The 72,089-nt window shown below is 41.7% G+C and overlaps 3 protein-coding genes across 8 annotated transcripts; all 3 read right to left on the bottom strand.

Moving 5' to 3' along the window:
• Positions 1–27,600: 27,600 nt before the first annotated feature.
• Positions 27,601–31,666, bottom strand: LOC137078278 (uncharacterized). The gene is made up of 4 exons (XM_067445441.1): positions 31,580–31,666; positions 31,433–31,501; positions 31,198–31,317; positions 27,601–31,111 (listed from the first exon to the last, which is right to left on the bottom strand). The coding sequence occupies exons 1-4, from the start codon at positions 31,635–31,637 to the stop codon at positions 27,738–27,740; spliced, it is 3,621 nt and encodes a 1,206-aa protein (XP_067301542.1). The 5' UTR covers positions 31,638–31,666; the 3' UTR covers positions 27,601–27,737.
• A 5,871-nt stretch (positions 31,667–37,537) lies between these two features.
• On the bottom strand, positions 37,538–40,272 carry LOC137078277 (uncharacterized). 2 transcript variants are annotated; one of them, XM_067445440.1, is made up of 5 exons: positions 40,145–40,272; positions 39,995–40,063; positions 39,256–39,369; positions 38,860–39,173; positions 37,538–38,817 (listed from the first exon to the last, which is right to left on the bottom strand). In XM_067445440.1, the coding sequence occupies exons 1-5, from the start codon at positions 40,200–40,202 to the stop codon at positions 37,600–37,602; spliced, it is 1,773 nt and encodes a 590-aa protein (XP_067301541.1). In that variant the 5' UTR covers positions 40,203–40,272; the 3' UTR covers positions 37,538–37,599. The 2 variants fall into 2 exon arrangements, with proteins under 2 accessions (XP_067301541.1, XP_067301540.1); XM_067445439.1 differs by having other exon boundaries at positions 37,538–39,173.
• A 4,810-nt stretch (positions 40,273–45,082) lies between these two features.
• On the bottom strand, positions 45,083–65,526 carry LOC137078276 (mucin-2-like). 5 transcript variants are annotated; one of them, XM_067445438.1, is made up of 7 exons: positions 65,432–65,526; positions 65,274–65,342; positions 64,565–64,678; positions 63,283–64,496; positions 60,526–62,778; positions 46,461–46,526; positions 45,083–45,935 (listed from the first exon to the last, which is right to left on the bottom strand). In XM_067445438.1, exons 1-7 carry the CDS (start codon positions 65,487–65,489, stop codon positions 45,147–45,149), a joined length of 4,563 nt encoding a protein of 1,520 aa, XP_067301539.1. In that variant the 5' UTR covers positions 65,490–65,526; the 3' UTR covers positions 45,083–45,146. The 5 variants fall into 5 exon arrangements, with proteins under 5 accessions (XP_067301539.1, XP_067301537.1, XP_067301538.1 ...); XM_067445436.1 differs by having other exon boundaries at positions 45,083–46,526; positions 60,526–61,260; positions 61,366–62,778; XM_067445437.1 differs by having other exon boundaries at positions 45,083–46,526; positions 60,526–61,323; positions 61,660–62,778.
• Positions 65,527–72,089: the final 6,563 nt, after the last annotated feature.

The following is a 72,089-nucleotide window of genomic DNA, read 5'->3' as shown; positions in this document are numbered from 1 at the left end:
ACAATAGTCCACCCTACTGGTGATGAAAGCGTGAACCAGTTTCTCTAAGTCTTGCCTGGAGACAAAACATCTAATCCTTGCAATATTTTTCAGATGATAGTATGCTGATTTAGTTATTGCTTTGACATGACTACTGAAACTCAGGTCTGACTCCAAAATCACACCAAGATTCCTGACTTGATTTTTTTGTTGTCAGGCCTTTAGCCTCAAGATATGCGTTCACCTTGAGAATTTCATCTTTGTTTCCAAATGTAGTGATTTCGGTTTTGTCTTTGTTTAACTGAAGATAGTTTTGGCACATCCAGTTGTTAACTTCATCAATGCATTTGCACAGGGAGTCAATGGGGCTGTAGTCATTAGGTGACAGTGCTAAGTAGAGCTGGGTGTCATCAGCATAGCTGTGGTTTTTTTCATTATTTGGCTCAGTGGCAGCATATACAGGTTAAACAGGAGAGGTGCAAGAATGGACCCTTGTGGGACTCCGCATGTCATGGACGTCCACTCAGACTTATGGTCTCCTATACTCACATAATAACCTCTCCCTTCTAAGTATGACCTGAACCATTTCAGGACCATCCCAGAAAGCCCGACCCAGTTTTCCAGCCTGTCTAGAAGTATGTTGTGGTCAACAGTGTCGAATGCAGCACTGAGGTCCAGTAGAACCAGAATTGACGTTTTGCTTGTATCAGTATTTTAGCGAATATCATCTGTGTCTAGGGCACAGGCTGATGTTTTAAGATGCTGTACTGTGTCTTCTAAAATTTTACCGTCAATTGTTTTGAAATCAGACATAGTAATTTTCTGAGGTTTTGGTCTGACCCTAGAGCAACTCAAGGATGTGCTGATCGCCTTTCTGATATTTTTGATTTTCTCTGAGAAGAAGGAAGCAAACTCACTGCATTTGCTGTCTGAGAGCATTTCTCTGGGAATGTGACTCGGGGGGTTTGTTAGTCTGTCTACAGTAGCAAAAAGAGTGCACGTGTTGTTTATGTGTTTGTTTATAATATTTGAGAAGAAGGTCTGTCTAGCTTTGCCTAGTTCAACATTGAAAGCATGAAGGGTGTCTTTATAGATGTTATAATGGACTACAAGTTTTGTCTTCCTCCACTTTCGTTCAGATTTTCTGCATTGTCTTTTCATTATTTGAACTGCTGTTGAGTTTCTCCATGGTGCCTTTTGTTTGGTACTCTTTTTCCTGATTTTCAGAGGAGCAATATCATCAATTACACTCTTAACTTTTGAGTTAAAGGAGTCAAGGAGAAAATCAACAGAGTCTGCAGATATGCTTGGTGTTAGAGATAAAGCCTTCATAAACAGCACATTAGTGTTCTCATTTAAGCATCTCTTTTTGACAGAGACAGATCTAGCTTCAATGGCAGGAGAGATTGAGATGTCAAAGAAAATACAGAAATGATCAGACAGTGCCACATCCTTAATAACAATCGATGAAATGTTAGACCCTTACTGATAAGTAAATCTAGAGTGTGTCCACGATTGTGTGTGGGCCAATTTACATGCTGTGTCAAATCAAAAGTGTTAAGAACAGTCATGAGCTCTTTTGTTTTACTGGATTCAATATTGTCTATGTGAATGTTAAAATCCCCAGCAATAGCAAAACAGTGAAACTGAGGAAATTATTGATAACAGTTCTGTAAATTCCTCAATAAAGGCTGGAGAGTACTTTGGAGGCCTATAAATAATGATAAGCAGGATGCGTGGAGCACCTTTTAACACAGTACCCAGATATTCTAGAGACAAATAGTCACCAGATGATACTTGCTTACATTGAAAGACATCTTAAAAAAGAGCAGCAACACCTCCACCTCTCCTAACAGCTGTGCAGACACTCATAAAAGTAGAGTTAGGAGGGGCTGCTTCATTGAGGACTGTTGCACTACAGTTTTCTTCTAGCCACGTTTCAGTTAAGCCCCTTTCACACTCCGATTCCGGCAAATACACGGATAATGCGACCCTGGCATTTGTTACCGGGCCGCTAGATTTGGTCCATTCACACTGCCAGTGAAATACCGTAATATGTGTGCTTTCACACACAACGCTTAACGGTCCCGGGTCGAGTTGACACGTGACATCCTGATGTGACGTATAACGGCGAGCGATCTCAGCTTCAGCGCGGATAGTAAGGAGCTCTGTGGTCTCGACTTGTGTCCAGTTTGCACACATTTCTGCTTGTTTAATTTTAGTTTCTTTTGTATACGAACACTCTCTGCGTTTAAAACACAGACGAGCTCTTCTGGTACGGCAGGGTTGTGTTATTGAAAAAACAAGCTCTAGGAGTCGCACGATAACTACGTACACGTTGCGGCATTAGTTTTGGCTTTTGTTCACACAGCGCTCGTCCCTGGTCGAATCCCGCAATGTTACTAGGTCCCCGACCCGGGTCGAATTCGTTAATCAATCCCGGGACGTGGTTGCTTTCACACAGAAGACGACCCGGCAATGCTCCGGGAATATTGCGGGTCCGACGTGCAGTTAGAAAGGGGCTTTAGAAGCAAAAAATCAAGGCTGTTTGTGGTTATTAAGTCGCTGACTAGGAATGATTTGTTCTTAAGTGAACAGATGTTTAAAAGTGCTAACTTAACAGTATTATTTTTTTCACCCACATTAGTCTCAGTTTGACAGGTAACAGGCAGCAGATTATATTGGTTTATTAAACGGCCTGACAAGGCCTTAGACTTTCTTTCATGTAACAGAACAGAGATAGAGAAAGAGGCAGGCACACTGGGTTCCCCCTTGTTTTGTAAACATTTGATAAAGTTACTGTTATCATAGCGGGGACCCAAAACACATCACAGAGCTGGAATCAGTTGTTTTTGGTTCACCTACAACAGATGGAGGCGGGTGTGGGCCCTGACGTTGTGACCGAAGAAATCTCACAGGAGGAGGGGGAGCTGGGCCCACAGGCTTTGGTGGTTGTGGGGCTCGACGATTTTTGGTTGATATCTGGGGGCTCGCAGCAATTGAGTGTGATAGTCTAGTTCCAACAAAAAGCAGTTCCACCATTTTCTCTGAGAAGCTCAGATGCGGGGATGCTGAAGAGAGGAATGACATGTTTGGTGAGCAGGGCTGTTGCTCTGGTGTTATCGGAAGCTGAAATATGTTGTCCCGGCTTTGCTGTCCATTTTCAAGAAAGTCATCTTTGGGTGCTGAATCTTGGAGCAGTTCTAATCCATCACACTATGTGAGAGGACAAGTACCATTAATTAATGTTTTCTTAACGCATAATGCATGCGATTAATAATCAATGTGTACATATTGTGAATGATTTAAACACTCAGTTTCAGTCAATCTCATGTCAATCTTGAGTACCTATAGATTAGTATTGCATCCTTCATATCTCCAAAAAGTCTTTAGTTTTATTATATTTATACAGCTGTACCGAGTCTTTCCGGAAAAAAACGAGCGGCTGGAGGCGCATCGAGTGGGCGGAGCTAAAGAATGACGATCGCGAACAAAGCGGTGACGTCCTCAAGCGTGGAGAAACCCTTGCTATCGATCTCAGCTAATACAGCTAACAGATATATGATCCAGAATCTAATTCGGAGGCTGAAATAGAAACAGCAGCAGCAGGACGTCCGTCTCTGTGGTATGGACTGTATTTAGTGGCCTGTCAACATTTGTGTGTGTTTACTCGCAGTTTATGAGGACATGATTCGGTTTATGGGCTATTGTATGGGACTAAACCTTAGCAGTAGCAAGCAAAACGGTTTAGCACGTCAGACTAGTGTAACGTTATACATAGAACAGCAATGGAGTCCGTTAGCGCATTTGAATGACGAAGCACGCGATCGTGTCGTTTACTGATGTTTACTCACGTGACGATAGCCGACAGCACAGACATTTGAAGCAGTTTAACTCACGGGCTGCTTCCAAAGCAGGACCGAACCTTTATCGCTGGGACGGCTCCGTCAAAAACACACTTCTTTGGTATGATTTGGTGAAGTCCTGACAGCAGTGAACGGTGGAAATCCACTTTGCGACGCGACTGAAGCGATGTTGTGAAGCTTCCCGTCATTTCTGCGTTCAGATCGGTTCAAATGCAGCGCTGCCTTCCCAGAATGCTGTGCTGAAGCGTTGAAGTCGCTCGACGTCACCCATAGGGATAAAGTGGAGCGCGGCACGGACTATAACGACAGAAGTGTTCACGGACAATTGGATCTGCACCTGAGCGAGTGTTTATGGGCGTGCATTTCCTCTCTCGCTCTAGTCACGCGCGCCCTACCGGGAGAAGAGCCCGTACGGCCCATACAAGGACCTTCCGCTCTATTAACGTCAAGCAGACCCATACTCGAAAAAAACTCTCCGAAACTTGTGAGAAACCGGAAGGAGTATTTTTAACACAGACAAAGTTTCAAAAACTAATGTTGGACGTTTGATGGAGTATTTCTATGTTTAGGATGGGAATCCAAGTCTTTAAAGGGGGGGTGAAATGCTGTTTCATGCATACTGATCTTTTTACACTGTTAAAGACTTGGAATCCCATACTAAACATAGACAAAGTTTCAAAAGTTAAGGTGGACGTTTGATGGGAGTATTTCTTTGTCAAAAATACTACTTCCGGTTAGTCATAAGTTTCGGCAAGTTTTTTGAGATCATGCGTCCCCTTTGACGTTAATGGGGGCGGAATTTCCTTGTATGGGCCTTACGGACAATTCTACCGGAAGAGCGTGAGAGAGAGAGAGAGTGAGAGAGAGAGAGAGAGAGAGAGAGAGAGAGAGAGAGAGAGAGAGAGAGAGAGAGAGAGTGAGAGAGAGAGAGAGAGAGAGAGAGAGAGAGAGAGAGAGAGAGAGAGAGAGAGAGAGAGAGAGAGAGAGAGAGAGGGAGAGAGCGAAAGCAACAGGCTACGCCCATCAAAGCGCTGGCTCGTAGGCTGCGCTGCACAGGTGATGTGCACAATTAACAATGTCACCAAAAAAGTGCGTTTTTGGTTGCCAGACCAAGACAGTCCTGCCCAGATTCCCCAAAACCCCGCGTTAAGGCAACAGTGGATGGAATTTGCTTTTCCGGATCAGCAACTGAGTTGCGCGAATGTTTATATCTGTTCGCTGCATTTCGGTGCCGACTGTTTCATAAACAAGGCCCAGCTCGACGCCGGATTTTCCGATCGCCTAATGCTGAAGGATGGAGCAGTCCCAACGATAAAGGTCCTAACGTTAGAACCGCAGGCGGTGAGTGAGACTGCTTCAAATGTCTGTGTTTTTGCCTATGCTCATCAAGTAGCCCAAACATGATCACGTATAGTTAATTGATCAATGGAGCATGCGATGTGTAGTGCGTGTACATTTGTTTAGCTGGCCACTATATGTGTAACTTTATGTTTGTGTATTGTAAAAGCACTCCAAACAACAATACACAAAGAGTGGGGAAATATGTTGAACTAAATAAGCGCGCTTCTTCATTCAAATGCGCTGCTATTCCGTGTCTTTCTATGTAAACACTAGCCTGCGGTGCAAAACCAGTCCGCTTACTAACGTTACAATTGTCTACACAAACCACACGTAAACACACACACACACGTGCACAACTGCACTTCTCACATGTACACTTTCAAAGACAAAAATACGACGATATAATTCAAGTATAAATATGTAAATAACACAAGCCGCTAAGCATATTATATAGTTAGTGTATAACTTGTACCACATAGAGACGTCCTGCTCTAGTCGTTTTTGCTGCTGCTCCTGTTCAACTGCAGCCTCTGGGTCTGATTCCGGATCATAGATGTATGGCTGTATCTGATTAAAAGCCATATTTTTATTTTGAATAAAGTTTTTTCCCGCTATTAGGGATGACACAGCTTTACGACGCACTCAACACAATAGCAGCGGCGCGCACACGTCATTATTTAGCTCCGCTCACACGATACACCCCCACCCACTCGGCTTTTTTCGGAAAGATTCTGAACAGCGCATCTTTCTTATATAATTATAAAAAAAATAAAGACTTTTCGGAGATATGCAGGATGCAATGCTACTTTATAGGTGCTCAAGATTGACATGACACTGACTGAAACTGAGTGTTTCACCCCCCCTTTAACAGTGTAAAAAGCTCAGTATGCATGAAAAACAGCATTTCACCCCCCCTTTAAGCATTTTCCCATAATCGGGTATCGGTTTTGTAATATTGGATTTCCTGATAAATGGCGCCATCTTGTGGACGTTTTGAGAATTGCATACAAGCGCGCCAGTAAAGGACTGTCTGATGGGAGATGATGAGTCAACAGCGGTGTTCAATGGTAAAATAACCTGCATCCCTTAATTAATCAACTTTGTTTAACATAACATTAATGCACAATTGAGATAACCTCAAATAAGATGTCATGAGATGATATGTATAGTTATGTAGTTTAAACTTGGCGCCAAGTAGAGACGAACTCACTGACGGGAGTCAGTCAGGTAATCCGTCATGTCGCAATAAAGAAGTAACTTCACATGAATGAAATAAAACATCAATGAATGAGATGGGAGAATGTTGGAAATAAAAGCGCCGACCTTATTTCTCTCTCTGTGTTTATTCTCAGTCGCGTTCAGCCGTTCTCTCACCGAGTTGTTGCTCCAGCATGTTAGGCTAACTTTAGTCACCGTAACAAGACCGACTCGTTTAAAACTCCTTAAATTATATTAACGTCTGCTATATAACATTTATGTTTTATAATAAACATCGAATCAATTACAGCTCTGTGAAAATTAATTATTAGGCCCATCTCCGCGAGACGTGTAAGTTAAACGCAGAGATGAAAACAGCGCTGTCGTCAGCATCTCATAGACTTACACAAACATTCATTTTGATACCGTATTAAATGAGGGACTCTTTAAGAAAATAATCAAACCCGCGAATACATCATAGCTATTACAATGTTTGCATATTCCAGAGAATATTCACTCTTTAGTCTATTAAACACATAAACCTTTTAAAACTGTATTTAAAATGAATGCTAATATTTATGCTCATATGGGGAGTTGATAGACTCGACTCTCATTTGTTCTCCATTTGAAAACTTTAGACTTTATAAATGTATTTTGCCTGTTGTTTATATGGCTGTTTTTTATAAATAAAAAGGTAAAACAGCATTAATGTTAAAAAGACTTTGCACTGTATTTAAAATAATAATAATAATTCAGACTATTTATTGATGTAAATGTTTTTGTTCTGTATGTAAGGGAGTGAAACTGCAAAAATGACTTTAAAAAGCTCAGTTCAGTGCTGTTTCTGTAATCGTAAAAAACAGAAATAACACAAATAAATATCGGTTCTACCCTACCCTAAATACCCTAACTTTCAGGTAAGCTTTTGTTGAAGCATCACAATGATGTGTTTCTTGTGTGTACTAGACAATGAAGAGGAGGTAGCTACACAATCTTGGGATTTTTAGTCCTTGCAGATGCTTGAGGGAATCTCTCCATTTCTGCCATCGCTCTTGTTTCTCTTTGGGCAGAATGGCATCCCAATCATCTGCATCTCCAGCATGGGCGTTGGAACCATTGTGTGTGTGTGGGACAAGACACACCCACTTTTTAAGACCAATGATATTGGACCCAAGGTTATTTTCGTAAACGAAAACTGAAACTAAGACTAAAACTATTGGTCAAAAAACATTTTCGTAAACTGAAATAAAATTAAAAAATCTGAATAAAAAAAAAAACTAAAACTAAACGAAACTAACTTCTCTTACTAAAAAACTAACTGAAATAAAATAATTAGCAAAAATAAATATTCGTTTTCGTTATTAATAAGCTCTCTTTAATGTGGCTGTGGCGGTTGAGGGAGTGTCTGTATATTGCGCGACTGCGCGTGAAGTGATCAGGAGATTAACTGCTGTCCTGTGACGGACACGTGCAGACAGGCAACGCATTGCTAGTCCTAAACGGCAGTTCACAAAGAATCAATGCGTCCGTGGCAGTGAAATGGGAAATAACACAATGTAATGAGATGCACGTTGAACTTCTTTTAACTTAAGCTCACTGATTTAGAATGCCGTGTCTTAAAAGGTGAAGACCCAACTTTATGCATGTTTTGTAAGACCTTCCTGGGTTTAAACAATAATGCTCGTTTATCAAGTTATTTCACTTAAGGATGTTTAGTAAGATTAAACTCTACACTTCATTATGGTAACTCTGCTAAACTATAATTACTAAAACTGAAACTAAATAAATAAAAACTAAATAGAAATGTATTTGCAAAATAAAAACTAAACTAAAACTAGCAAAACCATTTATAAAACTAACTAAAACTAAACTGAAATTTGTAGCAAAATTGAAAACGATAAAATAAAAATTAATTTCAAAAAGCAAAACTATAATAACCTTGATTGGACCCACTCACTTTTATCGTCTCTAATTCAGCACGTCTGCTTACATTGACTACCCCTTAACCGAGAAACTTATTAAGAAACTTATTTTTTAAACATGTTAAACGCTTTATTTCCCCTTTTCTGATATTTGCTCTTTTTTTTGTTAAAAAATATATACATTTCCGATCTGATATGTGATGGGGAAAGGGAGTAGAGCAAGTGTGGCAAAAGGCGGATTCGAACATATGCTCGATCTGCGTCAACTTGATGCCATGCGTCTTACCCCTACTCCATAGCCACGGCAAAAAATACAGTGATTTCTGTAATTTTGTCTGGCCCAATCAATCGTTTAGTAAACGGCCTTTTTTCTGTCTGGACACGGAGCATAAAAAACATGCAACTTGTTCATTATCATTATCTGTGAAACTGTTGATGTCTATGGCAGTTAAATGAATATAGCCTTTTTATTAGACTATTGGTATTGACTGGTTTGAGGTCTTTTTTGGAAAGAGATATGGCCTCAAACGCACCATAATGCAGGAAATCACATCTATGAAATCCTTTTTTTTCTGGGGGAGAACCCCCAGACCCCGCGCAAAACAATTCCCCACCGATCATATTTTGTCTTAGCCGCTACTGACCCACCCACTTTTTATTTGCTTCCGACGCCCATGATCTCCAGAGATGTCTCAGGATGGAGCAACCCTCAATGCTTACAGGTATTATAAATCCCAAAGGATCGTACACTCTTAGAAGAAAAGGTTCTAACTGAATGCTTTTTTTCTTTTTCTTTTTTTTAATTTATAGCATAAAAGGTTCTATTATGACAAGAAAGAACCCTTTGGCACTGTATAGAAACTTTTAGGGTTTCCAATACGTAGCATTGATAGAACCTTTTAAGGTTCCATATAGATATATATAGAGATATAGAGATATATCATATCATATCATCATATCATATCTATATGGAACCTTAAAAGGTTCTATCAATGCTACGTATTGGAAACCCTAAAAGTTTCTATATAGTGCCAAAGGGTTCTTTCTTGTCATAATAGAACCTTTTATGCTAAAAATTAAAAAAAAGAAAAAGAAAAAAAGCATTCAGTCAACTCCAAAGTACAAGCTGTTTATCTAAGAAAATCCAAAAGCTGATGCATTATTTAAAGTGACAGAGTTATTAAAGTGACCAGTAGGTGTCCGCCAGTGGATGTGACGTCTGACTCCCGGTGTCGTGTATGGAATGTGACGTTTGATCTCCAGTGGTGTGACACGTCAGCGTGGGGTGGGGTTTGACTCTATGTGTGATGGCTTATTAGTCTGACGGTGTGACCAGTAAAGTCATGTGTTAACCAGCTCCTCGTGTCCGTGATTCATTGTGTTTATCCAAACACTGGCGGTCAGTATTGATAAAGTACTTGTTGCTTCCACCAGCGCAGCACATCTCATTGTTCCTTATAAATAATACAATAAATATCAAACGAAGGAGAAGCCTGAAAGTTTTAGGTAAGACCCTATAGGGGCATAAAGTTGGGGCACGACGGGCTCGGACATAAATGCAGGGCTCTACACAGAATGACCAATAAATATGAGCTATTTTAAAAATAGAAGCAGCACAAAATGTTTAATGGCACAAAAGAAGCACAAAAACAAGATTAGTTTGTGTGAATTTGGAGCTTAATTCAAAATCTAATATTTTAAAAACGGAAGCAGCACAAATTAAAATATTACCAGCACAAGTCAGCACTAACGATTGAGACTATTTGGGGTGAATTTGGAGTATGTGGGGGGCTGAGTGACCTCAGAATGACCAATAAATATTATTTTAAAAACAGAAGCAGCACAAACAAAATGTTTTATGGCACAAACCAGCACAGACAAACAAGATTAGTTTGGGTGAATTTGGAGCTTGTGAGGGGGCTGAGTGACGTCATCGTCTATAATTAAATGTATAATATTTAAAAAATGGAAGCAGCACAAACGAGAATTTTACCGGCACAAACGATTGAGACTATTTGGGGTGAATTTGGAGCTTGTGGGGGGGCTGAGTGACGTCATCGTCTATAATTAAATGTATAATATTTAAAAAATGGAAGCAGCACAAACGAGAATTTTACCGGCACAAACGATTGAGACTATTTGGGGTGAATTTGGAGCTTGTGGGGGGGCTGAGTGACCTCAGAATGACCTATAAATGCTCTTTAAAAAACAAAACAAAGCAGCACAAATGAAAATATTTATGGCACAAACTTAGCACAAACGATTGAGACTATTTTGCCGAAGTTTTGCGTTGGGTGGGGGGCCAACTTCACCCAGGTCCAGAACCTTTGTGATAACTGATCTCAGGCTAATTTGGTTCTTCAAACTAATTTGCGGATTGGATTAAAATATCTGGATAAAGTTATCCGAGATCTCAGTGCATTCTTGTGTTTATTGAAGAGGATATCATTAAAAAAAGACACCTGGCAACACACCACACACACACAAAAACATTTATAATTTATCTGATTCCCAATTATTTATATGTACCGTTTTATAGTTTTTGTACACCCTTTACATTTTTATTTCAATGTTGCAATTAGCTGTTTTAGTCAATTTAAAGCAGATTTGTTACCTGACAGTATTTAAGTTTATTAAGGGTCAAGATCAAGTTATCTGCATCTCAAGCCATCCCATAATATCCATCACCACTCAGATTAATGCACGGCTCAGAGTAACGTTACTGCATGTAAGAGTCCAATAACAGTTATTATTCCATCACAAAATACATCTCTCAGTCAAGTGACTGTCTATAGTATTATACACACATTTTACACAACACTATATTTTCAAATAAACTTTTAATAATTATTATTAATTTAAAGGGGGGGTGAAATGCTGTTTCATGCATACTGATCTTTTTACACTGTTAAAGACTTGGAATCCCATACTAAACATAGACAAAGTTTCAAAAGTTAAGGTGGACGTTTGATGGGAGTATTTCTTTGTCAAAAATACTACTTCCGGTTAGTCATAAGGTTCGGCAAGTTTTTTGCGATCATGCGTCCCCTTTGACCAGGGCAGGACTTAGGGTGGTGGGGGCCCCTGGGCTTGAGTCACTTTCGGGCCCTACCTTCTATACATTACTTTAAATAGAACAAAATAATCCACAATTCTGGATAAATTGAGAATAAAATAGAGATCACGATTCTGAACAAACAACTAAGTTTATTGTTGAAGTCTATAAAAATGTTTAAATAATCTGAATTATTTATTTAAAAAAAACTTGGGTTTGAATGAATGATTCAATTCCTCAATCAAATACAATTGTTTCGTAGATGAATCACCATTTTTGAACGAATCTCCTGAATGAACGATTCAATGACAAATGTTTTTTTTAAGTAATTTGTCTCCATCTAGTGGCGTAATAATATAATCGATCTAATCGTTATTTAAAGTGCAAAGCTAATTTCAAAAGGTGACTGGTACAGTACACAGTGTTGTTACATGTAAAAAAAAAAAAAAAAATACAAGAAAAAAGAACGTGATAATTTATTTATATGACCACTGACTGAAACTTGAAAAAGTTTTTTCCAATAAATAAATAATGATTAAAAAAGTTCAAAGTGATCATGTGTTTATTGCAATGCACAAATGTCTTGGTCAGAATGAGAATAAAACACTTATTTACCTGGAAACCATATTGCAAAACAAATACCTTTTAAGGTTGCAATCATAACAAATTATTTGTATTACATATAAATTGCTACATCTTGTATAAATCTTTAAAAAAAAAACTCTTCTTGGTAAGTGCTGACATTTTGTAAAGATTATATACATCTCCATATCGGATAGGCACTGTTAGGCTGACTTTGACCTACAGTCTGTCTACTACGTCACATAAATTACTATCTTAGAGTATAATATATAACAAAATTCTCATTACCATTGCATTTTAAAGATCATTAGATGTAATTTAGTACTCTAGCAAAAATACATGAACATGCCTAAGTTCAAATTTTGTAGTAGGCTAATATAAGATAGCAATTATAATATAGGAAGTGCCTTCAATTGCAAGAATATAGCAAAATAATTCATTAAACAAAGTGCAAGATAAATTGTGTGTGTGTGTGTGTGCGTGTGTGTGTGTGTGCAGTATATAAGTGTTGTAATGAAAAACTAAACTATGCACACAAATTAGAAATGTAGTCAATAAAATAAAATAAAAATAGTACACTATCATATCTTAAGAAAGCATGACATCAACAGAATCCAGAGGCTGATTATTTAAAACAACAGGCAAGGTAGAGAAAGAGAGAGAAAGGTAATAAGGTTATGACTTAATGCATGTCATCTCATTTTAAAGATATTAACATAGTACTATTTAGAAGTGGCATCTTCTGGATTTCTTTGCAGCAAAGTCTTTGATCAAATCAGTAAAATCCACTTTACGTAGAAGGTCACTCTCAATTGACATCAGAGTGAGATAATTTAATTTCTGCTGTACAATTGTGGATCTTAGTCTATTTTTTACTAGTTTCAGTTTGGAGAAACTGCGCTCCCCACTTGCATTTGTGACTGGTAATGTCAGGTAAAGTCTGAAAGCAACATCCACGTTTGGGAAGATGGTCTGTAGTTTTCTTTTTTTAATGCACAAAAGAAGTTCCCTAGCAGATGATGGCTCATCATGGCAGATGAACTCTTTGAACTGGATGATTTCTTTGCAAAATTCTTTTTCCAGGTCAGCGCGGTATCTCTTCTGTAGATCTGCTGCTTTTTTATGAAGATGTTCTGCAGAGAGGGTAGAAATGTTGTTCAGGAAACCAAAAGTGCTGTTGAGGTCATTATAGGACTGAAAACGGCGATCAAGTTCAGCCAGCAGCCTATCCATCACAACTAGAAACACACCAGATGAGAACCGTTCTCTTCCTGATAAGTGAACCTCATGTGTTGCAGACTCACCCACGTGAGTCTTGTGTTTTCTTTGTCTTTGTGTGTCTTGTTTGTATGTTGCTGAAACGGTGAGAGACATTGCTTTTGCTTGGTCTTCAAACAAATCAAATTCATCTCTCAAACCAACAATATATTCCCGCAGTGACCTCACCAAATCAACAGCATTGCACAGGTCCAGATCCACAGCTTGAAGTGCAACACTTGTCCCATGAAAACGTTGGAGAACATAATTCCACATAGTGCAAAGAAAAGCAGTCTCAAGTCTGTTCATTTTTTTATGCAGTGACCAAGCATCATTGTGTGTTGTCGGGTTCTGTTTGCTGTCTTCTGCAATGTTCATCAGTGACTCTTGAATATTGGCATAATTTCTGCACAGTGCTTTGGTGGCCTGTGCATGCGCAGCCCACCTGGTGTCAGGGAGAGATTTTAGTGTCTCAATGCGGTGGTTTTCATTAGGCTGCAAACCTGCAGTTACCACCTTCCATCTAGCTGTGGATTTCGAGCAGAAGTTGAACAAAGTCTGAACGAAGTTAAAAAAATCGGCGGTGACTGTGCAGCAGTTGACGCTATTAACTCCAGCCAGATTAAGCGTGTGCGCGGCACACGGCACCCACTCTACTAGTGGATTAATGTCTTTGATGTGAGCTTGCAGTCCGTTGTACACTCCTGACATGTTTGCGGCATTATCATAGCACTGTCCACGGCAGTTACTAATATCTATGTCCATCTCATGTAAAACTGTGAGCACTGCATCACAGAGTGCCTTCCCTGTGTGGCTAGTTATAGGGAGAAATTTCAAGAATCGCTCTTCTACAAGGCCCTCGTGTGAAACATACCTTACGATAAATGTAAGCTGATCTATGTGCGTCATATCGGGAGTTGAGTCAACGCAAATGTAAAAGTACTTTGCCACTTTCACTTCAGCAATGATTTCAGAAAGCACTCTATTGCTCATTAGCTCGATAAATTCATCGCATGTTTTTGATGAGAGATATGAGGGGGTTCCTACCCCAGCATTGCCATAAATCTGTATGTGTGATTTCAAGAATGGGTCGAATTCACTGATCAGTTCCAGGATTCCCATGTAATTTCCATTGTCAGCTCGACCAAATATTTCACTGGAGCCTCGGAAAGCCAAACCCCGCTCTGAAAGAAATTTTACAACTGCAACCACTCTTTGCAAAACTTCACTCCAATAATTACATTGCGACTCGAACTGCTTTTTAAGTTGAGAATCTATAACTCCATCAGCTGCTGCTCTGTTTATGTAATTAAACATAGCCTTTCTATGACTGTCACTATTCTCGTGTTCGGCAATGCGTCTGGTAGCATGTTTCCAGTCATTATAGCCAGACTCAAAAAGGGATTGACCGGCACCCTCGCCAAAAAGGCGGCAAGCAAAACAAAATACACAACCGGTGGATGGTGAGTAGAGCAACCATTCTCTGGGCAAGTACTCACCATTCAAATGCTTGCGTTTGAAATGAGTTTTAGAAAACAGTCTCTTCTGATGTTTGTAGTGGCGTTCAGAAGCCTTGACATTAACATCCTTATTTTGAACAGATTCCGGACCTTTTCGCGCCCAATGAGCACGCACGTTTTCATCAATTTTACCCCAGCGAGCAGGATCAGTGGATAAAGGATCTGTAATTGGACATTGTTCGGTCGCTGTTTCTGACTGAAGAGATGATGACTCATTGATGGGCTGCCCTGCTCGTGAATTCGAATCATCTCCAACCATTTCTTCCAGCGGGTTCGGAATGTTTTCCTCTGTATTCTCCGCTTGCACATCAAGTTGTGGTGTCATGGGTGTAAAAAATCCAGTAATCCTTTTCGTTTTACTGAGAACTTCCTTTTTGCGTTGCTGTCTTTCATTCTTTAATTTTCTTTTAAGCGCGCCACTCTGATACCGTTTGTCCGCCATTATATTCACTAATTCAGACAGGTTTTTTCAACGGCGGTAAACGAGGCAGCTACGTAACTACCAATAACCAATCAGGATACCTCAAGATGACTTACATTTAATTTAGCTAATTAAATTACATTTTTCATCGCAGGGCAAGACAAGGTAACAATACCAGACCAATCAACATACTTTAAATAAAAAATTAAATCACTGACATATTATTGAAAAAAATCAACCGTAAAAGCGCGGGGCCCCCTATTGGGCGGGGCCCATGGGCTTGAGCCCAGTCAAGCCCAATGGTAAGTCCGGCCTTGCCTTTGACGTTAATGGGGGCGGAATTTCCTTGTATGGGCCTTACGGACAATTCTACCGGAAGAGCGTGAGAGAGATAGAGAGAGGGAGAGAGCGAAAGTAACAGGCTACCCCCATTAAAGCGCTGGCTCGTAGGATGCTAAACAGGTGATGTGCACATAACAATGTCACCAAAAAAGTGCGTTTTTGGTTGCCAGACCAAGACAGTCCTGCACAGATTCCCCCAAAACCCCGCGGTAAGGCAACAGTGGATGTAATTTGCTTTTCCGGATCAGCAACTGAGTTGCGCGAATGTTTATATCTGTTCACTGCATTTCGGTGCCGACTGTTTCATAAACAAGGCCCAGCTCGACGCCGGATTTTCCCGATCGCCTAATGCTAAAGGATGGAGCAGTCCCAACGATAAAGGTCCTAACGTTAGAACCGCAGGCGGTGAGTGAGACTGCTCCAAATGTCTGTGTTTTTGCCTATGCTCATCAAGTAGCCCAAACATGATCACGTATAGTTAATTGATCAATGGAGCATGCGATGTGTAGTGCGTGTACATTTGTTTAGCTGGCCACTATATGTGTAACTTTATGTTTGTGTATTGTAAAAGCACTCCAAACAACAATACACAAAGAGTGGGGAAATATGATGAACTAAATAAGCACGCTTCTTCATTCAAATGCGCTACTATTCCGTGTCTTTCTATGTAAACACTAACTTAACCTGTCTACACAAACCACGCGTAAACACACACACACACACACGTGCACAACTGCACTTCCCACATGTACACCTTCAAAGACAAAAATACGACGATATAATTCAAGTATAAATATGTAAATAACACAAGCCGCTAAGCATATTATATAGTTAGTGTATAACTTGTAGCACATAGAGACGTCCTGCTCTAGTCGTTTTTGCTGCTGCTCCTGTTCAACTGCAGCCTCTGGGTCTGATTCCGGATCATAGATGTATGGCTGTATCTGATTAAAAGCCATATTTTTATTTTGAATAAAGTTTTTTCCCGCTGTTAGGGATGACACAGCTTTACGACGCACTCAACACACAGCGCGCTGCTGCACACGTCATTATTTAGCTCCGCTCACACGATACGCCCCCACCCGCTCGGCTTTTTTCGGAAAGACTCGGAACAGCGCATCTTTCTTATATAATTATAAAAAAAATAAAGACTTTTCGGAGATATGCAGGATGCAATGCTACTCTATAGGTACTCAAGATTGACATGACACTGACTGAAACTGAGTGTTTCACCCCCCCTTTAAATGATTATCGCCCTGGTTCAGTAATGAACTCTTGTAATAAAGTAGCAGTGGCTAGGACAGATTTTTAAGATGCGATCTAATCCGGTTTACATGAAATAAGCTCTCGAGCAGGTTTAAGCTGATGGATCTGTTGCTATGACGACAAGTCCAGGATGAGCTTCGAAGAACCAAACAATCCGAGATCGAGCCAAAATCGTCAACAGTCAAATCCAGCTGCGTTCAAAGTTTAAGGGGTTCTAAATAGAACTAAATAGAGTTCCAGAGTTCTAATAAGGTTCTATATGTACAGTATAGAGAATAATTCCACTGCACCAGAACTGACCGACCTGTGTGGTTTTATCATGTAGACTCTTTTTGTTTTCGAGTGCTGATGTGTGTGTGGTGACGGTGTGTGTAAGGAAGAGGAGAGCTGCTCCATGTGTAAAAAAAAAAAAAAAAATCCAGCTAATGCCTGGCTCACACTACAGGAGTTTCAGGCCGATTTATGCCCGATTTTCCCCTCCCGAAACTCTGAGATTTTTTTTCCAGGACTCGATCGGTTCCGATGTTTGCCGCAGATTATCTGGTAATGTGAGGCGTTCACAGATCAAATCTTGCACCTCCCGATCTGCTCACGCAAATCGGGCTCGCCCTGATCATATTAAATGATCATACTGTTACAATAGCCAATAAAAAAAAACATGTCTACGAGACGGACATTATGGACACCTAGTATGGTGACAAAACGTGGCGCTTTAAGCGGATTAAAAAGGAGAACTATAATGTATGGCGGAATAGCACTTCTGAGAGTACTTCGACTCGGCGCAGTAAAAAGTCCCGGCTGAAAAATCCTCACATCTCCCATTCATTGACAGAAGTGAGAGAGTGAGGAAGAGGTGTGAGGGAGGATTTCAGCCGGGACTTTTTACTGCGCCGAGTCGAAGTACTCTCAGAAGTGCTAATCCGCCATAAATTAGTTCTTTTTTAACCCGCTAAGAAAAGTGGCACGTTTTATTTTGTCACCATACTTGATCGTTCATCTATTGGTGTAACTGTATTTATATAGGGAAAATCGTGGAGTTGTTTGGTGGCTTCTAACTTGATCTCTGTTTGGTACCATAGTGAATGAACTGGGTTTAGGGAGCTAAGCTAAATGCTATCAGATCATCACCGCGCGTCAGAGAGATTAAGAGCACACACACTGAGACGAGAGAGGTGTGTGTCAACTCGGCTTAGTTAAGGGAATAACAGTTTAATATGAAAAAGCGGTGACGTTTCCCTTTAACACTGAAGCTGCTTTGAAACAGTTTGCATTGTAAAAGCACAATATAAAGTTAACTTGACACCTTGTATTATGATGTTTAACTCCAACCGTTGCTCGTGTAATGCATATCAATGGGGTCTAATTATAGATAAATGTCAGTTACATTTTTTTTGGTGAACTAGCCTTTTAAGAATTTAGATATTTGGACTGGAAACAAACAAAACCAAATTAGAGAAGCATTTTTTGGCAGTGCACTCATTTAAATAATGCATCTACTGGTTGTAATGGTGCAGTAAATGTACGCTGCAAAAATGCTCTTCTTACTCAGTTGTCTTGTTTCTAATTCTTAAATCAAGATTAATTTACTATTTAGTAAAACGACAAGATTTTTTGTTTTTGTTGAAAAGTGAGTTTTTGCTTAAAACAAGCAAAATGGTCTGCCAATGAGGTGAGAAATAATTTGTTTCTGATTGAAATCTTGTTTCCATCCCAAACAGATATTATTTCTCACCCAATTGGCAGATCATTTTGCTTGTTATAAGCAATAAACAAACAAAGGGAAATCCCGCACACTATAAATTCTTGCAAAAATCAAAAACTTTATTAACAACGTTTCGGTCTCATGACCTTCATCAGACATATCGTTCTCAAAATCCATGACACTTAAAAAGGTAACATGACCAAATATTGCAGAGAGCCATTAATTAGTAAATCACACTCAATAACTGAATCTCTCATTAGCCAAATCATTAGTACCACAACAACATACATGCACAAGTATACACAAATACATATATTTAAGTATCAATACACACTTGAATGGTTACATTAACACATTAAATTATTCTTCAATACACATAACGTCACATTAAATAATGCTTCATCATTCATACCCATAGGTGATAGAGTCTGCAGAGTACAAATCCAAAACAACTCACATCTCTGTAAGAGCAATTCAGTATCGCCTCCTCTCAGCGGCACACTCACTTCTTCAATCCCACAAAAACGTAAAGACATCATGATTCAATGTACAAAAATGCGCTGCAACCAGATAATTAACATCTTTTTGTGTAATCGAACTCTTATGCTCACTAATTTTGTTTAAGTTGACGCAACATTTTTCCAACATAACCCAGTCCACACGGACAACGGATCAAATATACAACATGTGTAGAGACACACGTAGTCACAGAATTAATTTTATATTTTTTACCAGTCCTTGGATGACAGAAAAAAGACAGTTTCATTGTATTGTTGCACTGAGCACATTTTCCACACCAATAATTTCCCTTTTGTATAGGGCTGAGTAATCTCTGAGACAGGATCAGGGTCTCACTCTGAAAACGAGCATTTACTAGAGATAGTCCTAGCCTGTTTATATACAAACGGTGGCGGGCGCTGAAAAATAGTACTCAATTCTGGAGCTTGTTAGAAGCAAAAAATAAAATAAAAATATATTTTTCCCCAGGAAAATGTCATGTCATTTTACTTATCTAGTAAATGCATCTTGATTTGAAGGGATAGTTCACTTTGAAATTAAGTTGATATGTTTTAGCTTACCTCATGGGCATCCGAGATGTAGGAGTATTTGGTTCCCCAGTAGTTTCGACACAAAACGAGCGGTTTGTGAGAAAAACAGTATTTATCGTTTTTACCTCTTGTACACCACAGGAATCACGCGCGCGCCCTCGGATCAGTCGGACGCAGTGGTGTACAAGAGGTAAAAACGATATAAATACTGTTGGTTCTCACACAAACCGCTCGTTTCGTGTCTTAGGCCATCAGTGTGTACTTACGATGGGGGATTGTTTAATTTGGACTTCTCGGTGTTTGCTCTTTGAGGTGGTGACCATAGACCTGCATTATGTGAGGCACAGACAAGAACGGTTTGACCTAAAATGATCAAAATTGAAACTACTGGGGAAACAAATACTCCTACATCTCGAATGCCCATGAGGTAAGCTTAAACATAGAATTTAATTTCAAAGTGAACTATCCCTTTAAGAATTATTGCTGGAAACAAGAAAAACTAAATAAGAGCATTTTTTGCAGTGTACACATTGCTGGAGAAGCACTAACAAACCCAAATATCTTGAGCAGCACAAAAAGTCTTTCAGTGCTCTACGGTTTTGGTTATCAAGTACCGGTGCATGACTCTGAACATGCAAGTCATGGTTTCAGATCATAGACCGTAAAAAAATATGGACAACTTGACATCATCCGTTTCCGCTTGCCAGAGTTGAAGCTTTCAGACGGCCTGCACGGCGCTGACATCTTGGGACAGAGTCTGCCTTGTAGTGATTTCGACTACAGGCTTGTTTCATACATGTACGTTTCTAGTAAAAAAAAATTCATAAACTTTTTCCAGAATGATAGCTGGTCTTATTACCCAAAACCAAGGTGTGAAAGCAGCTTTAGAGACAAGGATGCAGTTACCTTCCCATCACCCTGGACATTGCGAGAGAGTTTAGGATCCAAGTCTGTAGAGCACAAAAATGCAGTCATTTTCCCATCAACCTCAGTTGGCACAGGATTGGATTTGGGCAAGTCTCCATCACTGCCGAAAGAAAATTGATGCCAAACTTTGGTCTCTTCTCATGTTCAAGGTTAACCTTACGCATCAGCAGAGACTCACCTTTTTGGACAGTTAGCCCAGATGCATTCATCAAAGAGAGCACAACAGCCATATTACACTTCACTACCACTTGTGGTGTTGGATTTTGTTTGTTTACACCAGGAAGAGGCAAGGAGCTATCTGGAAAACAAAGAAAGTCACTCATAACTTTAATACAAGTCATCAGGCCTCATTAAAGTTAACCATGCATAGTGTAAACAAAGAGGCATAAATGTTGACCACAAGAGTTACAAACCTTTGCCTTCCAAGCGTACTTGCTCAATATCAGTCTGGTATAACCGACGCCCAATTGGAGATGCAAATCCTGAAAACAAAACATAATGTTAAAAAGAAGAGTCAAAGTTACATTTCATAACATTACACTAAGGAGCAACAACTTTACCATTGAGCACCAGTTGGTGACACAAAAAGAACAAAATCGTAAAGATTGAAACCCCCATTTTGGATACAGATTAAAAATGATCTGTCTCTGCTTTCTGAAACAGGCTTCAAGCCATGGCTTTTAAAATATCACAGATTTACATCACCTGGCTTTCTTGTTAAAGAGAAATTAGTGAGACCTGCTCGTTAACATTCCCACTCAATCATTCGTTGAAAATGTTCATATACATTTTGTTAAAATATTTGTGGTTGGACATTAAATATGCCTTATATAGAATTTTAAACCTACAAGAGTGTGTATTTTTATGATAGCTGTAAAGGGTAAATCAAATGTAATTTAAAAAAATAAGATTATTTTTATCACCCCATTGGCAGATCATTTAGCTTGTTTTAAGCAACAAAATAAACAAATAAATACATTTTTATAATTTTCCCCAGAAAACAAACAAAAAATATCTTGTCATTTTATTTATCTAGTAAATTCATCTTGATAATGTTGGCCAAATACTAAGCTCAGATTTATCTTACCATTTAAAATTTAGTCTGTGCTTTTTGTTGTGTATTTTATATTTTTGTCTATATGGGATACTTAGGGAAACTTGCAAAACACTACACCACAATGGAAAATGCTCAAAAATGTAGTTTTTCTATAAAATTATGATTTTGTTTTCTATTTAAATGCACATTTATTTTAGAAATTGATAGATGTATATGGTTGGGACTCATGGAAACCGAAATAAGTTGCCTATCGTTTCCTATAATTTGGCTTACTCGTCTTCACTTTGCCCTTTCCATTAAATATTGCTGTAGTCATTTTCTGAAAATAAATAATTGTGTTACTTAAACATAAACACAACTAAACTACAATAAACAATTTAAATAACTGCACTCATATAGTTAATGTATCTATAAAAAATCCCAGTGGGGTAAAATATATTTCTACAATTCCACTGTGGTACAGCATTGCCAAATGGCAACATACCAATTTTTCCAAAGTGGTACAGCGTTACCATGTGGAAACATTGAAATTTTCTCAATTTACAGTAAAACTTTGTTAGTCTTTGTTGGTTTGAAATATCTCATTTACTTATAAAAGACGCTGCAATCAAGTATATACTTTAAATTTGAAATGTCTCTGGCCTCATTTCTGCAAAAACCTGCAACATGAAGGAAGCGAATTCATCGACAACTTTAATCTCTTCTGGAGTCAGAGACAACTGTTTACATCAAACTTGGTGCAAGAGTACTAAAGGACAATATTTATTTTTCCCTTTATCCTTCAGCTGTGTGCCAACCCACTCAACCTGGATGGCACACATACACCTGCACAAAGTATGGATGACCCCAGGACTTAATTTTAGCACCTGCATGGACATGCGGTTGACACAACCCACAAGGACAATGATAACACCATGCAGCCACAACAACAATTGCTCACAGACACACTCCCAGCTGAGCCCTGCCCACAGAGCTCACCACAGACTGACTGTGACGGATTAGAACTGCTCCAAGATTCAGCACCCAAGAATGACTTTATGGAAAATGGCCAACGAAGCCAGGACAACATATTTCAGCTTCCAATAACACCAGAGCAACAGCCCTGCTCACCAGACATGTTATTCCTCTCTCCAGCATCTCTGCTTCTGAACTTCTCAGAGAAAAAGGAGGAGCTGGTTTATGCTGAAACCAGACTATCACACTCAATTGCGAGCCCCCGGATATCAACCAAAAAGCATCAAGCCCATCCGTAACATCCGTTTACTTAAGAACAAATCATTTCTAGTCAATGACTTAATAACCACAAACAGAAAGCCAAAAAAAATCTAGATTTTTTTCCCCTAAAAATCTAGAAAAGCTAGAAAAAAAATCACAGTGCAACAGTCCTCAATGAAGCAGCCCCTCCTAACTTTACTTTTATGAGTGTCTGCAGGGCTATTGGGAGAGGTGGAGGTGTTGCTGCTCTTTTTAAAGATGTCTATAAATGTAAGCAAGTATCATTTGGTGACTATTTGTCTCTTAAATATCTCGGTATTGTGTTGAAAAGGTTCTCCACGCATCCTGCTTATTGTTATTTACAGTCCTCCGAAATACTCTCCAGCCTTTATTGAGGACTTTACAGAACTGTTATCAATAATTTCCTCAGTTTTACTGTTTTGCTATTGCTGGGGATTTTAACATTCACATAGACAGTATTGAATCCAGTAAAACAAAAGAGCTCATGACTGTTCTTAACACTTTTGATTTGACACAGCATGTACATGGACCTGTACACAATCGAGGACACACTAGATGTACTTATTAGTAAGGGTCTAAACATTTCATGGATTATTATTAAGGATGTGGCACTGTCTGATCATTTCTGTATTTTCTTTGATATATCTATCTCCTGCCATTTAAGCCATCTTTCTCTGTCAAAAAGAGATGCTTAAATGGGAGCATGTGCTGTTTATGAATATCTCTAACACCAAGCATAACACCAAGCATCTGCAGGCACTGTTGGTTTTCTCCTTGACTCTTTTAACTCAACAGTTAAGAGTGTAATTGATGATATTGCTCCTCTGAAAATCAGGAAAAAGAGTGGCAAACAAAAGGCACCTTAGAGAAACTCAACAGCAGTTCAAATAATGAAAAGACAATGCAGGAAATCTGAACAAATGTGGCAGAAGACAAAACTTGTAGTCCATTATAACATCTATAAAGACAGCCTTCATGCTTTCAATGTGGAACTAGACAAAGCTAGACAGACCTTCTTCTCAAATATTATAAACAGAAACATAAACAACACGCGCACTCTTTTTGCTACTGTAGAGAGACTAACAACCCCCCCCCCCCCCCCCCCCCGAGTCACACTCCTAGTGAAATGCTCTGACAGCAAATGCAGTGAGTTTGTTTCCTTCTTCTCCAAAAATGTTTTAATAATATCAGAAAGGTGATCAGCACAGTTGGTCTGGGGTCAGCCAGATCAGACCACAACATCAGAAAGTTACTGTGTCTGATTTCAAAGGAATTAACTGTTAAACTTTAGAACAAATGGTTTAGCACATTAAAACATCAACCTGCACCCTTGGCACACTGCCCACTTATTTTTTTCAAAAGTGTGTTTAACTGTTTAGAAGCAGATCTCCTAGAAGTGGTAAACTCCTCACTTCTCGATGGGACTTTTCCAACCGCCCTTAAAACTGCAATAGTTAAGCCTCTTCTGAAAAAGAGAAATCTGGATAACTCCATACTGAGCAACTACGGACCAATCTCAAATCTCCCCTTCATAGGCAAGATCGTTGTAAAAGTTGTTTTCAATCAGCTGAACAAATTCTAAAACTCAAACGGATAATTTGACAATTTTGAATCTGGTTTCCGTCCACATCACAGAAACAACCCTCATAAAGATTATAAATGATATTCGCTTAAATACTGATACAAGCAAAACGTCAATTCTGGTTCAACTGGACCTCAGTGCTGCATTCGACACTGTTGACCGCAACATACTTCTAGACAGGCTGGAAAACTGGGTCGGGCTTTCTGGGATGGTCCTCAAATGGTTCAGGTCATACTTAGAAGGGAGAGGTGATTATAGATGACCATAAGTCCATGACATGCGGAGTCCCACAAGGGTCAATTCTTGCACCACTCCTATTCAACCTGTATATGCTGCCACTGAGCCAAATAATGAAAAATAACACAATTGCTTACCACAGCTTTACTGACGATACCCAGATCTACCTAGCACTATCACCTAATGCAGTGGTCGCCAACCCGTCGATCACTAGTAGATCTTTATCACTGTCCCGGTAGCTCCCGATTGATAACCGATAAAGTAAGTAGAATTAGCTATTCTTAATTTTTCATTCATAATTATAATTTTAATTTTATTTTTAAGGAGCTACTGTTCCTTTAAGGCATAACGTACGCACTCTCTTACTTGCGATGAGTGGGCAGTCCATGGATGGAGCGTGAGCTGAGAACATTACATGTATGCGTTTAATATTTCTGTTGCTCTTTGCACTGTTTTTTTTCTGTTCAAAAACGCAGTTGTTAGTGGAGTGTTTTGCAAACTGCACCATGTGTTTGTGAGATCAACGACGCTGATAATAAACCCCTGTGAAATATCAGATACGTGAGTTTTGCTTACACTTGGTTACAACCATTCAGGCCAGCTATGCAGCCTCTTTGTGTAAAGCATTACAAACACATTATCAAGGCTCGAAATCACTCCATATGCTCCCAAAATGTATTCTCTGCAACATCAAAATTCTCACCGCACAAATCAAACGATGTTATAGTTCGATATGACAGCGCTACTGCAGCATGCATCACCACAGATGAGCAGTTGAATATCTCTTCAGCAAACTGCTGCAAATTAAAGTTGCTGAAGCTCAATACACAATCATCATCATTAAAAGTAAAGAAACTTAATTATCAGTGCTTATGCCACTCGCTCTCCTATTACAGTCCTTGATTCTGAAATTGGCTGTTGCGCAATAAAATGCAGCTCATGTTTGTTGATTTCGGTGATGTAAACTTAAACATTAAAGGGGTGATGAATTGAGAAATCAGCTTTCCCTTGAGCTTTTCATATATAAAAGTATGGTAATGCTTCTTATGCATCTGTTGATTGTGATTTTTGGTTAGGGCTGTGACTGGAAGGGATTGGAAAAGGAGAGCAGTGTGCTTCGCTTCATTTTGCTTGTGGTAGCAGTGTGTAAAGAAGCGGACTCAAGAAAGGGGAGGAGGAGGAGTAGAATCTTGCAGGCATGTACTAGCGTTACATTTTAAAATAAATAAATATTATGCAAAGTGACAAAATAATTAATCAGAAAATGTAACTAAAGTTGATCCTGCTCACTCTTTCAGTCTCTGCCAGATTCGGTGATTCAGATTTCCTTTTGCACAACTACTAGAAGACTTACAGCTGTCAGAGTTTGCTCACGTCACATCTACGTCGTCTGAGCCTGCGCAGTTTGCTCCGCCATCAGGAAGTGAGTGCTTCTGTTTGACTTCACTTTCCCCCGTTAAATGGGTACTTCAGCACTGGAACGATAAATCTGTATTTGAACAATCATTTGATTATACTCCAGGGTTTCTACTGATACAAAGCCATATGCTAATCGTTGAAGTAACCCTTTAAGGTCTATGGGGGTCACTGTGTCCATTTATTTTACCGTCTATTGTAAGGTCCAGGAGACATTGTGAACCTGCTCCACCTCTTTCATCTCAGACCGGGGTATCTAGAATTTAAAATCAGGCAGATGGGGATCTATTTCCCACCGTTCTAATTCTAATTTTTTTTTTTATCTCTTTACTATTTTAAAAATCCTTGTTTTTATTTTCATTCATGGTGTTTCAGACATGGTGTTCTTTTTTCTCATGCATATTTTACCACTATTTTAATTAATTTCTATGTTAAGCACTTTGAATTGGCATTGTGTAAGAAATGTGCTATATAAATAAACTTGTCGTGGCCTGCCTACAGCATTATTTTGGCATTAGTAACACTAAATTACTACCATTTCCACCTGGATTTGGCCTACCCAAATTGAAATGCTTCCCATATACCCACATACAGTGGTCTCTAAATACAAAATGTTGGTGTAATTTTATAGGAAACCCTTTAAAGTTAAATAAACCACTGCCTAAAGTGATAAACATTTAAGTACGTTTTAGCCATTTTACTGTATCGTTTTTTGCCCTTGAAATTCTTTCCATACATAATTTCACTTATATTGCAAAGTATATTGTATCTTTCGGGTCCCAAATATTAGTAAAATGCAGAGTAATATTTTAAAATGTACTATTTTTATTATAACAGGCTTATTGCTAAATTAGGAAATATTCATCATAAGATCAGAGAAGTGGGACAGTTTGTCTGACACGAGTGCATTTAACTTTATGACAAAGCTCTCTAAAATGTTCAGTCATATAGCAACAATCTTTAACGTAAGCCTTGGACATGCCATCAAGCCAGTTACAGTTTGATGTGGCCAAGAACACATTCAAATAAAAAGTTGTTCTAGTTTCAGAGTTCAATAACATCAAATCACTGATTACATTTTTCTTAGACACGGAGGCAGCTGTAACACAAATGTTTTATTTGTGTATAGAATAGGCTAGTTCACCCAAATTCAGTCCATGATTTACTCAGCCTCAAATCATCCTAGGTGTACATTCTTTTGAATAGTTTTATATGTAAAAAGTCCTAAATAATCAAAGCCTTATAATTGTAGTGAATTGTCTCATCAAGTCCATAAAAGTGCTTCACATGGCTCTGGGGAGTTAAAGACCTGAAGCAAAGTGGCTCTTGTGCAAGCCAAATATCAAGATTTAAAACTTTAGACTAAAATAGCTTCTGGCAGAATTTACAGTGGTCCAATCATCCTTGTTTTGGTTGTCAAGTACTGATGCAGGTCTCAAATGAGCATTGTGGTTTAGAGACTTGCCTTTTGAAAGTTAAGTTGCCTTAAACACTCGCATGCAAAAAGAGCCTTGCATTTCCCTTGCAATTTTTTTTTTTAAATGAAAACATCCTTTCGTGTTAATGCACCAATAGGTATAATCTCTTCTAAAGAGAACTTGCATTTCATCAATATCACATTGGCAATCAAGTGAAAGATTGACACATTATGCAAAAGCAGTTATATAAAAAATTTATTAACTAAAAAAAAAAAGACAAGATCTCAGATTGAGATGAACAGGTTTACAACACACAAGCATTCCGTTAACTACTGGCAAACCTCAACAGGTGCGTGGGTGGATACTTAAGCAGACACAGAGCTGGATTCTGTCAACTTCCCAGCAACCTCAGTGGGGACAGGGATGGATTCTGTCAACTTGTCATCAACCTCAGTTGGCACAAGTCTGGACTCCTCAATGGGGACATTGCTGGATTCTGTCAACTTGCCATCAGCCTTAATTGGCACAGGGCTGGACTCCTCAATGGGGACATTGCTGGATTCTGTCAACTTCCCGTCAACCTCAACTGGCACAGGCCCGGATTCTGTCAACTTGCCAGCAACCTCAGTTGGCACAGGGCTGGATTCGGTCACCTTCCCAGCAACCTCAGTGGGGACAGGTCTGGACTCCTCAATGGGGACACTGGCTTCTATCAAATTCCCAGAACCCTCAGTTGGCAGAGGGCTGGATTCGGTCACCTTGCCAGCAACCTCAGTGGGGACAGGTCTGGACTCCTCAATGCGGACACTGCTGGATTCTGCCAACTTCCCAGCAACCTCAGTTGGCACAGGGCTGGACTCCTCAATGGGGACACTGCTGGATTCTGTCAACTTGCCAGCAACCTCAGTTGGCACAGGGCTGGACTCCTCAATGGGGACACTGCTGGATTCTGTCAACTTGCCAGCAACCTCAGTTGGCACAGGGCTGGACTCCTCAATGGGGACATTGCTGGATTCTGTCAACTTGCCAGCAACCTCAGTTGGCACAGGTCTGGACTCCTCAATGGGGACATTGCTGGATTCTGTCAACTTGCCAGCAACCTCAGTTGGCACAGGTCTGGACTCCTCAATGGGGACATTGCTGGATTCTGTCAACTTGCCAGCAACCTCAGTTGGCACAGGTCTGGACTCCTCAATGGGGACATTGCTGGATTCTGTCAACTTGCCAGCAACCTCAGTTGGCACAGGGCTGGATTCTGTCAAATTCCCAGCAACCTCAGTTGGCACAGGGCTGGACTCCTCAATGGGGACATTGCTGGATTCTGCCAACTTCCCAGCAACCTCAGTTGGCACAGGTCTGGACTCCTCAATGGGGACATTGCTGGATTCTGTCAACTTGACAGCAACCTCAGTTGGCACAGGTCTGGACTCCTCAATGGGGACATTGCTGGATTCTGTCAACTTGCCAGCAACCTCAGTTGGCACAGGTCTGGATTCTGTCACCTTCCCATCAGCCTCAGTTGGCACAGGTCTGGATTCTGTCAACTTCCCAGCAACCTCAGTCGGCACAGGGCTGGACTCCTCAATGGGGACATTGCTGGATTCTGTCAACTTGCCAGCAACCTCAGTTGGCACAGGGCTGGATTCTGTCAAATTCCCAGCAACCCCAGTTGGCACAGGGCTGGACTCCTCAATTGGGACACTGCTGGATTCGGTCACCTTCCCATCAGCCTCAGTTGGCACAGGTCTGGATTCTGTCAACTTGCCATCAGCCTCAGTTGGCACAGGTCTGGATTCTGTCACCTTCCCATCAACCTCAGCTGTCACATGTCTGGACTCCTCAGTGGAGACATTGCTGGATTCTGTCAACTTCCCAGCAACCTCAACTGACACAGGGCTGGATTCTGTCACCTTCCCATCAACCTCAGCTGGCACAGGTCTGGACTCCTCAGTGGAGACATTGCTGGATTCTGTCAACTTCCCAGCATCCTCAGTTGGCACAGGGCTGGATTCTCTCAACTTGCCAGCAACCTCAGTGGGGACTGGGCTAGGTTCTCTCAACTTGCCAGCAACCTCAGTTGGCACAGGGCCTGACTCCTCAATCGGGACACTGCTGGATTCTGTCAACTTGTCAGCAACCTCAGGAGGCACAGGTCTGGACTCCTCAGTGGGGTCATGGCTGGATTCTGGCAACTTCCCATCAACCTCAACTGGTACACAGCTGCACTGAGTGGGGACATGGATGGATTCCGTCAACTTGCCATCAACCTCAGCTGGCACGGAGTTGGATTCTGTCAACTTGCCAGCAACCTCAGTTGGGACAGGGCTGGATTCTGTCAACTTCCCATCAACCTCAGTTGGCACAGGGCTGGATTCTGTCACATTCCCATCAACCTCAGATGGCACAGGTCTGGATTTGGTCAACTTGCCAGCGACCTCAGCTGGCACAGGGCTGGATTCTGTCGACTTCCCATCAACCTCAGCTGGCACAGGGCTGGATTCTGTCAACTTGCCAGCAACCTCAGTTGGGACAGGGCTGGATTCTGTCAATGTGCCCTCAACCTCAGCTGGCACAGAGTTGGATTCTGTCACCTTCCCATCAACCTCAGCTGGCACAGGACTGGATTCTGTCAACTTGCCAGCAACCTCAGTTGGGACAGGGCTGGATTCTGTCAACTTGCCAGCAACCTCAGTTGGGACAGGGCTGGATTCTGTCAATGTGCCCTCAACCTCAGCTGGCACAGAGTTGGATTCTGTCACCTTCCCATCAACCTCAGCTGGCACAGGGCTGGATTCTGTCAACTTGCCAGCAACCTCAGTTGGGACAGGGCTGGATTCTGTCAACTTGCCAGCAACCTCAGTTGGGACAGGGCTGGATTCTGTCAATGTGCCCTCAACCTCAGCTGGCACAGAGTTGGATTCTGTCACCTTCCCATCAACCTCAGCTGGCACAGGGCTGGATTCTGTCAACTTGCCAGCAACCTCAGTTGGGACAGGGCTGGATTCTGTCAATGTGCCCTCAACCTCAGCTGGCACAGAGTTGGATTCTGTCACCTTCCCATCAACCTCAGCTGGCTTAGGGCTGGATTCTGTCAAATTGCCAGCAACCTCAGTTGGGGCAGGGCTGGATTCTGTCAACTTGCCATCAACCTCAGCTGGCACAGGGCTGGATTCTGTCAACTTGCCATCAACCTCAGTTGGCACAGGGCTGGATTCTGTCAATGTGCCCTCAACCTCAGCTGGCACAGAGTTGGATTCTGTCAACTTGCCAGCAACCTCAGTTGGGACAGGACTGGATTCTGTCAACTTGCCAGCAACCTCAGCTGGCACAGGTCTGGATTCTGTCAACTTGCCAGCAACCTCAGCTGGCACAGGTCTGGATTCTGTCAACTTGCCAGCAACCTCAGTTGGGACAGGTCTGGATTCTGTCAACTTGCCAGCAACCACAGTTGGGACAGGACGGGATTCTGTCAACTTGCCAGCAACCTCAGTTGGGGCAGGACGGGATTCTGTCAACTTGCCAGCAACCTCAGTTGGGACAGGACTGGATTCTGTCAACTTGCCAGCAACCTCAGTTGGGACAGGACTGGATTCTGTCAACTTGCCAGCAACCTCAGTTGGGACAGGACTGGATTCTGTCAACTTGCCATCAACCTCAGTTGGGACAGGGCTGGATTCTATCAACTTCCCATCAGCCTCAGCTGGCACTGGACTGGATTCTGTCATCCTCCCATCAATGACTTAAGAGAGTTGGTGCAATAAAAAAAAACTGCTGTTATCTTTCCTCAAAGCCAAATTCAAACTCATAGCATCAACAGAGACTCACCTTTTTGGACAGTTAGCGCAGATGCATTCATCAAAGAGAGCACAACAGCCATATTACACTTCACTACCACTTGTGGTGTTGGATTTTGTTTGTTTACACAAGGAAGAGGCAAGGAGCTATCTGGAAAACAAAGAAAGTCACTCATAACTTTAATACAAGTCATCAGGCCTCATTAAAGTTAACCATGCATAGTGTAAACAAAGAGGCATAAATGTTGACCACAAGAGTTACAAACCTTTGCCTTCCAAACGTACTTGCTCAATATCAGTCTGGTATAACCGACGCCCAATTGGAGATGCAAATCCTGAAAACAAAACATAATGTTAAAAAGAAGAGTCAAAGTTATATTACATAACATTACACTAAGGAGCAACAACTTCACCATTGAGCACCAGTTGGTGACACAAAAAGAACAACATCATAAAGACTGAAACCCCCATTTTGGATACAGATTAAAAATGATCTGTCTCCGCATTCTAAAACAGGCTTCAAGCCATGGCTTTTAAAATATCACAGATTTACATCACCTGGGTTTCTTGTTAAAGAGAAATTAGTGAGACCTGCTCATTAACATTCCCACTCACTCATTGATTGGTTGAAAAGTTACTTTTCAAAAAGAGGTTTCAACTTTGAATGTGGTTTCAACTTCATTTGGTTTCTAGGAGAAAAGAGGGCAATATCTCTATAAACATGTCAGATTATATGATTTTTTCATTTAACCAGACCAGAGGTCATTTCTTCATACCTTGCTTAATACATCTGATATGATTTGAAAGATGCTAGATCTTCAAGCTGTGATAAATAATCTCAGGTGTATTTGGTTTTTCATATGAATTTGCAGATTTTATTCAAATATCTTGATTAAGTTAATATTATTGCACGACCTTGTGTTCATTGAAAAGGCCAGACATATCAGTACTCGAAATGTATCATAATTTATTTAACAATTGCTTGAGAACACAAAAGTGAGTAAACGATAAACCAAGACGAAAAGCCAGGGTTTCAGGGGTGGTCATTGGATTGGATTACATGCTATTTTATATATATATATATATATATATATATATATATATATATATATATATATATATATATATATATATATATATATATATATACATATATATAAAGATTATACAGTATACAGTATGTAACACTTGCTTTATTGTTACAGGAAGTGGATAAACAATTACAATACATCTTAATATCTTTTTAATAGGGCAGCAGGCAAGGAGCGAGAAAAATGTCATTACTGATATTGCTTGAAAACATAGAAATTGAATCCATTTTTGAATAAGGCTGTAACATAAAATTTGGAAAAAAGTTAATAATTTCTGGATGTACTGTTAGGGTTCAGCGGCTATGCCGCCCCATATGCAACAAACTGCGATGCTCTTTGACACCTTTCAAGTTAGCATTAACTTCTGAAGCAGTTTGAGCTCCAGTAGCTCGTCTGTTTGATCGGACCACACGGGCCAGCCTTCGCTCCTCACGTGCATCAATAAGCCTTGGCCGCCCATGACCCTGTGGCCGGTTCTCCACTGTTCCTTCCTTGGAGCACTTTTGATAGATACTGACCTCTGCAGACCGGGAACAGCCCACAAGAGCTGCAGTTTTGGAGATGCTCTGACCCAGTCGTCTAGCCGTCACAATCTGGCCCTTGTCAAACTCGCTCAAATCCTTACGCTTGCCCATTTCTCCTGCTTCTAACACATCAACTCTGAGGACAAAATGTTCACTTGCGGCCTAATATATTCAACCCACTAACAGGAGCCGTGATGAAGAGATCATCAGTGTTATTAACTTCTAATGTTATGCCTAATCAGTGTATTATATACATATATATATATATATATATATATATATATATATATATATATATATATATATATTCCTAATAATCATTTAGGTGAGTGTGTGTGTGTATATGTATATATATACATATATATATTACTGTGTTTGACCCCCTTTCACCTTCAGAACTGCCTTAATTCTACGTGGCATTGATTCAACAAGGTGCTGAAAGCATTCTTTAGAAATGTTGGCCCATATTGATAGGAGAGCATCTTGCAGTTGATGGAGATTTGTGGGATGCACATCCAGGGCACAAAGCTCCCGTTCCACCACAGCCCAAAGATGCTCTATTGGGTTGAGATCTGGTGACTGTGTTTGCTGCTTACCTCGGTTGTAACGAGTGGTTATTTCAGTGAAAGTTGCTCTTCTATCAGCTTGAATCAGTCGGCCCATTCTCCTCTGACCTCGAGCATCAACAAGGCATTTTCGCCCACAGGACTGCTGCATACTGGATGTTGTTCCCTTTTCACACCATTCTTTGTAAACCTTAGAAATTGTTGTGCACGAAAATCCCAGTAACTGAGCGGATTGTGAAATTCTCAGACCGGCCCGTCTGGCACCAACAACCATGCCACGCTCAAAATTGCTTAAATCACCTTTCTTTCCCATTCTGACATTCAGTTTGGAGTTCAGGACATTGTCTTGACCAGGACCACACCCCTAAATGCATTGAAGCAACTGCCATGTGATTGGTTGATTAGATAATTGCATTAATGAGAAATTGAACAGGTGTTCCTAATAATACTTTAGGTGTGGCGTTTGTGTGTGTGTGTGTGCGTGCGCGCGTGCGTGTGTGTGCGTTTTTTTTTTTGTTTTGTTTTGGATTTTTTTAATAGGGAGATCAGGGCTTGACATTAACGTTTTATTTTTTTGCTCACCAGCCACTGTCACTAGTAGTTTTCTAAAGTTACTATCCACTCAGCATTTTCACTGCCACAATTTTCACTGTTGGTAATTTATGTTTTATGTTATTAAAGTTGACTATGGTGTTCTAAAATTTACTTTAGCTTTACAATCCTTTTAAATATAAATAACCACTGTACAGATCCAACTACAAGACAAAATAACACTACATAACAGTATCAAATATTTAGCCTTGATACTGTCTGTAAAGATCCTTTTTAATGCAGTCTAGGGATAGTTTGCCCAAAAATTTTAATTAGCCCATGATTTACTCACCCTTAAGCCATTCTAGGTGTATATCACTATACAATATACAATAGGAGTTATATAAAAAATAATGTCCTGGCTAATTCATGTATTATAATGGCAGTAAATGGCAGCCCATAATTTGAAGCCCAAAACAGATCATTCATCCATTTTGAAAGTAATCCACAAAGCTCTGGGGGTTAATAAAGGCCTTCTGAAGCAATGTTTTTGTGTAAGAAAAATATCTATATTTAATACTTCTGCCAGTCCTCCTTCCGCTGGAGTGGCTAGTGGGAGTGACTGTTACACCGCTGAAATTAATCTACATTTGGCAGGCGTTAATGTCAAGCCCTGTTCACAATAATACTGTATATGGATTGCCATGACAGGAGGTGCAGCAAAAGCTGGGTAGAGAATGTTTCATTATGTTAACGGCAGATTAAACTTTAAGTTCCTGCAAGTGGTTAAATTTGATTACTTTTTAGTAACAGTAATTTAATGCATTACATTATCCAAAATAGTAATTCAAGTAGTTCAAAGCCCAGATCACACTATCTGGTACAGCTGTGTCACATTGTTACCAAAAGAATGCAGTGTTTCATCAACTAGATTGTAAAAAGAAAAATATATTTTTTCAAAGTAAGTCTCAGCTAGTCGCGCACACAACATCATTTGACTGATACTTTTAGTGGTAAGCACCTGCGAGGCAGGTGAAACCAACGAAAACACATTTCGCATGGAGAGAAGTTGTACATGTAACAGCTATCTTTGTGCCTCAGGACCCCCTCGAAAAAGAGATGGATCATCTCAAGGGGCTACCCTTAAATAAATAAATAAACAAATAAATAAATAAATAAATAAATAATTTAAAAACCGTTCACTTATTATGTGTGTATGTATGTGTAGTGAGCGGTCTGGTGCAATATGGCGGCCGTCGCATCATCCAGGTGGGTGCAGCACATTGGTGGTGGTTGAGGAGATTCACCCTTCTATGTAAAGCGCTTTGAGTGCCTAGAAAAGCGCTATATAAATGTAATGAATTATTATTATTATTATTATTATTATTATTATTATCGGATACTGGAACAATTGAATTCAAAATCATTCATTTGCATGGCCCATTTCACAGACGACAGTTTTTCTAACCTGGGACAATATCAAGCAAGTTTTGCTCAGTGTCTAAAACTGAAGAAAGGGGCAATTCCAACAATTCCAACTATATTCCTGCAAGCAGTAAGTAATGATTTTATCCACTTATTGACTGTCTAAACAATTTCTGATTAAATTGAAAGTTTCTTAAAGAGACCGCATTGTCTAGATAATGCAAGATGCTAGTACAGTAACAACAGGAAACTTCACGTATCATACAAAACTAAATAGTGTGTCAAATGACAAAGGTTAATAGTATTTTGTATTACAAAATACAACTGTAGATATGTCACCTTCTCCACCATATAAGTTAAAATGATAGTCATTTGACAAGGCTTCTATTCATGCTGTAAAAAATATATATTTATATTTTTGAGAACTGAAGTATGATGTTTTTGAATGCTTGTATTTCAGAGTACATCACAGTCACTGTGTAGCCTACCTTGTGACTAACATTAGCTATACACTCACCTAAAGGATTATTAGGAACCCCATTTACATTTACATTTAATCATTTAGCAGACGCTTTTATCCAAAGCGACTTACAAAAAAGGGGAGAGTAATAGAAGCAACGGAACAGACAAGGCCAAAAACCTGTAAGAGCTGTAAGAAATCTCAATTAATTTGCACAATACACAACAATTAAAGACAGACATCTACAACAAAAACTCACGTCCGCAAAGTGCCGAACACTGGATTTTGATAGCTATGAACCCCTGTTCAATTTCTCATTAATGCAATTATCTAATCAACCAATCACATGGCAGTTGCTTCAATGCATTTAGGGGTGTGGTCCTGGTCAAGACAATCTCCTGAACTGAAAGGTGATTTAAGCAATTTTGAGCGCGGCATGGTTGTTGGTGCCAGACGGGCCGGTCTGATTATTTCACAATCTGCTCAGTTACTGGGATTGTTACGCACAACCATTTCTAGGGTTTACAAAGAATGGTGTGAAAAGGGAAAAACATCCAGTATGTGGCAGTCCTGTGGATGAAAATGCCTTGTTGATGCTCAAGGTCAGAGGAGAATGGGCCGACTGATTCAAGCTGATAGAAGAGCAACTTTGACTAAAATAACCACTCGTTACAACCGAGGTATGCAGCCAAGCATTTGTGAAGCCACAACACACACAACCTTGAGATGGATTGGCTATAATAGCAGATTTGCACAAGCTCACCAAAATTGGACAGTTGAAGATTGGAAAAATGTTGCCTGGTTTGATGAGTCTCGATTTCTGTTGAGACATTCAGATGGGAGAGTCAGAATTTGGCGCAAACAGAATGAGAACATGGATCCATCATGCCTTGTTACCACTGTGCAGGCTGGTGGTGGTGGTGTAATGGTGTGGGGGTATTTTCTTGGCACACTTTAGGCCCCATAAACATGTCACAAAGCTTGAATCATTTCAAATTGGATTCTTGAACATGATAATGAGTTCACTGTACTAAAATGGCCCCCAGAGTCTCCAGATCTCGACCCAATAGAGCATCTTTGGGATGTGGTGGAACAGGAGCTTCAAGCCCTGGATGTGCATCCCACAAATCTCCATCAACTGCAAGATGATGATTCAATTAACTGAGACTTCTTACAGCACTTTCATGCTGTTGCCCTTGTTTGTTTAGTTGCTTCTATTGCCCTTCTCTTTTGGAAGTCACTTTGGATAAAAGCATCTGCTAAATGACTGAAAGTAAATAACTCATTGAATTCAAGAAATCAGATACTCTGTAATCAGCTACATTAAAGTTCCTAAATAGAAAAACCTATTAAAAGTTTCAACCCTCTCAAGAGCACAAATCAGTTTAGTTTAAGAGTATTTGCAGAGGAAACTTGTGCAAATTAAGTAATCAGAACAGTAACAATTACTTTTAAAGGGAGTGATTTCTTTACAGTTCCAGAATAACTTGCACACAGGTAATCAAGTAGTCATGCAGGACTCTGAACATGTAACATGCAGGCAAAATTTTCATTTTTGTAGCTCTCAGATTGCGGGTCAAAGGTTTTGGCATGGAAATTGTTCAGGACCCCTGTATATCCTTAACATGTAAAAGCAGTCAAGTTTAACTTTTATAAAGATAAAAAAAAGCAAATTCCCCTTATTACAAGGAATACACATTTAGTATGACATGAAGTCACCTCCTTGGACTGGTTTTGAACACAAGTAGGACACCATTCAAACAAGAGGCAACACTTCCAAAAATATAGTTTTATTGACTAAAGATCTAAAAACGGCAGATTGAGCGATGGACAGATCTAAGAGACTTTAGAGCACAAGCACACGGTCAACTTGCCATCAACCTCAGCTGGGACATGGCATGATTTAGACAACTTCCCATCAACTGCAATGGGGACTTGACTGGACTCCTCAACTGGGACATGGCTGACCTCAGGCAAATTCACAGCAACCTCAGTGGGGACAGGACTGATCTCAGGCAACTTCACCTCAACCTCAGTGGGGACAGGGCTGATCACAACTGGGACAGGGCTGCTTTCAGGCAACTTCATGGCAACCTCAGTGGGGACAGGGCTGATCTCGGGCATCTTCACGGCAACCTCAGTTGGGACAGGACTGATCTCAGGCATCTTCATGGCAACCTCAGTGGGGACAGGGCAGATCTCAGGCAACTTCAACTCAACCTCAGTGGGGACGGGGCTGATCTCATCCGGGACAGGGCTGATCTCAGGCAACTTCACCTCAACCTCAGTGGGGACGGGGCTGATCTCAGGCAACTTCACCTCAACCTCACTGGGGACGGGGCTGATCTCATCTGGGACAGGGCTGATCTCAGGCAACTTCACCTCAACCTCAGTGGGGACGGGGCTGATCTCAGGCAACTTCACAGCAACCTCAGTGGGGACAGGGCTGATCTCAGGCAACTTCACCTCAACCTCAGTGGGGACAGGGCTGATCTCAGGCAACTTCACAGCAACCTCAGTGGGGACAGGGCTGATCTCAGGTAACTTCACCTCAACCTCAGTGGGGGCAGGGCTGACCTCAGGCAACTTCATGGCAACCTCAGTGGGGACAGGGCTGATCTCAACTGGGACAGGGCTGCTCTCAGGCAACTTCACCTCAACCTCAGTGGGGACGCGGCTGATCTCAGGCAACTTCACGGCAACCTCAGAGGGGGCAGGGCTGACCGCAGGCAACTTCATGGCAACATCAGTGGGGACAGGGCTGATCTCAACTGGGACAGGGCTGCTCTCAGGCAACTTCACCTCAACCTCAGTGGGGACAGGGCTGACCGCAGGCAACTTCACCTCAACCTCAGTGGGGACAGGGCTGATCTCAGGCAACTTCGCAGCAAACTCAGTGGGGACAGGGCTGATCTCAGGCAACTTCACAGCAACCTCAGTGGGGACAGGGCTGATCTCAGGCAACGGCACCTCAATGGGGACAGGGCTGATCTCAGGCAACTTCACCTCAACCTCAGTGGGGACGGGGCTGATCTCAGGCAACTTCACAGCAACCTCAGTGGGGACAGGGCTTATCTCAGGCAACTTCACCTCAACCTCAGTGGGGACAGGGCTGATCTCAACTGGGACAGTTTTGCTCTCAGGCAACTTAACCTCATCCTCAGTGGGGACATGGCATGTCTCAGGCAACTTCGTGTCAACCAAATGGCTGGTCTCAGGCAACTTCCCAGCAACCTCAATGTGCACTTGGCTGATCACCTCAACTGGGACAGGGCTCGACTCAGGCAACTTGATGGCAACCTTAGTGGGCACTTGGCTGATCACCTCAACTGGGACCTGGCTGATCTCAGGCAACTTCCCAATAACCTTGGCAGAGAGTGAGCTTTGTTCTTTCAACATCCCCTCAATTCCTAAAGAAAATTGGGGCAAAAAGAGAAAAGGCTAAAGTTCTTTCCATAGTCAATGTCAACCTCATAGCATCAGGACAAACACCTTTTTGGACAGTTAGCCCAGATGCATTCTTCAAAGAATGCATAACAGTCATATTAGATTTCGTGACCACTGGTTGTTTTGGATTTCGTTTCATCGCATAAGACAAGGGACCACCTGGAAAACAAAAAGGCATTAATACAAGTAGTCATTCTGGTGTATTCAAGAAAGCAGGTTGACGCATCTGGGTATGTTTAAGAACAAGTGGATAACCTAAACTTCTGGTTCTGAAAAAGGTACACTTCAGGGTATGCAAGTAGCCATACCAAGGCAGTCTCTCTGAACATAACCTGCTAGAGAGCAAATCATCTTCCAGGGTCAGCGTGCTTAAGGTATTCAGATGCGTTTTATACAAATATAGTTCAAATAGATTTGTTCTCTACTTAATATATTGTATTAATTCTAAATTGCCATTATAACAAGCTGATGTTTAAGTAGTCAACTTTGTCATCTTCCAAGGATCTGGAATCAATTCACACCAAACAAACAATATAATCCTTGTTCTCAATGAATACAGATCAAAACAAATTGCACAACCAAATAGGTAGCAATGTGCACCAAGTGTGTTACATAAAATCACAATTAAACAAAGGAGGAAGTAGAATGGCACACTTAGCATCTACACATCTCTCAGACTTCTTGTAATCAGCATACTTCATGCAAGCAAGGTTAATCAACCGAGTGTTGTCCCATATAACCAAGTTATATGGGACAGCAAGTTAGAAACCACAGAGTTACAAACCTTTGCTTTCCAAGTGTACTTGCTTAATACCAGACTTGTATAACTGACGCCCAATTGGAGAGCAAAATCCTGAAAACAAGATGTTAAAAAAGTTGAAAACGTATTTAACTTGCATGAAACATTACAGTAAAATGAAAACAACACCTTTACCATTGAGCACCAGTTGGTGACACAAAAAGACCAAAAACATAAAGGTTGAAACTGCCATTTTGATGACAGATTACTCAATCTGTCAACACTTTCTAAAGTGTAGAAATCTAAAATCTAAAACAGATTTCAAGCCAGGGCTTTTAAAATATCATAGATTTTCATCACCTGGGTTTCTTGTTAAAGTGAAATTTGTGACAGATGACCCGCTCGTTAACATTCCCATGCACGCGTTGGTTGGTTGATAAATCACTATTACTAGTTTGCATCAGGGCCCGTATTTATCAAGCTTCTCAAAGTGCTATTTTAGTCTTAAGTCCTGAGAATTCATGAAATTTACTCCTACTTTCAAACTTAAGTATAAAAGCAAGTTATCAAATTTCTTAAAGCTAAGAATCACTCTTACTCTCCCAGTTATTTAAGACAGCTCGAGAGGTCTCTCAAGTGGTTAGGAGTTGCCAGTAGGGGCTTGTGATGGCACTGAGGAGACACCAGCAAACACGTTTACGTTGTTGCAACGTTTGTGGCACGTTGCATTTCTGCTTTCTACTATTCTCGCAACATTGTAACAACGTACATTTTTTTATTAAGAAGCGACAGGGCTGTAGAGCGTTGTTGCGCGACATTCAGCAATTGCAAGGCGCCGTTCTGACAACTTATTTATGCTATATAGATATTCCCCATTTAGCATGTTTGTGGTTAATTTTTAATGTCAGACATTATGCTTTTTATATAGGTCTATTATCCTAGTAAATTAATTATAATCAACACCTGCAACCCTTTCAAAGAGTAAAAATGACATACAAGGTTAAATAATACAACTTTATTAAAACAGCATGTGGTAATCGAACATACATATTTTGTAAAATATCATAGAATAACAATAAAATAGAATAAAACAAATATTCAATTAGATCTGCAGAGACGTGCACAAAATCTTTCAATAGAGGGAGAATGTGTTCGAATGGTTTGACGACGAGCAGTTAATCAAACTGTATCGTTTTTGATGGAGCAGGCATCATCTTTTTCAGTGCTGGTTAATGTTGGACTTTAGACTATAATTTAAAAAAATGCTGTTTGACTAATTCAGCAAGCCTTAGCAATCGCTTCTTCCTCCTACCAGTTCGGTTTTCTTTTGGAATCCATGGTGGCTGTAAAAAATCTAGGCTATATCTAGGCCATATATAGGCAGGTCAGTTAACAGCACACCAGTTTAAAAATTGAAATTAAGACATGTTTATCTTTCATTTCAAATGTGTATATTATAATGTATTCTCTTGAAAACTCTTTATTGTCAAATATGTGTTGAATGTAAACTCCTCTTAGGAATTCCCCAATCAATGTGAATTTATCTGAGGATATTCTTAAATAAGGACATCTCTTCAGTGATTGGTCCATTCCTATGACATCATCCGAAATCCTGTTTGTGGCACAGCAAAGTGTCGTAAATCCACTCTAAGACTAGCACTTAAGATTTAGTCCTACACTTTACTTAAAGTATGATTGGGATATCTTTTAAGCGCAGCTTTGAGCCAAGAATTTTTTTACTCTTAAGCCAATTCTTAGCAGTGTCCTTGTGAGTAATTCTAAGATGTTTGATAAATATGGGCCCTGATCTCACACCCTTGAATGTCCAACTAATTTTTACCAGGTTTGTAGTAGTAAGACATTGATATTAAAAGACCACATTCAATATACACCTTATTGAATATGCATTCTTTATACAGGCAAGCAAATGAACACAGAATATTAATGCAATACAAGGTTTCTCGTTAAGCATTTTCCTTTCAAAAAACATCATAGAGAAAATGTGTCAATTAAAAATGCGTTCGTGACATCACATAATACGCAATTACGTTGAAAAGGTCACGCTTGACGTCAGCGGAAGTACCAAGTCTGTGTTTGTAAAAACGTTTTAAACGATAACGTGACACAAAGACGTGAATATGTGTGTATGGTCCTCCTTCCACACGCTTATAAACACTGACTCTGTAGCAGGGATGGAAATTAACTTTTTTGTCCACCAGCCACTGTGGCTGGTGGATTTCAAAATCTAGCAGCCACTCAATGTTTTTACCAGCCACTCAATGTTTTTACCAGCCACTCAATGTTTTTACCAGCCACTTTCTTGTTTTTAACCGACAATGTGTAACTGCATGTGAAAAATGAATACTACAAGCTCTACAGTACTTTAAAAGTTTATTTAATTTCAAGTCTCAATGAAATACTGACATTTTCTCTTTCTCTCTTATACACACACAAACCATGAACTGATATACATTTCATTAAATGAGTAGGGCTCTGTGCTCTGTGTGCTCTTTTTTTTTTAAACCCAGATGTGCATTTGGATGATTCGTGGTCTTTTATGGCTTCCAGTTTTAGGTTTTTAGTCCCAACAATGAAACTATTAGTTTTGGCATCTTCTGAAGCATGTTGACGACATACCGAGCACCGGATGCACCGAAATAAAAATTCTTGACCGAAACACCAAAAGAAATTATGCCAATTATTAGTACCATTGTATTTATGGCTAATGCTATGACTGTGTAACTTTACTAAAAATTAAGGCATTGCAATTGTATGAATTAATATTAAAGTTTCAAATAATAAATCACAACTTACAAATTATGCAAATATTTATTTAGCTCATTGCAACAATCTACAGTATAAAATAAAATTCAAACCAAATTTTTTAACTTGACCTCACTCATGTGTATCTTCTCTCAGCGCACGCAAGTTCTTATTCACATCTTCTGGCACTACATCCGTGTAATGACGGCGAAAACGGCTGCTCACATTCGGACATATACGGCAGCAATCGATTGCATGCAACAGTATGATATTTTTATTTACCCGTCACTGTGGCCGGTAGGTGAAGCGAGTTTACCCGCCACAACTCAAAATCACCCGCATTTGGGTGGTGGCGGGTGCTAATTTCCATCCCTGCTCTGTAGCACGGCCAGCATTTGTGCTTATAAAACGTAAACTTTTGTAGTTTGTGTAAATGAGCGATGGTTTGTCTAGATAAGACCCTTATTCATCGTCTGGTGACATTTAAAGCTTTTTGAAGCTGCACTGAAACCAATTTGGACCTTGAGCCGTTTGAGGCCCATTGAAGTCCATTATATGGAGAAAAATCCTGGAATGTTTTTCAGAACATGGATCCAACATGCCTGATTACCACTGTGCATGCTGGTGGTGGTGGTGTAATTGTGTGGGGATGTTTTCTTAGCACACTTTAGGCCCCTTAGTTCCAAATGGGCCTCGTTTAAATGCCACGGCCTACCTGAGCGTTGTTTCTGACCATGTCCATCCCTTTATGACCACCATGTACCCATCCTCTGATGGCTACTTCCAGCAGGATAACCATCACAAAGCTTGAATCATTTCAAATTGGTTTCTTGAACATGACAATGAGTTCACGGTACAAAAAGGTTCCCCACAGTCACCAGATCTCAACCCAATTGATCATCTTTGGGATGTGGTGGAACGGGAGCTTTGTGTCCTGGATGTGCATCCCACAAATCTCCAACAACTGCAAGATGCTATCCTATCAATATGGGCCAGCATTTCTTAAGAATGCTTTCAGCACCTTGTTGAATCAATGCCACGTAGAATTAAGGCAGTTCTGAAGGCGACAGGGGGTCAAACACAGAATTAGTATGGTGCTCCTAATAGGCGAGTGTATAAACCTGCAATATCGTTGACGAAAAAAGACTAAAGTCTAAAATGTAATTTAAAAAATAAAAACTTGAACAAAAAGCACTGGGTTTGGTTTTGTTGGGGGGAAAAGAAAAGTGTTCGAGCTTGCAATTGCCAGATTCAGTAATTTAATTCCCCTAATCAGAGCTTTTCTCTAAAAAGAACACATACATATGATCCATGTTTTACCTAAACATGTGCAATCTGGCAACCATATGCATGCAAGCGTAGATGATCTGAAAACACCAATAAACAAATAAGCTGCATTTTAGCACAAAAAATTCAGCTTAAAGTGTAATTCAGTCAGTCCGTGTTTTGTCAGGACTCACGAGCCGCATCGCTGAACAACTGAACTTGTGTAAGCTGCTGAAATAAGCCAATCAGAGCAAAGCTCAACATTAATATTCATGACCCTTCCAAATAAGGCAAAAACAGGGTATTACATCCTATGGACAATCTCTAGGGTTGTAAAAGGACCTGTACAATTGTATCTGGACATATTTTTGCCCTTAAATAAGCCACATACCCTCCACATAGATATCAGAACAATGAGTTTCAACTCATTCTAGGGCACCTTTAACTATACAATTACATTTTCTGTTTGTTAAAAAAAAGTTTGTGTACTTTGCTTGATTACCTGAGACTTCTTACAGCACTTTCATGCTGTTGCCCTTGTTTTAGTTGCTTCTATTGCTCCTTTTTTGCAAGACACTTTGGATTGAAAATGAAAAGCATCTGCTAAATAACTTAATGTGGAATGATTGGTCATTGTATTCAAGAAATCAGATACTTTGTAATTGGCTACATGAAATTTCCTAAATAGAAAAACAGCAATAGGTTCAACCATCTCAAGAGCATTAGTTTCAGCTTGAGTATCTGCAAGAGGCATTTTGTGCAAATTAAGAAATCAGAAAAGTAACTTTTAAAGGGAATTTCTTTATATTTCCAGAGTAACTTGCACAGGTGCTCAAGTAGTCATGCAGGACTCTGAACATGTAATATGCCAGCACATGTCACAAATTTGCATTTTTTGTAGCTTACAAACATTGGGTTGCAAAGGTTTTGGCATGAACCTCTTTCAGGACCCCTGTATAGCCTTGACAAGGAAACAGTCAAGTTTCCTTTTTATATACTCATGCAAAGTCCCTTTTATTACAAGGAATACACATTTAGTATGGTATGAAGTCACATCCTTGGACTGGTTTTGAACAAGTCGGACACCATTCAAACAAGCGGAAGCACTTTTCCAAAAATAGTTTTTTATTGGCTGAAGATATAAAATGGCAGATTGAGATGGACAGATCTAAGAGATTTCAGAGCATAAGCACATGGTCAACTTTCCATCAACCTCAGCTGGGACATGGCAGGATTTAGACAACTTCCCATCAACTGTAACAGGGACTTGACTGGACTCCTCAACTGGGACATGGCTGACTTCAGGCAACTTCACAGCAACCACAGTGGGGACAGGGCTGACCTCAACTGAGACAGGGTTGATCTCAGGCAACTTCACAGCAACCTCAGTGGGGACAGGGCTGATCTCAGGCAACTTCACAGCAACCTCAGTGGGGACAGGGCTGACCTCAACTGAGACAGAGTTGATCTCAGGCAACTTCACAGCAACCTCAGTGGGGACAGGGCTAATCTCAGGCAACTTCACAGCAACCTCAGTGGGGACAGGGCTAATCTCAGGCAACTTCACAGCAACCTCAGTGGGGACAGGGCTGATCTCAGGCAACTTCACCTCACCCACAGTAGGGACAGGGCTGATCTCAGGCAACTTCACCTCAACCTCAGTGGGGACAGGGCTCATTTTTTGCAACGTCACAGCAACCTCAGTGGGGACAGGGCTGATCTCAGGCAACTTCACCTCAACCTCAGTGGGGGCATGGTTGATCTCAGGCAACTTCACAGCAACCTCAGTGGGGGCAGGGCTGATCTCAAGCAACTTCACAGTAACCTCAGTGGGGACAGGGCTGATCTCCTTAACTGGGACATGGTTGATCTCAGGCAACTTCACCTCACCCACAGTGGGGACAGGGCTGATCTCCTCAACTGGGACATGGTTGATCTCAGGCAACTTCACAGCAACCTCAGTGGGGACAGGGCTAATCTCAGGCAACTTCACAGCAACCTCAGTGGGGACAGGGCTGATCTCAGGCAACTTCACAGCAACCTCAGTGGGGACAGGGCTGATCTCAGGCAACTTCACCTCACCCACAGTAGGGACAGGGCTGATCTCAGGCAACTTCATAGTATTCTCAGTGGGGACAGGGCTGATCTCAACTGTGTCATGGCTGATCTCAGGCAACTTCACAGCAACCTCAGTGGGGACAGGGCTGATCTTAGCTGGGACAGGGTTGATCTCAGGCAACTTCACAGCAACCTCAGTGGGGACAGGGCTGACCTCAACTGAGTCAGGGTTGATCTCAGGCAACTTCACCTCAACCTCAGTGGGGACAGGGCTGATCTCAGGCAACTTCACCTCACCCACAGTAGGGACAGGGCTGATCTCAGGCAACTTCACCTCAACCTCAGTGGGGACAGGGCTCATTTTTTGCAACGTCACAGCAACCTCAGTGGGGACAGGGCTGATCTCAGGCAACTTCACCTCAACCTCAGTGGGGACAGGGCTGATCTCATCAACTGGGGCATGGTTGATCTCAGGCAACTTCACAGCAACCTCAGTGGGGGCAGGGCTGATCTCAGGCAACTTCACAGTAACCTCAGTGGGGACAGGGCTGATCTCCTTAACTGGGACATGGTTGATCTCAGGCAACTTCACCTCACCCACAGTGGGGACAGGGTTGATCTCAGGCAACTTCACCTCAACCTCAGTGGGGACAGGGCTGATCTCAGGCAACTTCACCTCAACCTCAGTGGGGACAGGGCTGATCTCAGGCAACTTCACCTCAACCTCAGTGGGGACAGGGCTGATCTCAGGCAACTTCACCTCAACCTCAGTGGGGACAGGGCTGATCTCAGGCAACTTCACCTCAACCTCAGTGGGGACAGGGCTGATCTCAGGCAACTTCACAGCAACCTCAGTGGGGACAGGGCTGATCTCAGGCAACTTCACCTCAACCTCAGTGGGGACAGGGCTGATCTCAGGCAACTTCACAGCAACCTCAGTGGGGACAGGGCTAATCTCAGGCAACTTCACAGCAACCTCAGTGGGGACAGGGCTGATCTCAGGCAACTTCACCTCGCCCACAGTAGGGACAGGGCTGATCTCAGGCAACTTCATAGTATTCTCAGTGGGGACAGGGCTGATCTCAACTGTGTCATGGCTGATCTCAGGCAACTTCACAGCAACCTCAGTGGGGACAGGGCTGATCTTAGCTGGGACAGGGTTGATCTCAGGCAACTTCACAGCAACCTCAGTGGGGACAGGGCTGACCTCAACTGAGTCAGGGTTGATCTCAGGCAACTTCACCTCAACCTCAGTGGGGACAGGGCTGATCTCAGGCAACTTCACCTCACCCACAGTAGGGACAGGGCTGATCTCAGGCAACTTCACCTCAACCTCAGTGGGGACAGGGCTCATTTTTTGCAACGTCACAGCAACCTCAGTGGGGACAGGGCTGATCTCAGGCAACTTCACCTCAACCTCAGTGGGGACAGGGCTGATCTCCTCAACTGTGTCATGGCTGATCTCAGGCAACTTCACAGAAACCTCAGTGGGGATAGGGCTGATCTCAACTGGGACAGGGCTGATCTCAGGCAACTTCACAGAAACCTCAGTGGGGATAGGGCTGATCTCAACTGGGACAGGGCTGATCTCAGGCAACTTCACAGTAAACTCAGTGGGGACAGGGCTGATCTCAGGCAACTTCACCTCACCCACAGTGGGGACAGGGCTGATCTCAGGCAACTTCACAGTAACCTCAGTGGGGACAGGGCTGATCTCAACTGGGACAGGGCTGATCTCAGTCAACTTCACAGTAACCTCAGTGGGGACAGGGCTGATCTCAACTGGGACAGGGCTGATCTCAGTCAACTTCACAGCAACATCAGTTGGTACAGGGCTGATCTCAACTGGGACAGGGCTGATCTCAGGCAACGTCACAGCAACCTCAGTGGGGACAGGGCTGATTTCAGGCAACTTCACCTCAACCACAGTGGGGACAGGGCTGATCTCAGGCAACTTCACAGCAACCTCAGTGGGGACAGGGCTGATCTCAGGCAACTTCACAGCAACCTCAGTGGGGACAGGGCTGATCTCCTCAACTGCGACATGGTTGATCTCAGGCAACTTCACCTCACCCACAGTGGGGACAGGGCTGATCTCAGGCAACTTCACCTCAACCTCAGTGGGGACAGGGCTGATCTCAGGCAACTTCACCTCAACCTCAGTGGGGACAGGGATGATCTCAGGCAACTTCACAGTAACCTCAGTGGGGACAGGGCTGATCTCCTCAACTGCGACATGGTTGATCTCAGGCAACTTCACCTCACCCACAGTGGGGACAGGGCTGATCTCAGGCAACTTAACCTCAACCTCAGTGGGGACAGGGCTGATCTCAGGCAACTTCACCTCAACCACAGTGGGGACAGGGCTGATCTCAGGCAACTTCACCTCACCCACAGTGGGGACAGGGCTGATCTCCTCAACTGTGTCATGGCTGATCTCAGGCAACACAGCAACCTCAGTGGGGACAGGGCTGATCTCAACTGGGACAGGGCTGATCTCAGGCAACGTCACAGCAACCTCAGTGGGGACAGGGCTGATCTCAACTGGGACAGGGCTGATCTCAGGCAACGTCACAGCAACCACAGTGGGGACAGGGCTGATCTCAGGCAATTTCACAGTAACGTCAGTGGGCACTTGGCTGATCTCAATTGGGACAGGGCTTGTCTCAGGGAACTTCCCATCAAGCGCAGTGGGCACTTGGCTGATCACCTCAACTGGGACAGGGCTGGTCTCAGGGAACTTCCCATCAAGCGCAGTGTGCACTTGGCTGATCACCTCAACTGGGACATGGTTGATCTCAGGCAATTTCACAGCAGCCTCAGTGGGGACAGGGCTGGTCTCAACTGGGACATGGTTGATCTCAGGCAACTTCACATCAATCTCAGTGGGCACTTGGCTGATCACCTCAACTGGGACAGGGCTGCTCTCACCAATAACCTTAGCCGCGAGTGAGCTGGGTCCTTTCAACATCCCATCATTGCCTAAAGAAACTGGGGCAAAAAAAGAGAAAAGGCTTAAGTTCTCTCCATAGTCAATGTCAACCTCATCATCAGGACAAACCTTTTTGGATAGTTAGCCCAGATGCATTCTTCAATGACTGCATAACAGCCATATTAGATTTCGTGACCACTGGTTGTTTTGGATTTAGTTTCTTCGTATAAGACAAGGGACCACCTGGAAAACAAAAAGGCATTAATACAAGTAGTCACTCTAGTGTATTCAAGAAAGCAGGTTGTGACACATCTGGGTTTAACAACAAGCGGATAACCTAAACTTCCGGTTCTGAAAAAGGTACATTTCAGGTTATGCAAGTAGCCATAGCAAGGCAGTCTCTCTGAACATAACCTGCTCTAGAGCAAATCATCTTCCAGGGTCAGTTTGCTTAAGGTATTCAGATGTGTTTTATACAATTATAGTTTAAATAGATTTTATAGGTAGAGTCTAGTTATTATTATATTGCATTTTAATTCTAAATTGCAATTATAACAAGCTGATGTTTAAGTAGTCAACTTATTTTGTCATCTCACAAGGATCTGCAATCAATAAGCACCAAACAAACAATATAATCCTTGTTCTCAATGAATACAGATTAAAACAAATGGCAAAACCAAGTAGGTGGCAAGGTGCACCAAAGAGGTTACATAAAAATAAAATAAAAACAATTACACAAAGGAAGTAGAATGGCACACTCTTAGCATCTACACATCTACTTCCAGACTTCTTGTAATCAGCAGGCTTCAAGCAAACAAAATTTGGCTTAATCAACCGAGAGTTTGAGTTACATGGGACAACAAGTTAAAAACCACAGTTACAAACCTTTGCTTTCCAAGTGTACTTGCTTAATACCAGTCTTGTATAGCTGACGCCCAATTGGAGAGCAAAGTCCTGAAAACAAGTTGTTAAAAATGGGAGAAAGTTGAAAATGTATTTAACTTGCATAAAACATTACAGTAAAACAAAAACAACACCTTTACCATTGAGCACCAGTTGGTGACACAAAAAGACCAAAAACATAAAGTTTGAAACTGCCATCTTGATGACAGATTACACAATCTAGCTATGCTTTCTAAAACAGATTTAAAGCCAGGGCTTTTAAAAATCATAGATTTTCATCACCTGGGTTTCTTGTTAAAGTGAAATTAGTGACAGATGACCCGCTCGTTAACATCCCCACGCACTCATTGGTTGGTTGATAAATCACTATTCCTAGTTTTCATCTGATGTCACACCCTTGAATGTCCAACTAATTTTTACCAGGTTTGTAGTAAAGCCCAATTCGGACTGGATTAGTTTAACATGGGGACGTGGGGTTAAAGTAATTATTACACAGAGGGTCTCTGTGATTTTAGTCCCGTCCTAATGTGCCATCTCGGTAATCATTACGGACAACGTCAGTGAAGATTACAGAGACATTAGGCTAGTTTGAGATGAGCAAAATCTGCGCAGAACCGATCACCGGTGATCAGCGCGAGATGCATGCCGGTAAAGCTGGGCATACATTGTGCGATTTCTATGAGATTTCAGCAAGGTTACCTACTCACACTGTACGAGTAGATCGCATGCGATGTAAAGCCAAAGCTCACGATTGATGTGCTCACACTGTGCGGTCCAACCGTCGAGCGCGTCTTGTCTGCTCACACTGTACGGGTGAAAAATGCGCAATAAAACCCCCGTGGCGACGACAGACCATGGTGTATTATAGAGAGGTAAATGCATCAGCTATTGATATCAAGAGGATTTAGAATGTATGTATAAAATTATTATTATTATTAGAGTAGGCCTACTTTTATTATTAAATTGATATTACATTAATTTGCCCCCCTCTCCCCAACAATTTCATAAATCATAATCGACACACTACATAAATTAATAGATAGATTACTCCACACTATTTAAAAACATTAAGCCCGATTAAACAAGGAATTATAGGTCTATAATTATATGATTATAATGTCAGAACACTGCAATGATGTCCGTCTCTATTTTTTTTCTCACAATATGGACCAAAATAGAAATATTAAGAAAATAAATTAAGGCAGTAGGCTACGTTATTAGCATGTTGAATTACATTTATCTCTCGTTGTCTGAGAATATGCGCCGAAAGCTTGTCAGATTTTACTTTCACTTTCTGTAGTGAATAATTGACTGGGTTTGAGACTGAGCATTGCGTGATATCCACTGACTCGCGTTCATGAATTAAAACGGGAAAAGGAAGAAAAAAAGAAAAAAAAAAGACAACATGACGTGTCAAGACGGTTCCCACTTTCCATCATAATAAGATTAAGTAGGCCTAGGCTAAATATTAATTAATTTAAAAAATAAAATAAAGTTAAAATTAAAATGTCAAAGTAAAACAAGTAAATTAATGACCAACTAGCTAAATGAATAATATGCACTGGATATACAGGGAGTGCAGAATTATTAGGCAAGTTGTATTTTTGAGAATTAATTTTATTATTGAACAACAACCATGTTCTCAATGAACACAAAAAACGCATTAATATCAAAGCTGACTATTTTTGGAAGTTTTAGTTTTAGCTATTTTAGGGGGATATCTGTGTGTGCAGGTGACTATTACTGTGCATAATTATTAGGCAACTTAAAAAACAAATTTATACCCATTTCAATTATTTATTTTTACCAGTGAAACCAATATAACATCTCAACATTCACAAATATACATTTCTGACATTCAAAAACCAAACAAAACCAAATCAGTGACCAATATTTCCACCTTTCTTTGCAAGGCCACTCAAAAGCCTGCCATCCATGGATTCTGTCAGTGTTTTGATCTGTTCACCATCAACATTGCGTGCAGCAGCAACCACAGCCTCCCAGACACTGTTCAGAGAGGTGTACTGTTTTCCCTCCTTGTAAATCGCACATTTGATGATGGACCACAGGTTCTCAATGGGGTTTAGATCAGGTGAACAAGGAGGCCATATCATTAGATTTTCTTCTTTTATACCCTTTCTTGCCAGCCACGCTGTGGAGTACTTGGACGCGTGTGATGGAGCATTGTCCTGCATGAAAACCATGTTTTTCTTGAAGGATGCAGACTTCTTCCTGTACCACAGCTTGAAGAAGATGTCTTCCAGAAACTGGCAGTAGGACTGGGAGTTGAGCTTGACTCCATCCTCAACCCGAAAAGGCCCCACAAACTCATCTTTGATGATACCGGCCCAAACCAGTACTCCACCTCCACCTTGCTGGCGTCTGAGTCGGACTGGAGCTCTCTGCCCTTTACCAATCCAGCCACGGGCCCATCCATCTGGCCCATCAAGACTCACTCTCATTTCATCAGTCCATAAAACCTTAGAAAAATCAGTTTTGAGATATTTCTTGGCCCAGTCTTGACGTTTCAGCTTGTGTGTCTTGTTCAGTGGTGGTCGACTTTCTGCCTTTCTTACCTTGGCCATGTCTCTGAGTATTGCACACCTTGTGCTTTTGGGCACTCCAGTGATGTTCCAGCTCTGAAATATGGCCAAACTGGTGGCAAGTGGCATCTTGGCAGCTGCACGTTTGACTTTTCTCAGTTCACGGGCAGTTATTTTGCGCCTTGGTTTTTCCACACGCTTCTTGCGACCCTGTTGACTATTTTGAATGAAACGCTTGATTGTTCGATGATCACGCTTCAGAAGCTTGGCTATTTTAAGACTGCTGCATCCCTCTGCAATATATCTCACTATTTTTGACTTTTCTGAGCCTGTCAAGTCCTTCTTTTGACCCATTTTTCCAAAGGAAAGGAAGTTGCCTAATAATTATGCACACCTGATATAGGGTGTTGATGTCATTAGACCACACCCCTTCTCATTACAGAGATGCACATCACCTAATATGCTTAATTGGTAGTAGGTTTTCCAGCCTATACAGCTTGGAGTAAGACAACATGCATAACGAGGATGATGTGGTCAAAATACTCATTTGCCTAATAATTCTGCACTCCCTGTACACAACACAAACTGGAGGCACAACAGTTTACTTAATTTCTGTTATTTGATAGCTGCCTACATAATTAAAGATCTCCCTCTCTTCGTTTTCTTCCTTAATGCTTTTAAAAATGAAATCGTTAAACTTCTGCTTTCGCGCAGGCGCAGTGAGGGGAAATAGGGCAATCAGTTTGTGGCTTTGCTTCAACTGTGCGATAACCTCACGAGGAGCGATCAGAATTTCTGACACGCCAGAAATTCATCCGACCATCCGATTCCCGATCGTGAGAGGTTTGTCGCCTCTCGTTTCCCCCTGTACACTGCACGAACACCTCACGACAAACGACGCACGATAAACCTGAAAATTGCCCCGTGACAAAAAAGAGTCGCACGAGTCAGAATTCGGCTCGAAATCGGACGAAAAATGCACAGTGTATGCCCAGCTTACGTGTGCTGAGAATTCATGAAATTTACTCCTACTTTCAAACTTAAAGGGATACTTCAGCGCTGGGAAGATAAATCTTTATTTAAACTGGGTCATCAATGTAGTAGAAATGTGAAATTATTTTTGAATTTGGTGCCTTCTAGATTGAGAAAAGACAGAAAATGTATTTTTGTCTCATGGGGATGAAAGACTACAATTCCCAGAATATTTCACTGCCCTGTGAAGCCATTCCCAAAGTCACCTACTTGGTTACTGTGACTGAGTTGGAGAAGACACTACAATTAAAAACTGAACGTGTCTGTTCAATATAATGAGTGAGTCACCGCGAGTATCACAGCACTGAGCACTAACTGCAGGAGTGAGATAAATGAGCTGATGAGTGATGAGAGCTGAGGTAATCACGACTACACTCGCGGCATACATTCACAACGCGAGTTCAGTCTGGCGCGTTTCAGTTAATGCCTTTGCAAGCTTAACTTTCATAGAAATTAATTTGAGAAGTTAAAAGACTTACATTGCTCACCATAGCTCCATTTAAATGAGTGCCTGCGAGCTGAGCTGTGAGTGTGATCTCCATCCCCCATGTGCGGGTTCAAAACATGCAGAAATGGCTCCCTCTACTGGCTGTAGTCTTTAGCCGCTGGCCAAACATTCCTCCTATGATGCAAATCTCGTAAATTTGCATCATAGGAGGAATTTTTCCAGAAATAAAATGCATAAATCTCTTGTCTCAGGGGGATATGAGGGGGAAAAGCACAATCATTTGAATATACTCCAGGGTTTCTACTGATACAAAGCCATATGCTAATCGCTGAAGTAACCCTTTAAGTATAAAAGCAAGTTATCAAATTTCTTAGCGCTAAGAATCACTCTTACTCTCCCAGTTATTTAAGACAGCTCTAGAGGTCTCTCAAGTGGTTAGGAGTTGCCAGTAGGGGCTTGTGATGGCACTGAGGAGACACCAGCAAACACGTTTACGTTGTTGCAACGTTTGTGGCACGTTGCATTTCTGCTTTCTACTATGCTCGCAACATTGTAACAAAGTAAATTTGTAAGACGCGACATTCAGCAATTGCAAGGCGGCGTTCTGACAACTTATTTTATGCTATATAGATATTCCCCATTTAGCATGTTTGTGGTTAATTTTTAATGTCAGACATTATGCTTTTTATATAGGTCTATTGTTATCCTAGTAAATTAATTATAATCAACACCTGCAACCCTTTCAAAGAGTAAAAATGACATACAAGGTTAAATAATACAACTTTATTAAAACAGCATGTGGTAATCGAACATACATATTTTGTAAAATATCATAGAATAACAATAAAATAGAATAAAACAAATATTCAATTAGATCTGCAGAGACGTGCACAAAATCTTTCAATAGAGGGAGAATGTGTTCGAAAGGTTTGACGACGAGCAGTTAATCAAACTGTATCATTTTTGACGGAACAGGCATCATCTTTTTCAGTGCTGGTTAATGTTGGACTTTAGACTATAATTAAAAAAATGCTGTTCGTCTAATTCAGCAAGCCGTAGCAATCGCTTCTTCCTCCTACCAGTTCGGTTTTCTTTTGGAATCCATGGTGGCTGTAAAAAATCTAGGCTATATCTAGGCCATATATAGGCAGGTCAGTAACCAGCACACCAGTTTAAAAATTGAAATTAAGACATGTTTATCTTTCATTTCAAATGTGTATATTATAATGTATTCTCTTGAAAACTCTTTACTGTCAAATATGTGTTGAATGTAAACTCTTAGGAATTCCCCAATCAATGTGAATTTATCTGAGGATATTCAACTAAGTGTGCTAAGAAAACATCCCCACACCATTACACCACCACCAGCAGCCTGCACAGTGGTAATCAGGCATGTTGGATCCATGTTCTGAAAAACTTAAGTATAAAAGCAAGTTATGAAATTTCTTAAAGCTAAGAATCACTCTTACTCTCCCAGTTATTTAAGAGAGCTTAAGAGGTCTCTCAAGTGGTTAGGAGTTGCCAGTAGGGGCTTGTGATGGCACTGAGGAGACAGAGACGTGCGCAAATCTTTCAAGAGAGGGAGAATGTGTTATCCTTTGTGTTATCGAGAAACGATATCGTTTGGACAGAGCAGGCATTATCTTTTTCAGCGCTGGTTGATGTTGGGCTTTATAATAAAATTTAAAAACGCTGTTCGACTATTTCAGCAAGCAGTAGCGATCGCTTCTTCTTCCTCCTGCCAGTTCGTTTTTCTTTTGGAATTCATGATGGCTGATTATATATTTTAAAAATCTAGGCCATATATAGGCAGGTCAGTAAACAGCACACCAGTTTAAAAATTGTAATTAAGACATGTTTATTTTTCATTTCAAATGTGTATATTATAATGTATTCTCTTGAAAACTCTTTATTGTCAAATGTTTGTTGGATGCCTATGACATCATCCAAAATCCCGTTTGTGGCACAGCAAAGTGTCGTGAATCGACTCTAAGACTGACACTTAAGATTTAGTCCTGGGCCCGTATTTATCAAGCTTCTCAAAGTGCTATTTTAGTCTTAAGTGCTGAAAATTCATGAAATTTACTCCTACTTTCAAACTTAAGTATAAAAGCAAGTTATGAAATTTCTTAAAGCTAAGAATCACTCTTACTCTCCCAGTTATTTAAGAGAGCTTAAGAGGTCTCTCAAGTGGTTAGGAGTTGCCAGTAGGGGCTTGTGATGGCACTGAGGAGACAGAGACGTGCGCAAATCTTTCAAGAGAGGAAGAATGTGTTATCCTTTGTGTTATCGAGAAACGATATCGTTTGGACAGAGCAGGCATTATCTTTTTCAGCGCTGGTTGATGTTGGGCTTTATAATAAAATTTAAAAACGCTGTTCGACTATTTCAGCAAGCAGTGGCGATCGCTTCTTCTTCCTCCTGCCAGTTCGTTTTTCTTTTGGAATTCATGATGCCTGATTATATATTTTAAAAATCTAGGCCATATATAGGCAGGTCAGTAAACAGCACACCAGTTTAAAAATTGTAATTAAGACATGTTTATTTTTCATTTCAAATGTGTATATTATAATGTATTCTCTTGAAAATTCTTTATTGTCAAATGTTTGTTGGATGCCTATGACATCATCCAAAATCCAAGTGGTTAGGAGTTGCGCTTGTGATGGCGCTGAGGAGACAGAGACGTGCGCAAATTTTTCAATAGAGGGAGAATGTGTTCGAAATGTTTGACGACAAACAGTTAATCAAACAGTATCGTTTGGACAGAGCAGACATCATCTTTTTTAGCGCTGGTTAATGTTGGGTTTTATTAAAAATAAAAAATAAACACTGTTCGAGTAATTCAGCAGGCAGTAGCGATCGCTTCTTCCTCCTGCCATGCCGGTTTTCTTTTGGAATCCATGGTGGCTGATTATATATTTAAAAAAAATCTAGGCTATATATAGGCAGGTCATTTAACAGCACACCAGTTTAAAAAATTTAATTAAATGGATGAAAACATGTTTATCTTTCATTTAAAATGTGTATATTATAATGTCTCTTGACATTACTCTTTATTAATTCTCTTGAAAACTCTTTATTGTCAAATGTGTGTTGGATGTAAACTCCTCTTAGGAATTTCACCATTCAATGTGGATTTATCTGAGGATATTCTTAAATAAGGACATCTATTCAGGGATTGGTTCATGCCTATGACATCATCCAAAATTCCATTTGTGGCACAGCAAAGTGTCGTAAATCCACTCTAAGACTAGCACTTAAGATTTAGTCCTACACTTTACTTAAAGTATGATTGGGATGCTTGATAACTAACTTTTAAGCGCAGCTTTGAGCCAAGAATTTTTTACTCTTAAGTCAATTCTTAGCAGTGTTCTTGTGAGTAATTCTAAGATGTTTGATAAATATGGGCCCTGATTGATGATTGGGATGCTTGATAACTAACATTTGAGTGCAGCTTTGAGCCAATAATTTTTTTACTCTTAAGTCAATTCTCAGCAATGTTCTTGTGAGTAATTCTAGTTCAGTCTTAGAGTTGTTTTACGACACTTTGCTGTGCCACAAATGGGATTTTGGATGAAGTCGTAGGTATGAACCAATCACTGAACAGGCCTAGATGTCCTTATTTAAGAATATTCTCAGATAAATTCACATTGAATTGTGAAATTACTAAGAGGAGTTTACATCCAATACACATTTGACAATAAAGTTTTCTAGAGAATACATTTTAATATACATATTTGAAATTAAAGATAATCATGTTTTCCACCATGTCTTAATTAAAAGTTTTAAACTGGTGTGCTGTTAACTGACCTGCCTATATATAGCCTAGATATTTTTTTTTTAATATAATCAACCATCATGGATTCCAAACGAAAACCGAACTGGCAGGAGGAAGCAGCGATCGCTACTGCTTGCTGAATTAGACGAACAGGTTTTTATTTATTTATTATAAAGCCCAACATTAACCAGCACTGAAAAAGATGATGCCTGCTCTGTCCAAACGATACCGTTTGATTAACTGTTTGACGTCAAACATTTCGAACACATTCTTCCTCTCTTGAAAGATTTGCGCACATCTCTGTCTCCTCAGCGCCATCACAAGCCCCCTACTGGCAACTCCTAACCACTTGAGAGACCTCTTAAGCTCTCTTAAATAACTGGGAGAGTAAGAGTGATTCTTAGCTTTAAGAAATTTGATAACTTGCTTTTATACTTAAGTTTTTCAGAACATGGATCCAACATGCCTGATTACCACTGTGCAGGCTGGTGGTGGTGGTGTAATGGTGTAGGGATGTTTTCTTAGCACACTTAGTTCCAAATGGGCCTCGTTTAAATGCCACGGCCTACCTGAGCATTGTTTCTGACAATGTCCATCCCTTTATGACCACCATGTACCCATCCTCTGATGGCTACTTCCAGCAGGATAATGCACCATGTCACAAAGCCTTCATCATTTCAAATTGGTTTCTTAAACATGACAATGAGTTCACGGTACAAAAATGTTCCCCACAGTCACCAGATCTCAACCCAATCGATCATCTTTGGGATGTGGTGCAACGGGAGCTTCGTGTCCTGGATGTGCATCCCACATATCTCCATCAACTGCAAGATGCTATCCTATCAATATGGGCCAACATTTCTAAAGAATGCTTTCAGCACCTTGTTGAATCAAAGCCACGTAGAATTAAGGCAGTTCTGAAGGCTACAGGGGGTCAAACACAGAATTAGTATGGTGTTCCTAATAGGTGAGTGTATAAACCTGCAATATCGTTGAAGAAAAAAGACGAGTCTAAAATGTAATTTAAAAAATAAAAACTTGAACAAAAAGCACTGGGTTTGGTTTTGTTGGGGGGGGGGGGGGGGGGGGGGGAAGAAAAGTGTTCGAGCTTGCAATTGCCAGATTCAGCAATTTAAATCCCCCAATCAGAGCATTTCTCTCAAAAGAATACATACTATCCATGTTGAGGAAAATCTCTAGGGTTGTAAAAGGACCTGTACAATTGTATCTGGACAATTTTTGCCCTTAAATAAGCCACATACCCTCCACGTAGATATCAGAGGACAATTTGAGTTTCAACTCATTCTAGGGCACCTTTAACTATACAATTACATTTTCTGTTTGCTAAAAATGTGTACTTTGCTTGATTACCTGAGACTTCTTACAGCACTTTAATGCTGTTGCCCTTGTTTTAGTTGCTTCTATTGCTCTCCTTTTTTGCAAGACACTTTGGATTGAAAAAAGCATCTGCTAAATAACTAAATGTGAAATTATTGGTCATTGTATTTAAGAAATCAGATACTTTGTAATTGGCTACATGAAATTTCCTAAATAGAAAAACAGCAATAGTTTCAACCATCTCAAGAGCATTAGTTTCAGCTTGAGTATCTGCAAGAGGCATTTTGTGCAAATTAAGTAATCAGAAAAGTAATTTAAAGGGAATTTCTTTATATTTCCAGAGTAACTTGCACAGGTGCTCAAGTAGTCATGCAGGACTCTGAACATGTAATATGCCAGCACATGTCACAAATGTGCATTTTTTGTAGCTTACAAACATTGGGTTGCAAAGGTTTTGGCATGAACCTCTTTCAGGACCCCTGTATAGCCTTGACAAGTAAACAGTAAAGTTTATATACTCATGCAAAGTCCCTCTTATTACAAGGAATACACATTTAGTATGGCATGAAGTCACATCATTGGACTGGTTTTGAAAAAGTGGGACACCATTCAAACAAGAGGAAGCACTTTTCCAAAAATAGTGTTTTATTGGCTGAAGATATAAAATGACAGATTGAGTGATGGACAGATCTAAGAGATTTTAGAGCATAAGCACATGGTCAACTTTCCATCAACCTTAGCTGGGACATGGCAGGATTTAGACAACTTCCCATCAACTGCAACAGAGACTTGACTGGACTCCTCAACTGGGACATGGCTGACCTCAGGCAATTTCACCTCAACCTCAGTGGGGACAGGGCTGATCTCAGGCAACTTCACCTCACCCACAGTAGGGACAGGGCTGATCTCAACTGTGTCATGGCTGATCTCAGGCAACTTCACCTCACCCACAGTGGGGACAGGGCTGATCTCAGGCAACTTCACCTCACCCACAGTGGGGACAGGGCTGATCTCAGGCAACTTCACAGCAACCTCAGTGGGGACAGGGCTGATCTCAGGCAACTTCACAGCAACCTCAGTGGGGACAGGGCTGATCTCAGGCAGCTTCACCTCAACCTCAGTGGGAACAGGGCTGACCTCAACTGAGACAGGGCTGATCTCAGGCAACTTCACAGCAACCTCAGTGGGGACAGGGCTGATCTCAGGCAATTTCACCTCACCCACAGTGGGGACAGGGCTGGTTTCAGGCAACTTCACCTCAACCTCTGTGGGGACAGGGCTGATCTCAGGCAACTTCACCTCACCCACAGTGGGGACAGGGCTGATCTCAGGCAACTTCACCTCACCCACAGTGGGGACAGGGCTGGTTTCAGGCAACTTCACCTCACCCACAGTGGGGACAGGGCTGATCTCAGGCAACTTCACAGCAACCTCAGTGGGGACAGGGCTGATCTCAGGCAACTTCACAGCAACCTCAGAGGGGACAGGGCTGATCTCAGGCAGCTTCACAGCAACCTCAGTGGGGACAGGGCTGACCTCAACTGAGACAGGGCTGATCTCAGGCAACTTCACAGCAACCTCAGTGGGGACAGGGCTGATCTCAGGCAATTTCACCTCACCCACAGTGGGGACAGGGCTGGTTTCAGGCAACTTCACCTCAACCTCTGTGGGGACAGGGCTGATCTCAGGCAACTTCACCTCACCCACAGTGGGGACAGGGCTGATCTCAGGCAACTTCACCTCACCCACAGTGGGGACAGGGCTGGTTTCAGGCAACTTCACCTCAACCTCAGTGGGGACAGGGCTGATCTCAGGCAACTTCACCTCAACCACAGCGGGGACAGGGCTGATCTCAGGCAACTTCACTGCAACCTCAGTAGGGACAGGGCTGATCTCAGGCAACTTCACCTCAACCTCAGTGGGGACAGGGCTGATCTCAGGCAACTTCACTGCAACCTCAGTAGGGACAGGGCTGATCTCAGGCAACTTCACCTCAACCTCAGTGGGGACAGGGCTGATCTCAGGCAACTTCACCTCACCCACAGTGGGGACAGGGCTGATCTCAGGCAACTTCACCTCACCCACAGTGGGGACAGGGCTGATCTCAGGCAACTTCACCTCACCCACAGTGGGGACAGGGCTGATCTCAGGCAACTTCACAGCAACCTCAGTGGGGACAGGGCTGATCTCAGGCAACTTCACTGCAACCTCAGTAGGGACAGGGCTGATCTCAGGCAGCTTCACCTCAACCTCAGTGGGAACAGGGCTGACCTCAACTGAGACAGGGTTGATCTCAGGCAACTTCACAGCAACCTCAGTGGGTATAGAGCTGGTTTCAGGCAACTTCACCTCAACCTCAGTGGGGACAGGGCTGATCTCAGGCAACTTCACCTCACCCACAGTGGGGACAGGGCTGATCTCAGGCAACTTCACCTCACCCACAGTGGGGACAGGGCTGGTTTCAGGCAACTTCACCTCAACCTCAGTGGGGACAGGGCTGATCTCAGGCAACTTCACCTCACCCACAGTGGGGACAGGGCTGATCTCAGGCAACTTCACCTCACCCACAGTGGGGACAGGGCTGGTTTCAGGCAACTTCACCTCAACCTCAGTGGGGACAGGGCTGATCTCAGGCAACTTCACCTCAACCACAGTGGGGACAGGGCTGATCTCCTCAACTGTGTCATGGCTGATCTCAGGCAACTTCACCTCAACCACAGTGGGGACAGGGCTGATCTCAGGCAACTTCACCTCACCCACAGTGGGGACAGGGCTGATCTCAGGCAACTTCACCTCAACCTCAGTGGGGACAGGGTTGATCTCAGGCAACTTCACAGCAACCTCAGTGGGGACAGGGCTGATCTCAGGCAACTTCACCTCACTCACAGTGGGGACAGGGCTGATATCAGGCAACTTCACCTCAACCTCAGTGGGGACAGGGTTGATCTCAGGCAACTTCACAGCAACCTCAGTAGGGACAGGGCTGATCTCAGGCAGCTTCACCTCAACCTCAGTGGGAACAGGGCTGACCTCAACTGAGACAGGGCTGATCTCAGGCAACTTCACCTCACCCACAGTGGGGACAGGGCTGATCTCAGGCAACTTCACCTCACCCACAGTGGGGACAGGGCTGATCTCAGGCAACTTCACCTCAACCTCAGTGGGGACAGGGCTGATCTCAGGCAACTTCACAGCAACCTCAGTGGGGACAGGGCTGATCTCAGGCAACTTCACCTCAACCACAGTGGGGACAGGGCTGATCTCAGGCAACTTCACCTCACTCACAGTGGGGACAGGGCTGATCTCAGGCAACTTCACCTCACCCACAGTGGGGACAGGGCTGATCTCAGGCAGCTTCACCTCAACCTCAGTGGGGGCAGGGCTGATCTCAGCTGGGACAGGGTTGATCTCAGGCAACTTCACAGCAACCTCAGTGGGGACAGGGCTGATCTCCTCAACTGTGTCATGGCTGATCTCAGGCAACTTCACCTCACCCACAGTAGGGACAGGGCTGATCTCAGGCAACGTCACAGCAACCTCAGTGGGGACAGGGCTGATCTCAGGCAACTTCACCTCACCCACAGTGGGGACAGGGCTGATCTCAGGCAACGTCACAGCAACCTCAGTGGGGACAGGGCTGATCTCAGGCAACTTCACCTCACCCACAGTGGGGACAGGGCTGGTTTCAGGCAGCTTCACGTCAACCTCAGTGGGAACAGGGCTGACCTCAACTGAGACAGGGCTGATCTCAGGCAACTTCACAGCAACCTCAGTGGAGACGGGGCTGATCTCAGGCAACTTCACAGCAACCTCAGTGGAGACGGGGCTGATCTCAGGCAACTTCACAGCAACCTCAGTGGGGACAGGGCTGATCTCAGGCAACTTCACAGCAACCTCAGTGGGGACAGGGCTGATCTCAGGCAACTTCACAGCAACCTCAGTGGGGACAGGGCTGATCTCAGGCAACTTCACAGCAACCTCAGTGGGGACAGGGCTGATCTCAGGCAACTTCACAGCAACCTCAGTGGGGACAGGGCTGATCTCAGGCAACTTCACAGCAACCTCAGTGGGGACAGGGCTGATCTCAGGCAACTTCACAGCAACCTCAGTGGGGACAGGGCTGATCTCAGGCAACTTCACAGCAACCTCAGTGGGGACAGGGCTGATCTCAGGCAACTTCACAGCAACCTCAGTGGGGACAGGGCTGATCTCAGGCAACTTCACAGCAACCTCAGTGGGGACAGGGCTGATCTCAGGCAACTTCACAGCAACCTCAGTGGGGACAGGGCTGATCTCAGGCAACTTCACCTCACCCACAGTAGGGACAGGGCTGGTCTCCTCAACTGTGTCATGGCTGATCTCAGGCAACGTCACAGCAACCTCAGTGGGGACAAGGCTGATCTCAGGCAACGTCACAGCAACCTCAGTGGGGACAGGGCTGATCTCAGGCAACTTCACCTCAACCACAGTGGGGACAGGGCTGCTCTCAGGCAACTTCACCTCACCCACAGTGGGGACAGGGCTGGTTTCAGGCAACTTCACCTCACCCACAGTGGGGACAGGGCTGGTTTCAGGCAGCTTCACGTCAACCTCAGTGGGAACAGGGCTGACCTCAACTGAGACAGGGCTGACCTCAGGCAACTTCACAGCAACCTCAGTGGGGACAGGGCTGATCTCAGGCAACTTCACCTCACCCACAGTGGGGACAGGGCTGGTCTCCTCAACTGTGTCATGGCTGATCTCAGGCAACTTCACAGCAACCTCAGTGGGGACAGGGCTGACCTCAGGCAACTTCACAGCAACCTCAGTGGGGACAGGGCTGATCTCAGGCAACTTCACCTCACCCACAGTAGGGACAGGGCTGATCTCAGGCAGCTTCACCTCAACCTCAGTGGGAACAGGACTGACCTCAACTGAGACAGGGTTGATCTCAGGCAACTTCACAGCAACCTCAGTGGGGACAGGGCTGACCTCAGGCAACTTCACAGCAACCTCAGTGGGGACAGGGCTGATCTCAGGCAACTTCACCTCAACCGCAGTAGGGACAGGGCTGATCTCAGGCAACTTCACAGTAACCTCGGTGGGGAAAGGGCTGATCTCAGGCAATTTCACAGTAACCTCATTGGGGACAGGGCTGATCTCAGGCAACTTCACCTCAACCACAGTGGGGACAGGGCTGATCTCAGGCAATTTCACAGTAACCTCAGTTGGGACAGGGCTGGTCTCAGGGAACTTCCCATCAAGCGCAGTGGGCACTTGGCTGATCACCTCAACTGGGACAGGGCTGGACTCAGGGAACTTCCTATCAAGCTCAGTGGGCACTTGGCTGATCACCTCAACTGGGACGTGGTTGATCTCAGGCAATTTCACATCAAGCTCAGTGGGCACTTGGCTGATCACCTCAACTGGGACAGGGCTGGTCTCCCCAATAACCTTAGCAGTGAGTGAGGTGGGTCCTTTCAACATCCCATCATTGCCTAAAGAAACTGGGGCAAAAAGAGAAAAGGCTTAAGTTCTCTCCATAGTCAGTGTCAACCTCATCATCAGGACAAACCTTCTTGGACAGTTAGCCCAGATGCATTCTTCAAAGACTGCATAACAGCCATATTAGACTTTGTGACGACTGGTTGTTTTGGATTTAGTTTCTTCGTATAAGACAAGGGACCACCTAGAAAACAAAAAGGCATTAATACAAGTAGTCATTCTAGTGTATTCATGAAAGCAGGTTGTGACACATCTGGGTTTAACAACAAGCGGATAACCTAAACTTCCGGTTCTGAAAAAAAAAAAAAGGTACATTTCAGGGTATGCAAGTAGCCATAGCAAGGCAGTCTCTCTGAACATAACCTGCTCTAGAGCAAATCATCTTCCAGGGTCAGTTAGATAGTTAGATTCTAGTTATTATATTGCATTTTAATTCTAAATTGCAATTATAACAAGCTGATGTTTAAGTATTCAACTTATTTTGTCATCTCACAAGGATCTGCAATCAATAAGCACCAAAGAAACAATATAATCCTTGTTCTCAATGAATACAGATTAAAACAAATTGCAAAACCAAGTAGGTGGCAAAGTGCACCAAATAGGTTACATAAAAATAAAATAAATTAAACAAAGGAAGTAGAATGGCACACTTTCTTAGCATCTACACATCTACTTCCAGACTTCTTGTAATCAGCAGGCTTCAAGCAAACAAAATTTGGCTTAATCAACCGAGAGTTTGAGTTACATGGGACAACAAGTTAAAAACCACAGTTACAAACCTTTGCTTTCCAAGTGTACTTGCTTAATACTAGTCGTGTATAGCTGACGCCCAATTGGAGAGCAAAGTCCTGAAAACAAGATGTAAAAAATTGGAGAAAGTTGAAAATGTATTTTACTTGCATAAAACATTACAGTAAAATGAAAACAACACCTTTACCATTGAGCACCAGTTGGTGACACAAAAAGACCAAAAACATAAAGGTTGAAACTGCCATCTTGATGACAGAACACAATCTAGCTATGCTTTCTAAAACCGATTTAAAGCCAGGGCTTTTAAAATGTCATAAATTTTCATCACCTGGGTTTCTTGTTAAAGTGAAATTAGTGACAGATGACCCACTCGTTAACATTCCCACGCACTCATTGGTTGGTTGATAAATCACTATTCCTAGTTTTCATCTGATGTCACACCCTTGAATGTCCAACTCATTTTTACCAGGTTTGTAGTAAAGCCCAATTCGGACTGGATTAGTTTAACATGGGGACGTGGGGTTAAAGTAATTATTACACAGAGGGTCTCTGTGATTTTAGTCCCGTCCGAATGTGCCATCTCGGTAATCATTACGGACAATGTCAGTAAAGATTACAGAGACATTAGGTGTGTTCGACATCGGCTGCGGCTGGATGGATGCGATCAGCGAGAGTAGCGGAGTGCAGGCGGGGAGGAGACATGAAATCGGACACTTTCTGCTTCTCGTGGTGACGCTTGCACTGCGTTTACAAACTTTATCACAGCTGAAGTTAAATAAATGCAATATTTCTTAAATACACAGATGTTTCAAATGACATTTTCATTCAACACTTTATGTACTGCTTAATAAAGCATCTATTTGGACAAGATTAATGTTCAACATATAAACCTACACTATCAATGAATGTAGTGTTGTCAATGGTTTTTATCAGTTTTAGTTTGATAAACATGAGAATATAACCGCGGCTACATGAAAAGAGGTTTTACTATTATAAATAAATGATTTTTGAGCATTAGTGTAACGTAAGGTTTTAGAATAAACAAGAAACACACGTGATCGCTGTTATGGGGTGAATCCGGCCAATCGTGGATCAGCTGTGTCGTCATCAGAGCCAATCGTGGATCCGCTGTGTCGTCATCAGAGCCAATCGTGGATCAGCTGTGTCGTTATCAGAGCCAATCGTGGATCAGCTGTGTCGTCATCAGAGCCAATCGTGGATCAGCTGTGTCGTCATCAGAGCTCGAGCCGCCTCCTGCAGTCCGCCTTGAGAATCTGCAGCGGCTGCATCAGCCGGGTGATCTCTAATCACTCTCACGGTACTTTTTTGACATACGTCACAGTCACGTGCCATCGGCGCTGTCTCAAGTCGGACAAAATTTCTGACCGGCATGCAGTGCTTCAAGTCAGCCGCCGATCGGCCTGCACATCGCTGGGTGAAGTTGAACAAGCCTATTTACCTTTTGTAAAAAGGTCTGGAAAAATGACCTTGGCCCGTTCGAATAGACCCGCTGTAAAATTGTATGGTACAATTCCGTCATTTCCTGTTTAAAAGTTTTAAAAAAGCACATTTTGCGAGCATGGAGGCCCTTGAAGCATTCGGTTGTAGGTGGAGAGATAACTCTGTGGCAAACGTCAAGTATTTTCCGCATATCATTTAAAGCAAAAAGATCAAACGCACTTATTAGAGGCACAACACTTATTTTAGCTCTAGGAACGTGTCTATTACCAAGACAATCTAATCAGAATTGTAAGACTGGACCTAACTGTTTATTAAAACATATAACCTGAGACGGAGTTTAGACTGGTGCTCATGTTGTGTGTTTGCTCTCTTGATAACAGTAACGTTATACACACATGACGACACTGAGGTTACCGTGGTGTGTAAAGCGAGTTATTCCCTGCTAGTTTTACTGAGATGTCTTATCCCGTCCGAATTGGCCATTAATATTACAGATGTCCTGAGGTAAAATTACTTTACCCCCACGTCCCCAGGTTAATCTAATCCCGTCCGAATAGGGCTTATGACAGTGATATTAAAAGACATTATTGAATATGCATACTTTATACAGGCAAGCAAATTAACACAGAATATTAATGCAAATATAAAGTGGCACAAAGACGTAAATATGTGTGAATGGTCCTCCTGCCACACGCTTGTAAACTCTGACTCTGTAGCACGGCCAGCATTTGTGCTTATAAAACTTAAACATTTGTATTTTGTGTGTAAATGAGCGATGGTTTGTCTAGATGCGACCCTTATTCATCGTCTGGTGTCGTTTAAAGCCCTCTGAAGCTGCACTGAAACGGTCATTTGGACCTTGAGCCGTTTGAGGCCCATTGAAGTCCATTATATGGAGAAAAATCCTGGAATGATTTCATCAAAACCTTCATTTCTTTACCACTGAAGAAAGAAAGACATGGACAACTCGGGTGACATAAGGTTATTTAAAATGTAACTAATCCTTTAATTGTGATTGTAAAGGGAGCACTCTTTCATGCTTTCGAGGCTAAATAGCTATAATCCATTGGAGCTACTGAATTAGACGAGTCGGTGGGCGGGGCTATTGAATTAGATTAGTCGGTGGGCGGGGCTACTGAATTAGATGAGTCGGTGAGCGGGGCTATTGAATTAGATTAGTCGGTGGGCGGGGCTACTGAATTAGATTAGTCGGTGGGCGGGGCTACTGAATTAGACAAGTCGGTGGGCGGGGCTACTGATTTAGATGAGTCGGTGGGTGGGGCTACTGATTTAGACGAGTCGGTGGGCAGGGCTATTGATTTAGACGAGTCGGTGGGCGGGGCTACTGATTTAGACGAGTCGGTGGGCGGGGCTACTGATTTAGACGAGTCGGTGGGCAGGGCTATTGATTTAGATGAGTCGGTGGGCAGGGCTACTGATTTAGATGAGTTGGTGGGCGGGGCTACTGATTTAGACGAGTCGGTGGGCAGGGCTATTGATTTAGACGAGTCGGTGGGCGGGGCTACTGAATTAGACGAGTCGGTGGGCGGGGCTACTGAATTAGACGAGTCGGTGGGCGGGGCTACTGAATTAGAGGCGCAGTAGTGTTTCGTCAGTCAATGACAAGAATGAAGCACAGGACCGTTTGCTGAGCCTGGTGTCTATAAAAAGCTTTTCTTTGACTAAAAAGGAAGTTTGCAGCTCTGAAAATTACAGGATATTCTTACATTACTTTTATATATCAAAAGCTCAAGGGAAAGCTGATTTCTTAATTTATCATCCCTTTAAAGGGTTACTTCAGTGATTAGCATATGGCTTTGTATCAGTAGAAACCCCGGAGTATATTCAAATGATTGTGCTTTCCCCCCCTCATATCCCCCTGAGACAAGAGATTTATGTATTTTATTTTTGGAAAAATTCCTCCTATGACGCAAATTGACGATATTTGCATCATAGGAGGAATGTTTGGCCAAAGGCTAAAGACTACAGCCAGCAGAGGGAGCCATTTCCGCATGTTTTGAACCCGCGCATGAGGGATGGAGATCACACTCACAGCTCAGCTCAGCTACAGGCACTCATTTAAAGGTCCCGTTCTTCGCGTGTTTTCGAAGCTTTGATTATGTTTACAGTGTGCAATATAACATGAGTTCATGTTTCGTGTCTAAAAAAACACAGTATTCTTCACACAATTGACTTATCTGTACAGCGCTGTTTCCTCTGTCCTAAAAACGGCCTGATGATTTCCTTGTTCTATGAAGTCCCTCGTTCAGAAACACGTAATGAGTTCTGATTGGGCCAGCGCTTCCTGTGTTGTGATTGGACAGCAGCTTAGCGCACTTTGCCCGGAAAGGTCCCGCCTCTTACCATAACGGGGAGATGCAAGCGCTGAATCCGCGCTCTTCTCCACGTGGGAGAGCAACGAGACCACGCCCCCTATTTTGCGTGTTCTTGTGGGCGGAGTCAGCAAACGGTTCTAGTGACGTCATTACAGCAGGAAGTGCAGCGGTGTAGTCCAAACCGGCCGCTCGCTGTAGGCTTTGAAAGGGAACTTCTGTTAAATAAAATATCTCGCTTGGCATTGAACTTTGAGCTTTATAATTTTACAGGTATTATTTATACTCTAACAGCAACATTACACCCTAACTAAAGTTTGAAAGATGGGATCGCGAAGAACAGGACCTTTAAACGGAGCTATGGGGAGCAATGTAAGTCTTTTAACTTCTCAAATTAATTTTTATGAAAGTTAAGCTTGCAAAGGCATGAACTGAAACTGAACTCGCGTTGTGAATGTATGCCGCGAGTGTAGTCGCGATTACCTCAGCTCTCATCACGAGCTCATCAGCTCATTTATCTGACTCCTGCAGTTAGTGCTCAGTGCTGTGAGACTCGCGCGGAGACTCACTCATTATATTGAACACACACGTTCAGTTTTTAATTGTAGTGTCTTCTCTATCTCAGTCACAGTAATCCAGTAACGGTGGCTTTGGGAATGGCCTCACAGGGCAGCGAAGCATTCTGGGAATTGTAGTCTTTCATCCCCATGAGACAAAAATACATTTTCTGTCTTTTCTCAGTCTAGAAGACACCAAATTCAAAAATAATTTCACATTTCTACTGCATTGATGACCCAGTTTAAATACAGATTCATCTTCCCAGCGCTGAAGTGCCCCTTTAAAGGACAGTGAAAGCATTGATTTTTTTATGAGGTTAAGTGCTCACGGAAGAGATGCGTTATCAGCTGTCTTTTTAATGTTTTCTGCATTCCGGAGCTCATTCCACCAGGAAGGAGGAGATAATGAACAGGAAAATGTTCTAAAGAGTGATTTTGTGCCTCTTTTACTTTTTTACTGTAGGCTTCTGGTAGGGATGTAGTCCAGCCAAAAGAGCATTACAATAATTAAGCCTAGACATTACCTAAAAGAAAAGTTATTTAAATACCTTTGTGTCAAAAAGGGATCTTTATTGTCATTATAGAACCTTTTTAGCATAAAAGTTGTGTAAAGAACCCTATGGTTCTATTTACAACCCCAATGAAGCTTTTTTCTGCACTTTATTGTTGAATTGAATGGCTGTGAGAAGAAGTGCCAGTCAATGTATTGGACAAAATAATTTTGGGGTAATTTTTCAATCGACCATAAATGTATTTTCATATTTTCCAAACAAGCAACAGCATTTTTTAAATAAGCCCCCGCTGTGTGGTCCGAAATGTATAGTTTTCGAGTACGGAAAGTAAATTACTGAAGCAGACTTTTTTTTTAAATTATTATTACAAGTTGTGTTTCTCGTTTCCTGTGTCACAGTGATGAGATTATTTATTGCTGCTACACATCCTGAAGGTTTGTCTTTTCAGAGTTTTTCAGTATAAAAGTAAATCGTGTTTAAATGTCAGGACTTCCTTTCGGGATGAAAGTTGTTACTTTTGTCCCACTTTTATCTATACACTCTAAAAAATTATTGGTAAAAAACAACCCAATGTTGGGTCAAATATGGACTAACCCAGCAATTGGGTTGTTTTAAGCAAATATTTAACCCAACCGCAGGATTAAAACAACCCAATTGCTGGGTTAGTCCATATTTGACCCAACATTGGGTTAAAACAACCCAACATTTTATAATGCATATTATGTATATAATCTGTATATAATGCATATTATGCTAATTTATTGCTGAAGGAAAAAAAAATCTAATAGATTGACATTGGACAAAAAAATATTCTAAACCTACAAGTTTGTATTGTCAGGCTACACTCTAAAAAATGCTGGGTTGTTTTTACCCAATGTTGGGTCAAATATGGACTAACCCAGCGATTAGGTTGTTTTAATCCTGCGGTTGGGTTAAATAATTGCTTAAGACGACCCAAACGCTGGGTTAAAACAACTTAATTGCTGGGTTAGTCCATATTTGACCCAACATTGGGTTGTTTTTTACCCAGAATTTTTTAGAGTGTATATTTGAAACATTTGATTAAACTTAAAATTTAAAATGAAAATGTAATTTAATATAATTTTGGCAAAGATAAAGTAGCTACAAAACATGTTTGCAGTTACATATTAACAAGGTTATAGTCAGGTATGTTATTAAAGCAAGAGTAACACAAAACAATACACTCTGAAAATATGCTGGGTTGTTTTAACCCAATGTTGGGTCAAATATGGACTAACCCAACAATTGGGTTGTTTTAATCCTGCGGTTGGGTTAAATATTTGCTTAAGAGAACCCAATCGCTGGGTTAAAACAACCCAATTATTGGGTTAGTCCATATTTGACCCAACATTGGGTTAAAACAACCCAACATTTTATAATGCATATTATGTATATAATGTGTATATAATGCATATTATGCTAATTTATTGCTGAAGAAAAAAAATATCAAATAGATGGACATTGGACAAAAAAATATTCTAAACCTACAAGTTTGTATTGTCAGGTTACACTCTAAAAAATGCTGGGTTGTTTTAACCCAATGTTGGGTCAAATATGGACTAACCCAGCAATTAGGTTGTTTTAATCCTGCGGTTGGGTTAAATATTTGCTTAAGACGACCCAAACGCTGGGTTAAAACAACTTAATTGCTGGGTTAGTCCATATTTGACCCAACATTGGGTTGTTTTTTACCCAGAATTTTTTAGAGTGTATATTTGAAACATTTGATTAAACTTAAAATTTAAAATGAAAATGTAATTTAATATAATTTTGGCAAAGATAAAGTAGCTACAAAACATGTTTGCAGTTACATATTAACAAGGTTATAGTCAGGTATGTTATTAAAAGCAAGAGTAACACAAAACAATACACTCTGAAAATATGCTGGGTTGTTTTAACCCAATGTTGGGTCAAATATGGACTAACCCAACAATTGGGTTGTTTTAACCCAGCGATTGGGT

Source organism: Pseudorasbora parva, chromosome 6, assembly GCF_024679245.1.
Source record: "Pseudorasbora parva isolate DD20220531a chromosome 6, ASM2467924v1, whole genome shotgun sequence".
Lineage (NCBI taxonomy): Eukaryota > Metazoa > Chordata > Actinopteri > Cypriniformes > Gobionidae > Pseudorasbora > Pseudorasbora parva.
The sequence above is the reverse complement of the archived record's forward strand: the minus strand, read 5'-3'. Positions and strand labels throughout refer to the sequence as shown.

What these genes read in the sequence shown, in the direction of transcription:
- LOC137078278 (XM_067445441.1), bottom strand. Translation starts at nt 31,637, where the DNA reads ATGGGGGTTTCAGTCTTTATGATGTTGTTCTTTTTGTGTCACCAACTG. An exon ending in TCACCAACTGGTGCTCAATG is followed by an intron (nt 31,502 to 31,579) that starts GTGAAGTTGTTG and finishes TTTTGTTTTCAG; the next exon opens with GATTTGCATCTCCAATTGGG. An exon ending in TGCGCTAACTGTCCAAAAAG is followed by an intron (nt 31,112 to 31,197) that starts GTGAGTCTCTGT and finishes AACTCTCTTAAG; the next exon opens with TCATTGATGGGAGGATGACA.
- LOC137078277 (XM_067445439.1), bottom strand. Translation starts at nt 40,202, where the DNA reads ATGGCAGTTTCAACCTTTATGTTTTTGGTCTTTTTGTGTCACCAACTG. An exon ending in TCACCAACTGGTGCTCAATG is followed by an intron (nt 40,064 to 40,144) that starts GTAAAGGTGTTG and finishes TCTTGTTTTCAG; the next exon opens with GATTTTGCTCTCCAATTGGG. An exon ending in AGTACACTTGGAAAGCAAAG is followed by an intron (nt 39,370 to 39,994) that starts GTTTGTAACTCT and finishes TTTGTTTTCCAG; the next exon opens with GTGGTCCCTTGTCTTATGCG.
- LOC137078276 (XM_067445434.1), bottom strand. Translation starts at nt 65,489, where the DNA reads ATGGCAGTTTCAACCTTTATGTTTTTGGTCTTTTTGTGTCACCAACTG. An exon ending in TGGGCTAACTGTCCAAGAAG is followed by an intron (nt 64,497 to 64,564) that starts GTTTGTCCTGAT and finishes TTTTTGCCCCAG; the next exon opens with TTTCTTTAGGCAATGATGGG. An exon ending in TCAGCCCTGTCCCCACTGAG is followed by an intron (nt 62,779 to 63,282) that starts GTTGCTGTGAAG and finishes GTCTCCACTGAG; the next exon opens with GTTGCTGTGAAGTTGCCTGA.